Raw genomic sequence first — 60,948 nt, 5'->3', positions numbered from 1 at the left:
TTCAAAAAATCTACAAAATTGAAACCAAATTTTTAAAGTATGTTTAACAATAGGGTTAAGAGCTTCTTTACCTATTCTGGAGAACAACTTTGTTGTTTTTAAGCCATTCCTATGTAGCTTTGGCTTTTTGCTTGGGTCATTGTCTTGCTGGAAAACAAATCTTCTCCCAGGCCACAGTTCTCTTTCAGACTGCATCAGATTTTCCTCCAGGATTTCCCTGAACTTTACTGCATTCATTTTACCTTCTACCTTTACAAGCCTTCCAGGACCTGCTGCCGTGAGGCATCCCCACAGCACGATGCAGCCGCCACCACGCTTCACAGCATGTTTATGATGATGTGCGGTATTTCATTTACACCATAGTGTTTAGTCTGATGGCCAAAAAGCTCAATTTTGATTTCATCAGACCATAGAACCTTCTTCCAGCTGACTCCAGAGTCTCTCACATGCTTTTGGCAAACTCTAGCTGAGATTTCATGCGAGTTTTTTTCACAGTGCTTTTTCTTTTTGACTCTCCCATAAAGCTGCAACCAGTGAAGCACCTGGGCAACAGTTGTTGTATGTACAGTTTCTCCCATCTCAGCCACTGAAGCTTATAACTTCTCCACAGTTATCATTGGTCTCTTAGTGGCCTCTCTCAATAGTCCCCTTCTTGCGCGGTTTCTCGGTTTCTGAGGATGGCCTGCTCTAGGCAGATCTATAGCTGTGCCATTCTTTCCATTTCTTAATGATTGACTCAACTGTACTCCAAGGGATATTCAGTGACTTGGAAATTTCCTTGTATCCATCTCCTGACTTGTGCTTTTCAATAACCTATTTCTGGAGTTGCTTAGAGTGTTCTTTTGTCTTCATGGTGTTGCTTTTGCCAGGATACTGACTCACCAGAAGTCGGATACAAGTATATTTTAACTACAGTTGAAACACCTTGACTGCACACAACTGTGCAAAAAACAGATCTCTATTTAACTAATTATGTGTCTTCATTAATGATTTGGTGTGTCATATTAAAGGGGGGGTGAATACTTATGGAATCAATTATTTTGTGTTTTATTTTTGTAATTAATTTAGATCACTTTGTAGAAATCCGTTTTCACTTTGACGTGAAACAGTCTTTTACTGCTGATCAGCGTAAAAAGAAGAGCAAAATTAAATCCACTGTGATTCAACATTGTAAAACAATGAAACATGTTAACTTCTGGGGGGGGGGTGAATACTTTTTATAGGGACTGAAATTTGTCTTAAAAAGGTATGAACTGACTGGCTGAGGAAAAAGGAAAATTTTGAGAAAGAAATCTCAACATTTGACTTAAATCGTTATTTTAATTCATTCTCAAGAGATCACTGGCATGGCTGACATTAATCATTTTGAGAAGATAGTGACCACAACTGAGTGCATCACAGTGCAACTTACTGAATAATTAGAATCAACCATGTGTTTGTAAAGCTGGCATTGAAAATGATCCAAACTGGTTCAGGGCATCATGTTTCCTTTTCTAAAGAACTTAAGGGAACCTGTAAGGGTGTTAAAGAAAATATAACAGTTTGCATCACTTATGCAGATTATTGCTGTTACATAGAGCTCATGAATTAACATCTTCTACATCAGTGGTTCTCAACCTTTTTCTGCTTGTGGCCCGCATGACTTTCATTTACTTCAGTGGCCCTCGCTTTCTATAGTATCCATTAGTTGCTAAAGTGTTTTTTGGTCAGAGAGTACAGAGAAGATTTACCAGAATGTTACCTGGGTTTCAGCACCGAAGTTACAGAGAAAGGTTGAACAAGTTAGGTCTTTATTCTTTGGAGCGTAGAAGGTCGAGGGGGGTCTTGATAGAGGTATTTTAAATTATGAGGGGGATAGATCGAGTTGATGTGGATAGGCTTTTTCCATTGAGAGTGGGGGAGATTCAAACAAGAGGACATGAGTTGAGAGTTAAGGGGCAAAAGCTTAGGGGGTAACACAAGGGGGAACTTCTTTACTCAGAGAATGGTAGCTGGGTGGAACGAGCTTCCAGTAGAAGTGGTAGAGGCAGGTTTGATTTTGTCATTTAAAAAAAAATTGGATAGGTATATGGACAGGTAAGGAATGGAGGGTTATGGACTGAGTGCAGGTAGGTGGGACTAGGTAAGAGTAAACGTTCGGCACGGACTAGAAGGGCTGAGATGGCCTGTTTCCATGCTGTAATTGTTATATGGTTATACGGTTAACTGTACTAATTATTCTAATATTTAGTCAATAGTTACGTTTTCACAGGTTTAGGTATTATATGTTAAATATAATGTTTCATATATGGGTGTAGATGAAAAATAAAACTATTTCAAAGCTCTGAATAGGATACTTTATTCAGCCACCATTCATGTTTGATTTATTATTCCTCTCAACCCCGTTCCCCTGCCTTTTCCCCAAAACCTTTGACATGTCTAATCAAGAACCTGTCAACTTCCGCTTTAAATATACACAATGACGTGACCTCTACAGCCATTTATGGCAGTGAATTCCACAGATTCACTACCCTCTGGGTAAGTAAATTCCTTGTCATCTCTGTTCTAAAGGGAGGCCCTTCTATTCTGAGGCTGGTTCTAGACGTACCGACTATAGGAAACATCCTCTCCATATCTACTCTCTCTAGGCCTTCCAATATTCGATAAGTTTCAATGAGATCCCACTTCATTCTTCTGAACTCCAATGAGAGCAGGCCCAGAGCCATCAAACATTTCTCATATGTTAACCCTTTCATTCCCGGAAATCATTCTAGTCAACCTCCTCTGGACCCTCTTCAATGTCAGCACATCTTTCCCTAGATAAGGGGCTCAAAACCACTCACAGTACTCCAAGTGCCTCATACTCCATATTTAAGTTTGCCAATGACACCACTGCCGTTGGCCAAATCAAGGGTGGTAATGAATCAACATGTAGGAGGAAAACTGAAAACTCTGGCTGATTGGTGCCACTCATTGAGATGATTATTGGCTTCAGGAGGAGGAAATCAGAGGTCTATAAGTTAGTCCTCATTGGGGGAGCGGACGTGGAGAGGGTCAGCAACTTTAAATTCCTTGGTGTTATCAATTCAGAAGATCTGTCCTGGGTGTAGCACGTAAGTGCTATTACATAGAAAGCACAGCAGTGACTCTACTTTCTTAGAAATTTGTAAAGAGTCAGCATGTCATCTAAAACTATTACAAACTTCTATAGATGTGTGCTGGAGAGTATATTGACTGGTTGCATCATGGCCAGGAATGGAAATATCAATGGTATGGAAAAGCCTATAGAAAGTAGTGGATATAGCCCAGCCTATATGCTGATTTGTCACCAACCTTGGTCTGCCCCTCCATAGCATCAGGCACATCTACATGGTAAGCAGTATCCATCATCAAAGACCCACACCATCCAGGCCATGTTCTCTCCTCGCTGCTGCCATCAGGAAGAAGTTACAGGAGCCTCAGGACCTGCATCACCAGTTTCAAGAACAATATCACCCCTCAACCATCAGGCTCTTGAGTCAGAGGAGATAACTTCATTTGCCCTATCACTGAACTATTCCCACAGAACTGGACTCACTTTCAAGACTCTTCATCTCAAGTTCTCGATATTTATTGCTTATTTATTTATTATTCTTTCTTTCTTTTTTTGCTTTCTTTTTGTACTGACACAGTCTGTTTGATTTTTTATTTTAAACTTATCAGAACCCATCCAGAAACTCCTGTGGTTCCCTGTTTCTTGTTTTTACTTGTGGCCCTCTGGAGAACTATGTGGATGGACCACATTGAGAACCACTGCTCTAATAACTAGCAAGCAATAACTAATATAAATTGAACATACCTAATGAAACAAGTACAATCCTTCTGTGTTCCCTCAGTACTGCAATTCGTTCTCAGAGGTTCTGTTGCTTGAACAAGACTCCTCCAGTATATCAGCCAATTATTCCAGGATGGGCAAACTCTCCAAGTGTGCTAGGCACGGCACTGCAGGTGGTATTGATTTATGCCTTTCGTGTCTTCCAGCAGGCATCATCTTCTATTGAACCACGCATAGGAAAGTTGGTTGATATTCACCCAAATTATGTGTAATTTAATTTCTCCCAGATTTGGTGGATGCCGAAAAGTGCATCAGCACAACCTGCAGATTGAACAAGGAATTTCTCTCATCTGTAGTGTCTATTTTCCTATTGGGTACTGTCACTGAGTAACAATTTTTGAGATTTTTTGGACATTTTCTCTGTGATAACGTTGGAGTTCAGATGAAGTATCACAGAAACATAGGAACTGTCTGATGAAAGTCTATCTAAAACATCTTCCATGTGGCATTCACATGGCAAAATTATCTTTTCCCTCAGCACCAATTTTCTGCACTAAGCGATCTTTCTTGCTTTCCTTAATATCCAAAAATCTATCAACATCTTGAGTTGGCCTCCACTGCCATTTTACGAAGAGAATACAATTATACACTCCTTTCTTGGTGAGGAGCCTTCCGGCCCATTACATTGACACAGTTATCCCTAGTTCTAGGTGACCCAACCATAAGGAACATCATCTCTGCATTCACTCTTTTAAGACCCATAAGAATTTTCCACATTTTATTAAGGTCACTTCTCATTTCTTGTAAACTCTAGAGAGTACATTCAATAACCTCTTGCATGGCGCCTTATCAGAGACTTCCAAAAGTCCAAGTACACATGGACACTAGTTCTCCCTTATTTGTTTTGCTAGTTACTAGTTACAAATCATTTTTAAACCTTAAAGTATATTGAAAAAGGGATCTCTGGAGGTATGGCTAAAATGAGGGTGAATGGAAAAAGAGTAAGAAAAGTGATGACAGAGCAAAACACAATCTTCAACAAAGTAAAATTCTATAAAATGAGAAGGAAATTTTGTGGGAGTTCATGATGTGAAGAGGTCGCAGGCTGTTGACACAGTAAGCTTTATTTCAATACTTCAATTTAGGGGTCCAGAGCTTATCATCTTTTTTAGCAGTCAGACCTTAAATGTCCCTACACTTGGCCCAAGAAACAGACATAACCTGTATTAACGTACCATTGACACCTTTCATTTGATTCCACACTAATCGTTAATAAGGATATGAAAAACATGAGGTCCTAGCATTGTTCCTCTATCAATAAACACACAAATGATATCAACACAGGTTCAGTGCCCCTTATCCAAAATGCTTGCGGCCGTAAGTATTTCAGATTCCAGATTTTTTAGTGTTTTGGAATATACAATGAGAAAGCTTGGGACTGCTATCATTTTTGACTCTGAATTTGGGTGCAACTGGTAAGCAGTGTTTGTCTTTCACTTGTTCATCACACATACATACTGATGCAGCTGATCAACATGTTAGATCTTCATCGGCAACAACCTTGGCAAACTAATTAATGAATTTCTCTGCAGCTTCATGAACAGCAAACACGGCATCACCACAAATCTTTAAAAATTTAATGCCATGCCTTTTCTTAAAATTTCTGCAACCACCTTGCTAAATATTCACAAGTACCTTCAATTTTTAGTTTGTCATGATAGATTTTTGCTTGTTTTATGATCAGCATACCATTAAGTGGCATATTTTCACCCCAACACTGATGAATCCACTCTTACAATACACGATCGAGATCTTCATTTTTCATTTTATGCAGTGTGTTTTTCTTTTCTTCATTAATCTTTGTTCATCATATACGTGAGGTCACTTCTCAGCACTGTCTGTGGTGCTCAATGACCTGCATATCACCTGGGAACTTTCCAGCACCTTGTGGAATTTTCCATTTCTCATGTCACATCAGTGCTCAAAAAAAGTTCAGATTTCAGAATTTTTCGGATGTTGGTATTTCAGATAAGGGGTACTCAACCTGCAATAGTGCAACATCCAAAATTTGTTTCAGATGAGATTTTCAACTACATTTGCGAGAATCGCAACCAGCGATGTTCTCTCTTAAGGAACATGGCATTTTAATAATACTGAAGGTTAAGTTTCAATGTTATTTAAGGGTCAGGCACATCTATAGACAGTGAGCTACAAAACTCAGCAAACTCACCTCAAGGTTTCTGTAAAGGCATGAAGTGCTCTATAAATATCTATACTTTTTATTCCTTTACAAAGATCACAAAATAGAACCCCTTGCACTACTTTGGAACTAATACCTACGAGAGTTCTTGAAAACAACAATAGAAACATTGTAACTGTTTGACCTAAAAAAGCAATGATGAACTTCTAAACCTAAATTTGTATGCTTTCTCTCCTGCCTCCCAAGCAAATGGTAAAATGTTCTTCAACATCTCTACCAGCCTCGTGTCGGTCTCCATTCAGCGATAATCTTCCCTTCTGAATGCACGTAGTAAACGGGATGCATTGCTGCAGTTGCACAGGCCTGTCAGGAGGGTAAAAAAGAAACAGGAAGATAGGAGAGATTGTGAGAGAAAGTGAGGGGGGAGGGAGAGAGAGAGTGATGAATCAAATAGACGGAAAGTAGAAGAAAGAAAATCATCATAAATGGGGAAAACAAATAAAGAAACAGAGAGAATTCAGAAGTAGATAGAACAGAAAGGAGAGCAATGAATTTAAGAGGGAAATACAGTATAGCGGGAAAAATTAAGAGATTATGGAGGGAGGAAAACAGATGTTGGAACGATGGGATGAAGATGAAGAGATTATATAAGGGAGTGGGAGAAGAGATGAAAGGGGAAGGGGAAATAAAAGGACAAATGTGAGATTACTTCATGATTTGTACAAAACACAAGCATTTATTCAGAAATACTCATCCATTTCTACATTTTCAGAATCTGCAGCTTGATACTGAGAAAAAACTGAAAGTGAGGCAGAAAATGTCAAATTTAGTGCATGAAGGGAATTTAAAGGGACAGGAAGAGTTCAAGGACATGGGTAGTGCAAACAAGTGGTGTGGGTGAGATAAGCAAATGGTGTAGTGCCATGAAATGGTACGTAATGGTGAGGTACCAAAATCACCAGATTTACTCAGCTGCTAATGAGGCCTCAGACATGAGAAAACTATAAGACCATAAGGCATAGGAGCAGAATCAGGCCAAATGGCCCATCTAGTCATATCAACTTCATTCTCCTTTCTTCTTCTTGTAACCTGATTAAACAAGAACCTATCAACCTCCACCAATGACAGCCTACACAGCCATAGTGGTAATGAATTCCACAGCTTCCACCACCTTTTTGTTAAAGATTTTTTTCCTTATCTCTGTTCTAAATGGACATCCCTCTGGTCTTAGACTCGGCCACTAGAGGAAACATCCTCTCCACATCAACTCTACCTAGACCTTTTGATATTCCATAGGTTTCAACGAGATCCCCCCCCCCCTTCATTCTTTTAAACTCCCAACAAGTACAGGCCAGAGCTATCAACTGCTCCTTATATTTTATTCCTTTCGTTGTTGGGATAATTTTTGTGAACCTCCTCAGGCCAGCACATCTTTTCTTAGTTAACCTTCAGGGAATCCGGCATGAGGACTCCCAAGTCCCTTTGCACTTCTGACTTTTTAATTTTTTCCCCATTTAGAAAATAATCCACACCTTTATTCCTTCTACCAAAGTGCATGACCATACATTTCTATACATTAAATTTCTTCTGGCACTTCTTTGCCCTTCTCCCAATCTGTCAAAGTCCTTCTACAGACACCCTGCCTCCTCAACACTACCTGCCCCTGCACCTATCTTCATACCGCAAACTTGGCCACAAAGCCAGCAATTCCTTCATCCAAATCATGTACATATAATGGGAAAAGAAACAATCCCAACACAGACCCCTAGCACACCAGTAGTCACCACCAGTCAACCAGAGAAAGCCCCCTTTAGTCTCACTCTTTGCCTCTTGTTAGTCTGCCAATCTTCTATCCATGCTAGTACCTTACCTGTAATACCATGTGTTCTTACCTTGTTAAGCAGCTTCATGTGTGGCACCTTGTCAGAAGCCTTCTGAAAATTCAAGTACACAGCATCCACTGACTCTCCTTTCTCTAACCTGCCTGTTATTTCCTCAAAGAATTCTAATAGATCTGATAGGTAAGATTCCCCCTGAAGGAAACCATGCTCACTCTGGCCTATTTTGTCATGTGCCTCCAGGTATTCCAAAGCCACATCCTTACTAATAGACCAACATCTTTCCAACCACTGAAATCAGGCTAACTGGCCTATGATTTCCTTTATTCTGCCTCCCTCCCTTCTTAAAAAGCATTTGCAATTTTCCAGTCCATTCTGGAAAAATTCCAGAACCTAGTGATTCTTGAAAGATCATTATTAACGCCTCCACAATCTCTGCCGCTACCTTTTTCACAACCCTGGTGTGTAGTCCATTTAGTCCAGGTGACTTATCTACCTTCAGGATTTTCAGCTTCCCAAACACATTCTCCTTAGTAATAACAACTGCACTCACTTCTGCGTCCTGAACCTCGCATTTCTGGCATTCTATTAGTGTCTTCCTCAGTGAAAACTGCACAAAATACCTATTAAGTTTGAAAGCCATGATGACTGATCTCATGCACGATGTGGCTCTCTGCCTGGCACTAACTAATGAGCTTTTTGTGTTAATTTGTGATTTCCAGCAAGTCTTTCAATTCAGTATTCACCTCTTAATTGTTACACTTTGGTTAGTCGAATGAGACTAATTTACATTATTCACTTTAACAATGTTATTTCTTGATTGCAACTCTAATGATTAATTGAAGACACTGTCTTTCTCTGGTGTACACGTGCATCTGAATGCAATATCTTGTGTTAGGACGTAGCTATTGTGCCAAGGCCAGCATTAGCTCTAAACCTTTTTCTTGAGGAAGTGGTGGGGAGAAGTCTCCTGGAACCAGTGCAGTCTTTGTGAAGGTACTCCCACAAAACTGTTCAAAAGAGGGGTTTAGACCCAGTGAGAATGGAAGACAGCTGATATAACTTCAGTTTATGATGGCGTGCGGCTTGCTGCCCTGATTGAGTCATAGAGTCATAGCACATGACAACACTGAAACAGGTTCTTCAGCCCATCTAGGTCATACTAAACTATGAATATGTCCCATCAACCAACACCATAGCTCTCCATGCCCCTCCCATCCAAAATTTCTCTTAAACTTTGAAATCAAACCAGAATCTGCCCCTTCTGTTGACAGCTCATTTCACACTCTCACCACCCTCTGAGTGAAGATGTTCACCCTCACGTTCCCCTTAAACATTTCAACTTTCACCTTTAACACATGACCTCTAGTTCTAGGCTCATCCAATCACAGTGGAAATAGCATGCTTGCATTGACCCTATCTATACCCCTCATAATTTTCTATCCCTCCATCAAATTTCTCCTCATTATCCTACACTCTTGGAAACAAAGTTCTAACCTATTCAACTTTTCCCTATAATTCAGATTCTCTAGTCCTGGCAACATCCTTGTAAATTTTTCTGTACTCTTTCAATCTTATTGACATCCCTCCTGCAGGTAAGTGACCAGAACTACACACAATACTCCAAACTCTCTCCCTAACATGTCTTTCTATCAATCTGTGCATAATTTTTCCCTGCAGCAGTAAGTGAATGTGATGCAAAGACTATGGGGCATTAACTTCCATCACGTGACACAACTGCACCTATAACCATAAGCTGAGGCATCATAGGCAACCTTAACTGAATGATGTGGATCATACCATTTTTTACCACAACGTCTGACGTCACCATTTCCTTTGTCTTCTGGAAAGCTACCTCAGTCTGCTTTGTTTATTGCCATTTTTACTGATCTGTAGTAATGAGCTCAAAGGGTGGAGCACAGTAGCCAGGTTTGGCAGGAACCTGTTATATTAGTTGAAAAATCTAAGAAGGACTGCAACTGTGACACGTCCTTTGGCCGTGGGCCATCCACCACTGCTTGAATTTTCTCAGCACACTTGTGTAATTCTTGTGCATCAATGATGTGACCACAGTAAGTGATGCTTGATTTAATGAATTAACATCTGTTATGTCATGCCCTGAGCCCATAATCCTCTAATCTTCTGTTTTGAGATTTTGGAAATGTTTTTTGTCATTCACACTGTTAACAATGATATCATCCATGTAACACAGGGCCTGGGCAGCCTTGCAGCTTCTGGTCCATAGCATTCTGCCAGAGTGCAAGTGCACACATTACTCCAACAATTAGCTTATTATAGCAATGAAGACATTTGTGAGTGTTTATGGTGAGAAACACTTTGGATTCTTCTTTCATCTCCATCTACAGGTGAGCATCAGCTATGTTCACTTTGCTGAAGTGTTTCCCACCAGAAAGGTTTGCAAAGATATCCTCTATCCCGCGTAGAGGGTTTTGACTTACTTTCAGTACTGGTTTGATGGTGGCTTTAAAATCACCACAGATCCTGCCAGACGCATCCTTCTTTGCTACTGGGACCACTGATGTTCCCTTAGGCTCCTCTCAACCTTGGAAAGAATTCCTTCTGCCTCCATGCGATGTAGCTCACTGGCTACTTTATCGTGGATGGTATAAGAAACTGGACTGGCTTTGTAAAACGTGGGTGTGGCATTTTCATGTAGCGCTATTTTCCCTTATTATGTTTGAGCTTTCCAATGCCATCCTTGAACACTGCTGTGGCAGCATCCAGAACCTTCCTTAATTCACTTTCAGGTGATTCTATTGCAGGGGATGTGGCATGAAAATGGTGGATGGATCTCCAATCACACAGTAGTTGTATCAGCCAATCACAGCCCCACAATGTGGGCCCTCCTGTTTTTACCACATACACACCCAGTGCGGCTTCTGGTTTTTGTATTTCACTGTTAAGAGTGTCATTCCCACAGGACTTATCTCTTCTCCAGTATATGTTCTTAGTAGGATATTTTTAGGCTTCAGTTCAGTATCTTTGAAATGCTGTTCAAATTCTTTTTGTGGAATGACTGAAACAGCTGAGCCAGTGTCTAATTCCATTTTAATTAATTTGCCATTCACTTCTGGTGTAGGCCATATTGCTTGTCTTTTGTTAGTTTGTACATTGAAAACCTCAAGGCTACTCAGTCCTGTGTCACTCTCATCATTATCAGATTTTTCATCAACAGCATGCAGATTAGAGCTCATTTTGAAACGGTAACTTGACTCTTTTTTAAGTCTTTTTCTCTTCCCTGTGCAGTCCATTTATTTTTGTTTGCCCAACATGCTTTTTGTATGTGAACTACTTCATTGCATTTTCTATGTTTCGTCTTTAAACCCGCATTGACCTGGTGTATGTGAGCCCTGCCACAATGGTAACACAATTGGAATGTTATGCTGAAGTTGCATATGACATTGGTGAGGCCTAATTTGGAGTATTATGTGCAGTTTTGGTCACCTACCTATAGGAAAGATGTAAATAACTTTAAATAACTTTAACTTTACAGAGAAAATTTACAAGGATGTTGCCAGGACTGGAGGGTGTGAGTTATAAGGGAAGATTGAATAGGTTAGGACTTTATTCCTTGGAACATAGAAGACAGACAGGAGAGTTGATAGAGGTATACAAAATTATGAGGTGTATAAATCAGGTAAATGCAAGCAGGCTTTTACAACTGAGGTTGGGTGGGACTACAACAGAGGTCATGGGTTAAGAGTGATAGGTGAAAAGTTTAAGGGGAACATGAGGAGAAACTTCTTCACTCAGATGGTTGTTAGGGTGTGGAATGAGCTGCCAGCACAAGTGGTACATGTGAACTCGATTTCTACATTTACGGGAAGTTTGGATAGGCACATGGATGTGAAGAGCTATGAAGGGCAGGTCGATGGCAGTAGGCAGTTTAAATGGTTTGGCATGGACTAAATGGGTCAAAGGGCCTGCTACTGTGCTGTACTTTTCTATGATTCTATGACTCTAATTTGCTTGGCCAGACAAGTTTCTGTTTAGGTTATCATTTTGTTCATCTTTTAATTTCACTCCTGACTGCAACTCAATTGCTGTCTCTGGCTGCAGTTTCCATTGATACAGCAATTTCAACTGCTCTTTTAAATGTGAGTTGTCCTTCAGTCAGGAGCCATTTATGATGTTTTCTTGTAAGATTCCACAAACTAATCAATCTCTCAGTGCATTACTAAGCCCACCAATGTGCTGACAATGTCCAGAGAATTACTTCTATTAAGCCACATAGGGTGAAATGTTCCTCATTTATGATTACTTTTAGATTCCACTTATGAAACCTAAGTGTTCTGCAGTCAACAATGGTTTTGGTTCTAAATGTTCCTGCATTACATTCACAATATCAGCAAAGCCCATTTTTTCTGGTTTGGTTGGAGTACTTAAATTTCTAAGCAAACTGTATGCCTTTCCACCATGGCACTCAGCTCAACTGCAGTTTTTATCAGCTATTTCATTTGCTTCAAAATACTGCTCAATTCATGCAGTATACATCATCCAATTATCTGTTGTGCAATCAAACATGTCTATTTTTCCTATGCAGCCAGCCATTTCTGCTTTAGATTGATTGATTTATTATCTCCCTGTATACGCTGTTTGTGAACCCATGGCTGTACTTGTCACTTGCTAATTTCATTCGTTTTCTGGTCTTCTGCCTTTTTTCAAAACTTGAACATTGCTCTCCCCTTCTGAAGAAAAACATGCTGTGCTTCAACAGGTGGGTAGCCATCTTGGGTTTATTTTAAAACTTCCTCACTGCCACTGTTATGTTTTTTAACCCCAGAAACAAATCAAAAGAAAAACTTATCAGACCAGTACTGGAGCGACTGGGCTTGCATACACTGGAATTTAGAAGGATGAGAGGGGATCTGATTGAAACATATAAGATTATTAAGGGATTGGACACGCTGGAGGCAGGAGGCATGTTCCCGCCCATGTGTGAGTCCAGAACTAGAGGCCACAGTTTAAGAATAAGGGGTAGGCCATTTAGAACAGAGATGCAGAAAAACTTTTTCACCCAGAGAGTGGTGGATATGTGGAATGCTCTGCCCCAGAAGGCAGTGGAGGCCAAGCCTCTGGATGCATTCAAGAGAGAGTTAGATAGAGCTCTTATAGATAGTAAGGTCAAGGGATATGGGGAGAGGGCAGGAACGGGGTACTGATTGTGTATGATCAGCCATGATCACAGTGAATGGCAGTGCTAGCTAGAAGGGCCAAATGGCCTACTCCTGCACCTACTGTCTATTGTTTATTGTCTATTGTCAGTACCCTGGCTCCTGTGTTATTGTTTCAATTAACTTCTGAAGTTACAAAACAAAGGAGTAGATTATTTCTGCTTCTATTTCATATACACTAGGGATGACTTCAAAAGATGTGTGAGAAGCATAGGCCAAGTAAGTTTAAAGAAGCATTTGGTTTAAGCAAAGAATCTGGGAATTCTATAAGTCCTCTCAGGATGAGTAAGACAGCAAGTAATCTAACAGCAGAATCAGGATCGGGTTCAGGAATCATTCAGAAATCAGATGCTGGATGGGGGAGAAAACTGTTCCTAAGGCATTGAGTATGGATGTTCAGACTCCTGTACCTCTTCCCTGATGGTAGTAACAAGAAGAGGGCATGTCCCAGATGGTGATGCTCCTTAATGATCGATACAGTCTTCTTGAGAGGTGGTAGATAATAATAGTACATTTCTGCTTTAAGAACATTCTTCTTGTTATTGGGTTAAACTAATATATTGAGGCATAGCAGGCAGCTCACTCCTCTGGAATGCATATCCTGTGCCATGCGGGAACTCCAAATCATTTCCATGTCTTGAACATCAACAGATGCGGGAATTGTTGTCAGCTGGAGGAGCTCTTAACTCTGGCCTTTGGCGTATGATATCACTACACCCGTACATGGGAATGAATGTATTGTGATTAGAACAATTCAGGAGGAGGTTACCCTGCAGCTCAAAAGAGTGGGAAAGGATCATAGCCAACTTTTGTTTAAAATATTTCCTGACTTTCACTCCCAAAATGCCCATCTCACTAAGTTTATATTGTGCCCCTTTTTCTGGATGCCCCTTCTAAGGAAATAGTTTTAGCTGTACACTCCATTAATCCCTCATTCATTAGATAACTCACAAGGGAACACAAATCATGGTTTAACATACCGTCCTCATGCTTTAATGCGTTCTGGTCTGGTTATAATTTTGATAAATCTGCATTTCATCACCTTCCAAAATAAACACTTACTCTGAAATCCAAATGCAGTACTCTTGATGTGATCTAAACAAGAGTTGATACTGCATCATTCATGAATGAAACTAAAGGTGCTGGGTCACACATTGTCCATGGATGTCTGGTGCTGAGACAACTCCACTGCTTCCTGCAGCTTTCAATCACATGTTAAAAATGAAATGAAATCTGAAGTCAAAGGTCACCAAAATAGAAAAAAAATCTGTAATTTGCTTCTCCTATTGTATTAGAAAGAATCTTTAATAAAGAGGGAATTTCAAGAGAGAAAGCATGTCAACACTAAAGAATTCAATAAAGAGCAGTGAGAGATACATTAATCAAACTCTTTCCTCTCTTATTTTGAGGTGTGATGTGTCTTCCTGATAGAGGATATCTATTAGTGACCAAAGACTTGATCATTCTTCACACGGTCTACTTATAGATATGATAAATCAATTACCACAACTTAATCGGAAAAATTCAAGGTAATTGATAATGAAAACTGAATGCCACCTGAGACCGGTCTTCCTAGGAGAAGCCCTGGAACAAGCCACTTACTTTTTAACCAGAGGTGATTAAATTGCTGAAGAGGATGTGGGAAGTGGTACAGAAGGGTATTGAGGACAAAATATTCATCTATAGGGATTTACAGTTGTATTGGTTGAAACTGTACAATACGGGTCAGTAATAAATTGTACACTATTATTCCCAATGTAGCATCTACAGCACAAGTACAGGAATGATTGAAGAGAATAAAAATGTTTAGTGTAGCATGGTGGTTAGCATGGACTCAGTGGGCTGAAGGACCTGTTTCTATATAATATTACTCTATGACTATAACTCGACAAGGAACTGCCAAGATATTATATTACCCAGAAGTAATTATTCCATTTTACGTAAAGTGTACTGCATGTCTGTATAAACTGACATGTTGAAGTTTGGACCTACTGTATTTCTATGTTATATCTCTGTGACTATGGCTTCATGGGGTAATGCTGCGATATTACATCATCTAGAAGTAATTGTTCCACTTTACATGACGTGTACTGCATGTATGTATACACTGACGCATTGGCTCTACTGTATCAGGCATGACTGCTTAAAATCTTAATTCAGTTACAGACTTGCACACACTGTAAAACACAAACTTTTAGCAACAAAGATACCTTCAAATGCATACAAACTTAACATGAAAGCTTGACAAGATGCCTACATTTTCTTTTTGAGCCAAGGTTAGCTATGTCTAATCACACTACCTCCTCAACCACAATCAGCCAATTAAGAGAGCATGGAAGGGCTATCTGTTTCTAACAGCTTATTACTGAATTTATTGAGTCAGTGTCCTATTAGATACTCCCAGATCTGCATTCAAAGAGCATGGGACCCAGTGACGAGACACAAGGGACAGTGGAAACTGGAATCTGGGGTAACAACAGTCCTGATGCAGGGTTCTGACCTGGAATGGCAACATTTCCTCCCCTTCCCCACCCACATCCCTGCCCCCCAGAAATGCTGCTCAACACATGGAATTCTTCTAGCACAGCGGTTCCCAACCTGGGATTCATGGACCCTTCAGTTAATGGTAGGAGTCCATGGCATAAAAGAGATTGGAAACCCCTCCTCTAGCATATTGCTTGTTGCTGCAGTGAGTACTGAGAGCAATATAATTAGGACAGGACCTGGACAACAGGTCAATTGGATCAGTTGACATTTTCTCTGGTTTCTAAGGATGACCATATCACCTGATTAGTAGTCAACACTTATTTATCTCCACTTATTCTCCCACCCATTTATGACCAGTGTATAGCTGGAACTTAGGCAGAGATATTGGTGTCAGTGCTAAAGTAGACTCTTGAGAAAAATAAAGTAGCAAATTATAATTACCAGTTGGAAAATGGAGGAGGGGAAGCTGATCCGGAAGCAGGTTAGGGGATCAGAGTTTATGGTATCGCAGGTCCAGTATTTGTTCAGATGGGCATTCCTCTCTACATGTACTCTAAGGGATGGTGTTTATCAGTTACCCTCAACCTTCCTAGCCTTATGTGACAGGAGTCTGCAACAGTGATATGATTTTTACAATCAAGTAGTTTCTCACTACATTCTTTTCTCAATAGCACTGGCAATACTAAACTGGAGGATTGGGAAGAAATGGACTGTGCCATCTTAACTGTTCCCTGCTCTTTTCCCAACAATCAAGAATATTCCCTTTAAACATTCAAACCATACTGATCCAATTGTTGCTCTACACCTCACTTGGTTTTTTTTCTAGTAAGGTTGATAGAAAATCAACTTGTTTGGAACTTTAAAGGTGTAACTGATCAGACCCCTCCAGTTTCCCACCGAACAGGCTGGATTGAAACTATGCCCTCACCAACATTACTTTGTAGAAGTGTCGTTCGCTCTTGCTTTAAGGTAAGAATGAAGTACTAGGTTTGTTTTTCGTGTAGCAGTAGCAACTCCACTGGTTTAAGCTATGAAGAACCTAAATTCTCTCCAAAGCCTTGTGCTTCTACCTGCAGAAAGACACAAAGATTCTGGAGGAATGCAACGGGTCAGGCAGCATCTGTGGAGGGAAGTGGATGGTCAACGTCTTGGGTCAAAACCCTTCAACTGGATTGTTCATATGAAGTCCAGATGAACGGTCTTAACCCAAAAGTCTGACTGGATTCCACCAGTGCTTTGTGTGTTGCTTCATAGAAACATAGAAAACCTACAGCACAATACAGGCCCTTCGGCCCACAAAGATTTGCCAAAGATATCCTTACCTTAGAAATTACCTAGGGTTACCCATAGCCATAGCTCCATATTATAGTGTCTGCAACCTTCTCTGTCTCTGTGCTTCTAGCTGTTTCATTGAGTTAGTCAGAAATTATGTAGGGGAAGTATTTTCACTCTGGGTTGTTTGGGCTGAAATTTTAACACATTGCTTTTATATTTTTACATTTCACTATAGTTTGTGTCTATATAGTTGAAGCAGGTTATAAGTGTGCATTATTGTAAGAACCAGGATATATGGAGTGTGCGTGGAGGGGTAGCACCTCTGGTGAAGGGGCTTCACGTGTCCATTCCAGGGCAACTCACTAATCTTCAATCCCTACAAGACACTCAGCTCTCACCAGCGGCTCCAAGCAGCTGTTTGCATGTGACAGTGGCCACACCCCAGTTCACTGCTTCAATAGGTGAGGGTGAGGGTAGCCGATGGCTTCATACCCCAGTGAGATAGGAACATGCCTGTCCTACCATGCGAAATTAGCTCCAGTGGATTGGGCGGATGCGATCTATGGTGAGATCCAATGGCTGGGAAGGCAATAGTGCATGGAGCGCACCCACTGCAACCAAGGAAGACCCCACTTTGAGATGCTTGCTCATACCACTGGACCCAGACTTCTGAGGTCGAGAGAGTGGAGCTGTCCCTGTGCAATGGCTTTTCCACTTTAAAAACCCTCCCGCACAAGTTTCCCATCATTGTCAGACACGACAGACAAACACCACTGTAAGAACCTCTTTACGATATTCTTAGCTTCATATACACAAGTCTGCACACCAGCAAACCAAGAAATTTAACATCGCACAGCAGGATACATACATGATAAGGGATGAGTGAGATGAGACTTCCAAGTGGGAACTTATCAAAATCCAGCTTTCCTGAGATTGATTCGATCTTCCCATGTTCTTGTGTCATTCCCACCAACCTGGAATGAAAAACACAAATTAAAACTAAACTAGTAAAGGGTGTCAGCCCTAGTAAACAAAACTGAAGATCCAGAAATGTGGGGGTTAAGTCAATAGTTTACAGTCCACAGTATTTAGTTAAATGGGGCATTTATGAAACCACATATGGAATATGTTGTAGAGTGGCAATCTCCCTATTTATAGAAGAATGGTACTATATTGGAAACAGTTCAGATAAGGTTTATTAGACTAGTGCCTGGAATGGGCTTTGACCTATGAAGACAGGTTAGACTGGCATCCATCTGAATTTTAAAAATTGAGCAAGGACTTTTGACAGGGTGGATGAGGGCAGGATACTTCCTCATGTAGAATAATTTAGAACTAAAGGTCAATGTTTAAAAGTAAAGGTATGCCCATTTTAGACAATGATGAGATTCTGGACCTGAGTCCCTGAATTTCTTTTCCTCAAAGGGCAGATGAGGAAAGCCTTCGAATATTCCAAAGCGGAATTCTGTAGAATTCCTGAGAGGTAAAGGGGCGAAAGGTTACCAGAATAGACAAAAATTAAGAGTTATGGTTACGATCAGATCAGCTATGATCATTTTGATTAGGAGAACAGGCTCAAGAGGTGGAATGACATAATCCTGTTCTTCATGTTTCAAGGTAATCCAAAGAGGGAGCAGTTGCTAGTTGAGGGTGCAAGAGTGCAAGATACAATGTTTAAGGTTAGTAAGTTCTGGGTATGCTCTGCTGGTGCCGGAAGCATGGTGACACTTATGTCCCAATCCAATGTGTTGGCTGTTGAGGCAAAACCATTCACTCTGTTTCAATATTTCAAAGTACATGTGTCAAATAAAGCTGATCTTTAATCTTTAAACCCTATCCCACCTCCAGCCTGTCTCTAGTACATATTAAAGCTAAAGGGACAAAGAAAATATTTTTCTCTATCTTTGGCTCGAACCTCAATTATTTTGCACCTGAAGTGATATACTGTATTACCTGAACTGAGCAAAGACTTTGAATGAAACATTAATCCAATACTTTGTTTGCCCTCACAGATGGCACAGAAGATCCCACAACAACAGAATGAAGAAAAGTTTGGGAATTTTTCCTTATTATGAGGAATAATTATTCCTCATTTGTATCATTATCTCATTAAAGTACATATGACTGTATCCACAATTTATCTGCTGTTACTGTCCTCCAATCTTTCTCATCAACAACCTTCCTGCAGGTGTTGAACTAATAATTTCAGTAAAAATTATTAATAATTATATAGGAATTTTAGGTCTTTGCATTGTACTGCTGCTGCTAAACATCAAATTTCACGTCATATGCAGCAGCGATAGTAAACTTGGTTCTGATCTAATGGGAAACTCTTCAAACCTTGGTGGCTACACTTCAGAACGAAAGTCACTCTAACCTCAGTAAGAAACTACTTGATTATAAAAATCATATCACAGTCTGATTTTGAGAGGCATCTCTCAGACATTGAGGATAAAATTTACTATTCCCTTCAGTGTGCCAGGACAGCTTTTAGTCAACTATGTTTGAAGATTCAGACCCCACAACAGGGACTAAAAGGCCTGGATGACCTACAGTAAGCACCTCAAGGCACTGGAACACCAGCAATGCTATCATGTAAACTCTTCCAAAAAAAAATGGAAGGACAAGCAAACTAATGTCAGGGACTCCTCCCAGGACAGCATCCCCAGCATTGAGGCCTCAGGTAGCCACAGTTTGGCAAGTTTACTAAATGCCTGACAACAAACCCAAGATCAGGCACTCTATGTCAAGGGGGTTACTAGACAGATGAGGGAAAGATTCAAGGATGTGATCAAAGCCTCCCTGAGAAAAATGCAACATACCCAATAAACCTTATGAATTCCAAGTCCACAAACGCTCAAAGTGTGCAAGGAGCATTCAGGAGTATTGAGAACATTGACTTAACACATCAGGAATACAAAGAGAGCACCACCACATAATCTAATGATCCTCCCATTCTTTCGGGAATCTCCTGTCCCCTTTAAGGTTCCCAAATTGGCCTCATCAATCACTTCAAAACTCACAGAAGCAAGTCATTCTTAACCTGAAGGATTGCCTAAGAAGATCAAGCCACTTCTCCATTTTCATAGTGACTGCAAAAGATGCTTCCAAGAATTTTAAGTATATGGACTGTATTGAGGCCAGTAGAAGCATTTAACTTATGTATATATATACCATATGTATGCAAAACTTCCTCTTGTTGCCAGGGAAGAGTTTACTCTCCATCAAGTCTGGGAACTTATGGTCAGAGAAATTCTGATCTGTTCGGATCCAACCAACCTATCCAGAGCTATAATGTACTTAATCCAACCTTGTGAATGTGAGTAGGTAGAAAAGCCTGAATATCCTGAGCTTTGCATAGGACGTGCACTAACAATCGTGGCCTTGCGGTTGAAATCAATTCTCTCTGCGGATAAAAAACACAAATACCACGGGCTACTTCAATCTGCTTCCTTGTGCTGATTGATGAACATCCTAGTAGATGGTGAACTTGAAGCCAATAGCTACTCACGTAGAAGTAACCCAGCCAGAATTAAAACTATTAGGGAGAACACGATGAGGACTTAGAAAGCCAATCCTGCTCGTATTTTCTTACTTCAGTTCAGGATGCCCCTCAATGATTGCATAGCCAGTAGGCAGTTTTCCTAGACTATGCAGGCTCAATCCTGTCCAGCCACAGTCGACTAGTAGCTGGTTGCGATGAGGATAATGACCTATGACTCTTGTCAACACACGCACTGCGATATCATCCATCTGGCAGGAGCCAATCATTAGCTGCTGGACATCTAGGAAAAAAATAAATTTGAAAAATGTTTGATTTTTACTAACATAATAGAAAATAGAACATAGAATGTAGAAATCTACAGCACATTACAGGCCCTTCGGCCCACAATGTTGGCCCACCATGTAACCTACTCTAGAAACTGTCTAGAATCACCTACTGCATAGCCCTCTATTTTCCTAAGCTCCATGTACCAAAGAGTCTCTTAAAAGACCCTATTGTATACACCTCTACCACTGTCACTGGCAGTGTATTCCACACACCCACCACTCTCTGTATGAAAAACTTATCCCTGACATCTCCTCTGTATGTCACGTAAAGATTGAGAGGTTCACCAAGCTTTCAGGTTATCCTGTGCAATGCCATACTGAACTTAACACTGTAATTCCCATCATATGATCTCTGTCTTGTAAAGCATTTTTTATTCATTCAGATAGACATTATTGCCAATGCCAATATTATTGCCAATTCCTAATGTCCTAAAGAGTCAACAGCATTGATGCATATGAATCACCTTTACTGTTGGCAAGGCTAGTAAACAGTAGCACATTTGCTTCTCCAGGACATTTGTGCACCAAATGTTTTATATAAAAATCCAATATTGTCATGGTTAATATCACTATTTTTTTAATTCCAGATTTAAATAATTACTTTAATTCTTCAGCAGTCGTGGTGGGTCTATATCAACGGTACAAAACTCCTGTTACTAACCCAGTAATTTTACTTCATTATGCTGCTCTTCCCAGTCTGTTAACTGGGATCTCTACAGTGAGTTTTAAAAGGGACTTACTGTACAACAATATAAGTAATATTCCTCATGCTACAACGGATTGTTGCTATCAAATGAATTAACACTGGAATGATGTTCACAGGAACTTGGCTAAGCTGGTGTAAAGGAGTGCCCACAGGAGCCAAATTTTTTGTTTTTGGGATTCCTGGAGATCTCCAAGGCCAGAGTCAGGCTCTCCTGCAGGGAATTTTTAGGGAGTTGTAGTCTGTGAATGTCAATTTGGCAAAGCCAATTTTTAAATTTAAAAATAGAGCTTTATTCATAAAAATACTTACAATACAATAAACATTGCAAGGTTTTCTTCATAGTGCCACTGACGTTAGTAGTGTTAGCACTTCTTGCGTACGGAGCACCACTGCGACACGTAGCCTCGTTGGACTTCAAGTAATTGGGAAGGCTTTACACAGGGCTTAGCTCCTCAGTGTCTAGTGGCAGAAGGTCCTTGGACTTTAGTACTTGTCCAAAGACACTGCATTGGCTGCACCAAGCTGTAGTGCATCATCTAACACATACTCCTGCAGCTTGTAAGCAGTGTTCCCTTGTAGACATCTTGTCTAGAAGGCCAATAGGTTTTGGTCAGCGTGCAAAGTGCACCTTTCAGTGCCTTGATGTTTGCCTTAGTTGGGTGCCCCTGGGAACAGACTGTAGATCAGAGAGTCCTCTGTCTATGCAGCTACTCAGAATAAACCTCGGCAAGATCCCTGCAATCTTTTCCAGCCCTTCGATGCCCAAGTCTGCCTCCTCTGCTTATGCGGGAAGAAGGATAAGTACATGAAATTTCCTCTCCTTCTGTGTGGAGTTTTGAAGATACCCTTAATGGCAATAAGAAACAAACTGCGACGTCAAAGTTCAAAGTTCAAAATACATTTGTTATCAAAGTACATACATGCCACCACATGCAATGCTGAGATTCATTTCCTTAAGTAGCTCAGATCAGCAGCATGTGCTTGGAATGTTACTGAGACTAGAAAGCTGAGGGACTGTAACCTTGATCTTCATGGACAATGCACTCCAGATATGCAGGTGAGGCTGTATTTGAAGATGACAGATCTCAGTGAGGGCAAAGTGTTACGAGCTGTAGAGGAGGCTTGACCCAAAAGCAGAGCAATGGAGATGATTCAGCAATGGACAATAACTTTAATGAAAGATTACGAAAATAACAAGCTATAAGGGGCCACGAAACGACAGACAGCAGATACTAAATACCACAGGCAATAATGTAACTGAAGATAAGAAGCAACTGATTGAGGCTGGCTGGTTCAATGGGTGGATGAGAACTGTGGATGAGAACTGGTTTAAATAGGCTGCAGATGATGAGTTGGGAGACAAGTGGCAGGAGACTCCTGCTAGTTGGGCGGAGACTGGGAGGCTGACAGGACCCACTACCAACAGCCGGCACACAATGGCCCTGGATTATCTCAATTGGTCAGATAGAGCTTCTCGATGACGAATGACTCCACGGTGAAACTGGACAGCACCCAAGACCTCTCTCTTGGCCATACCCTTCCCAGTCAACCAGGTATTGCACACCATGCCTATGACAATGTGAATCCATCAACTGGTGAACCGTGTACACTGGATCACCTTCCACCACCCTAGGTTCTGGAGATGCAGGCTCAGGTGGGTTGAGTGGTCCATGAACAACAAGCTTGAGGCAGGACACATGTAAGGTAGATGTGATCTTGAGGGTTGGTGGCACGTGAAGGCAACTGACTGGATTGAGGAGATGGGTGATCATTAAGGAACCAATGAACTGGAGCAAGAGTTTGTGAAGGGGTGGGTCTTGGCTGGACAGTCCCCAAGCCGCAGTAATCTGGTTGCCATGGAGGGTGGCAGTAGGTGCGGTTGCCAGCTAGGATGGCTCTCCATGCCATCTTCCAAGCATTCCCGCAGTGGTGAACCAGGGCCCTGGTAGACAGGACCACTGTTAGCTCTTCTGTGGGGAACAATGGGGGTTGGAAGCCATGAAGCAGCTGAAAAGGTGACAGACCTGTGGCAGAGGAGGTGATACTTCTACCATGTGGAAGGGTTAGAGATGGCAAAGCATCATAGAAGCTTCTCCACTTGCTGATTAGCTCTTTTGTAATGACCATTGGTCTGCCAATGATAGCCGGAGGACAAACTCATTGAGTTGTGTAAGAGAGAGCATAAGGCTCACAAGAAGTAGGAGATGTCCAACACAATGTCCCAAGGGAAACCATGGAGGCGAACTATATGTTGGAGAACCTGGTTCACCATCTCAGCAGCTGAAGGAATATTGGAGAGGGTAATGAAGTGAACCGCCCTGGAGAAATGGTCCACTATTGTCATGATCACCAGAACCCTAAGAGAATGTTTCAAACCCATGGCGATCTGGAAACACAGGAATCAGCAGACCAGTAGGGGCCTCAGGAGCTCAGAGGACCACTGGTCGGAGGAATTAGACTGGGCATATTGAAGGCAGGCAGCATCGAACTGACGTACATTTGCGATCACAGTGGGCCACCAGAATTGGCATAGCAGAAAATCCAGAGTCTGTTGTGCCCCTGGATGACCAGAGAGGGGTGAAGAATGGGCCCACCAGAATCCCTCATGGCCACCGGCACGTACAGTCAGTTGCCAAACATGTCAACCGCAGCTGTCTCGTGCTGTAGGGCTTGGCAGATCTGGTTCTCAATCGGAACAAGGATCTGCAAGGATGGAATGGTGAGCGGAGAGTCATTCTCTGTTTCAGCTGGATCAACGTTAGGTTTCTTGGAGCTGGATCGATAGGACATGGTGAGATTAAAGCTTAAAGCAGATGGGTACCTCAGACTACTGAAGTGAGAGGTTAAAAATCTCCAGTCAGTTTATCAGCAGAGGTTTTTAGTACTCGGCCATGTACCCCATCTGCCAGATGCTTTCTGTGAGTTCAGCCTCCTGAAGGATGCTCATACATTGGCCTCAGAGACTGAAATCACAGGGTCATTGGGGGCTGTGGGAGTTCATGATGTGAAGAGCTACTCTCCATCTACACTGTAAGGCTGTGTGTGTGTGTCTGAATTTTACAAGCTTATGGAAAGGCAAGGATGCATGTCTTTGCTATGATGGACAAAGTTATGTACCCTTGCACACTATCCACCCAGCCCATATCCCTGATTCTCTGCATTGGCTCTGCATTATTTTGATACTCCACCTCTGCAACAAAATGATGTGAATCTCACCATAGAAGATATAGTTTCCAGGGTGGAGTTCATTGAGACGTCCCATGTCTGATACAGGATGACTGCAGGAAGGTGTTGATCCAATGCTACTGCGAGGACGCCTCACACCTGCCTTCTCCAACCTGCAAAGTTAACAATAGTTTAAACACATGTTCACAGGTTCCAGCAACTTATGGTAGGCAAATATTATCTTATTGGCCAATAAGACCAATAAAACATGAAAATGGATCAATTCTTTGGATGAAGATCCTTTTCAAACTCCTTCTCTGTTTCAACAGATGTGCTCTGTACTCCCAGAATGCTTTCTGTTTAGTTAAAATTTCCAATGGTAATATTTTTGACCATCACTTTGAAGTTTGGTAGATAGGAACGTCACTGGTTGATGTTCTGGTCATTCCATGGTAGGAAGGTTGTTGTTAGGCTGGAACAAATGCAGAAAAGATTTACAAGGAGGTTATTGAGACTGGAGGGATTGAGTAAAAGGAGAAGCTGGATAGGCTGGGACATTTTCACTGGAGTGTAGGAAGCTGAGGGATGACTTGAAAGAAGAGTATGAAATCATGACCAAAATGAGATGAGAGAGTTGAGCAAACCACATCTCCAAGATGGATTGGAGAGGAAGAGGGAGACCTCTAAGACACACCCTTTCATCCAGCCAACCCCTGAACAGACCAGACAGCAGGTCACTGCCAATGCAATAAATCGAGGAAATTATAAGGTAGATGGTCATGGGTTTGTTCTCATGGTAAAGACACCTAAAACTAGAGGACATAGATTTAAAGTGAGTAAAGAAAGATTTAAAATTGATTTGAGGGGCATATTTTACACACACAGAGTGGTGGATATATGGAGCAAATTGCCAGAGGAACCTGTACATGTTGGTACAATTACAATGTTTAAACACTCGGACAGTTTCATGGGCAGGAAATGTTGAGAGGGATATGGCCCAAGCACAAGCAAGTGGAACTAGCTCGGACAAATCTCCTGGTCGGTATGGATGAGTTGGGCCAAAGAGCCTGTCCCCATACTGTATAAGTCTATGACTCTCATATTTAAGAATATCCACCATTCCTGCAAACAATTCTAGGACAGGCGCAGACTCTGTTAAATTGTGATAAGTTTAAATTCTTAGTTTGCGCTGTTAGCTGACGTCTAGTGGAAGCCAGCTACAATTGATTTCAACATCCTCTGGGTTGGGATGGGAAAAATGATCCCTGGAACCTGTTCAAGGTCACTTGCCATCTTCTGACTAGAAAATGCATGTATTTTTTGCAGGTTTTTGAGTGGGTCTGTCAACATACATAATTGAGTGTGCAAGAATGTCTGTCTGAGCATGAGGTAAGTATGTGGAGGAAAGTGTCCATCTGTACATACTGAAGTGTAAACGTGTGCAAGCTGTGGGTGAATATGTGTATTTAAATGTGAATGTGAATACTTTATTGACTGCATTTGATTGCATAGGTAAATGTCCACAAACACATGTGTTGGTCTGTATGTGCGTGAAGCCCTGTGTGTGTGAGCGTACATGTGAATTCCTGAGCAGAGGTGAATATTCAGTATGTGGGAGAAGAGTTAATAGTTCTGTGTATTCATGAAAAAAAAAGGGAAGGATAACATCATTCTTGTTTATGGTACCCTATCTATACGAAGTAGCCAAAATGGAATGTCAGTGTTAAGCAAATTGCTTCTCCAAGCCATTCTGGAGAGGAAGAGGACAAAGAAAACCACTAACCATTAACTATCTTGCTTAATGCAAGATGACGTTGGTGAACCACGGCGACGTTCTGCAGGCTATGTACAACACTTCTAAAAATACTTCAGTCTGCAGCATGTAATTTCCCTTTAAGTAATGTACTTTTAAATCAACTTAATGATCTACAGATTTCATGATCTTATGAAGGACTCAGCAGACTTAACTCTCAAGCAAGCAGGCCATGTTCCCTTCTTGCTGCTGCCATCAGGAAGAAGGTACAGGAACATCAGTACTCGCACACCAGGTTACTACCCCTCAACCATCAGGCTCTTAAACCAAAAGGTATAACTTCACTCAACTTCACTTGCCCCATCATTAAAATGTTCCCACAATCGAAGGACTCACTCTCAAGGACTCTTCATCTCACATTCTCAATATTTATTGTTTGTTTATTTATTATTTCTTTCTTTTAGTATTTGCACAGTTTGCTGTTTTTTACACACTGGTTGAATGCTCACATTGATATGGCCTTTCATTGATTCTATATTGGCTATTATTCTACTAGGGATGTATTGAGTATGCCCACAAGAAAATGAATGGTGCCGTTTTTGTACTTGGACAATAAATTTACTTGTTTTACTCTGTTTCTAAGCAGTGATGTTGCAGCCCTCTTTTATCTTCGTAGCTAACCCTCCCCCATTGCACCGAACAGACCAGACAACATCTATAAAACAGATCACAGCCAACACAGCAAATTTTAAAAAAGCATGTCTCATTCCTGTAACTAACAAAATGGAACTGTGCTACATGATTCCTAAAATAAGAGATAGACCTGAATCTGATGGCCAACATATTGTGGACAGGGGAAATTTCGTTGGAAGTGTTTGCACAGTGACTCATTTAATGAGTAAACTAACAATGACACCAGGGTGAGAGAAAAGTTCTTGACCTTAAATGTATTTGTAGTTTCTCACACAGGATTGTGACACAGACAGCACATTCTCATTGGTGAAATGATGGATGCTTGAAGAACTTTTGTCTTTCCCTGCAGTTCCTAGTGAACACTTACAGGTCTCAGTGCCAAACTGCAATTAAATTGAACCTGGGTAACACATTGATTGCAGCATAATGCAAGCAATAGCTATTTGGTAGCTCAGTTTACATCCACCTGATTTCCCTTTCAAAAGTGCTAAAGTACAAAAATAGGCAGTGTAAAAGTCTCCTATTTCACTGTTGCACAAGATAACTTTACCTATCAATTGTGTTTTTTTTTAAATTTAGTGACAATGCAACCCTATGCATCTTTACAAATCCTTTGAACAGAACCTATGATGCTTCACAACAAAGAAGAAGGTTTATGGAATCTTTTAAGGGAGGAAATGTATGTTTTGTTTAAATTACGATATTGGGATCATTGTGGTTATTGCTCATCACTAGTTATCCTTGAGACGATGGTGATGAGTCACATTCTTGAACTGTTGTAGTCCACAGTGTCGTTAATGGGATAGTTTCAATTCAGCAACAAAGGAGGAAGAGTGATAGATTTCCAAGTCAGTGTAGTGTACATCTTGGGGTGGGGGGGCCCTGCAAGAGGTGATAGGTGAAAAGTTTAAGGGGAACACAAGGGAAAACTTCTTCATTTAGAGGGTTGCGAGAGTGTGCAACAAGCTGCCAGCACAAGGGCTGGATGTGAGCTTGATTTCAACGCTTAAGAAAAGTTTGGATAGGTACATGGATGGTAGGAGTGTGGAGGGCTATGGTCCAGGTGCAGGTCAATGGAATAGGCAGTTTAAATGGTTCGGCACAAAGATGGGCCGAAGGGCCTGTCTCTCTGCTGTACTTTTCAGTGTTCCCCTGCGACTGCAGCCTTTGTACTTTCTTGGAGATAGAATTTATGTGTTGTGAAGACCTGTGAAGTATTTTGCAGGCGATGTACACTACAGCCACTGTGCACCAGTGGGGGAGGGAATGAATGAATGGAGGTGTCAATCAAGTGGTCTAATTTGTTCTTGATGGTGTCGGGTTTCTTGATGCTTTTCAAGCTTTACTCTTCCAGGCAATTCAGGGACATCCATCATTCTTTTGACTTGCACTTTATGGATAGCAGCAAAGCCTTACGGTGTGAGAAGGTGGGATATTCTTGGAGTTTTCTCCTCTCATCGGCTGCACAATTCTCCACAACATTCGGGAATAGATATGGTAGGGCATCAGAGCTTTGATCTTATCCATTAGTCTCTTACCTCTGTCTATTGCATTCTGTTTTTACTGCTTAATATCCATGTGGTCCTGTGTTGCAGTTTCATCACATTGACCTTTCCAGATATATCTCTACTGGCTTCTGCTGTTCTTATTGAAGCAGGGTTCATTGCACAAGTACAGCAACAAATTGTACTGAAGCAGAATTCAAAGATTACCTAAATCTTTTAAGCTAAGCTCTGGCCCTGAAGGATGCATGGGGTGCTGGAAAATATTACTAAAAAGATGGTTAGTGATTATGTTAAATATAAATATGTTTTCTTTTCATTTTAGCTTGAGGAGATTCATAGTAATACACACAAAATGCTGATGGAACTCAGCAGGTCAGGCAGCATTAATAGAGAGGAATAAACAGTCAACGTTTGAGGCCAAGCCCCTTCATCAAGACTGGAAAAGAAGGGGGAGAAATAATTGGACTGAGAAAGGAGGAGGTCGATATTCTAGTGTTAAGAGCACAGATGGAAGCAAGAAGCCTTAATAATGAAGAATAGGGCCATTGTATTTCTTTACTTTGCAGTCAAAGAGAAATTTAAGCTCATGCTGTCCAATTCAACCTAATAATAAAGGGACAGGAATGGCAGTGAATTGTTGAGGTTACAGAGTTTTTGACAAGAACTTTGGTCATTTCCATTCTTAACCATTTGAAATATTGAATGGGTGTTGGATAAGCAGTCTGAAAGCATAAAGGTAATAATGAGATTCAACCAGATACTGGAGAAGATGTTGATAACATACATGTCACACATCTGTCAATGAGTTCTTACTTGACAGAAGGAGACCACTTGGCCAATCAGGTTCATGCTGTATCCAGCAGAGAAATCCCATCAGTCCCAATACCCTCTTCTTATTTCTCTGTCATCCTTTCTCACACCTACCTACACCAAGGGGTAATATACAGCAGCCAATTAATCTATCTGTGATATGCGATAGGAAACAAGAGCGCTCATTGGAAACACAAAGTCACGGGTGGAACACAGACAGTCCACAAGGTCAGGATCAATCCCCAGAGCTGGGAGGTAGCAGCACTGACTGCTGTGCCGGTGTGGTTGAGAAGGATTAAGAATAAGGGCGAGAAGCAAATCCACAGAAAATTCCCAAGAAGGAATTGCAAAATGGGATGAGATACAATCCCTGGAACAACTGTAGGGATGTTGCATTTCTTTCAGGAAGCTTCAAGCACATCCTTGAATTTTTTTCTCTGACCACCTGATTATCTCCTCCAATTCAGAGCTTGGAACAGAGTATCTATTTCAGCAGTCTCTTGTTGGGTATGCCAGCAGAATGTGTTGAGGGCCTGAGTGTTGGCAGTGTTATTCTGTGAGATCATGCTGACTCTCTTATCCATCTAGAGAATCTGATGGATTTTGCAGAGGCAACATTGGAACTGCTGCCTGGTAGACCACAGGTTTTGGAGCACATCAGGGTATTAATCATCAGATATAAAAAAACACAACAGTACAACTGCAGATGCTGTGGATCAAAGAATACGTACACAACGCTGGAAGAACTCAGTAGGTCAGGCAGCATCCGTGAGAAAAGAGTAGCTTTCCTGTTGAAGGGTCTCGGCCCGAAACGTTGGCTACTCTTTTCTCACGGATGCTGCCCGACCTGCTGAGTTCTTCCAGCGTTGTGTATGTAATCATCAGTTATATTTTGCTTCCATCAGCTTATGTCGTTGCTGGTTCATTGAAGACAGTGAATTTCATCATCAACTCTACCTAAAAGGTTCAAAGTTCAAATTAATTTTATTAGCAAAGTGCATATATGTCACCATATGCTGCCTTGAGGTTGATTTTCTTGCTGGAATTCAGAGTATAACAATGAAATACAATAGAAAACACAAAGGCTGACAAATAACCATTGTGGTGGCTCCCAAACTTTGGGGAGTGGTTCATGAATCTTTATTGATGGAGGACAGTATGGTGCAGTAGAGGAAGGTCGGTTTGTAATGTTGATCATGCGGATAATGAGCATAAGGCTTTTCCTCTCGTGTGCTCTGACAAATGAATCAACAATGTCTTGGAGTTCAGGCTTTTGTATGATTGAAGTAATGAAGTATCCTAAATGTTGTTTATTTCACTTGTTAGCAAGTTTTAGAAGGTTTTGAGGCAATATTTGGAAGCCTGTATGTTTTATCCGCAGCCCTGGAAAAAAATTATGATTAATGTTCTGGAAACAAATTGTCAAGAACCTCATTTTAAAGTGAGAAATACAGGAAGTTAAGTGAATGGAAAACATGTATCTAGAAAATGGTGAATGTATATCAATGCTGGACATATTCATTAAATGTATTTTTAGGATTAACAGTAGGTAATAGTTTTTTTATGTAGAATAACAGAGATAAGATTGGGTTGTCCGATTGTACTGGAGGCAAGAATCCATCTAAGGGACATAATACAACGGGAATAGGAATGAGAAGAATTTTTCTGTAAAACTGAATTATGTCCTCTCACAACCAAAATTATTTTATGATCTTATGATTTAAAATGATCTAAAATAGTCTTGCTGGCCTGTGCTCCTTATTAAGGTGTTCTTTACAAAGGCATATTTTCTGATTTCCCCTAATCATCTGCTGGCAATACAGAATTTATAAAATTTCAAACAATGACAGCTAATAGCAGTGTTGAGTCATGACTGTGCCTCCTGCTTGAAGCCTGTAGTAACTGAACTTTCAACATCAAAAGCAGAATAATTAAAGGTTGTAGTATCTGCATGCAATTATAAAAAGATTACACATGAGAGCCCTGAAGGCAGGGGTGGGAGAAGGGGCAAAAGGAAAGTGTCACAAAGACCCGTTAAACACTTGACAATTCATGTTATGGAAGCAGCCGTTATCTACCAGGGCTGCTACGAGCCATTTTTACTAGTCTTCAACATCCCTTAATAACTTTTCTGCTCCCCCACCTCCATACTGTTTGATAGGGTTGAGTTAAAAGGATGTGTTATTACTAGAAGCTTTTCTTAAAATGTCTCAAATGTCTCCATGGCACAAAGCTGGAGCTCTATCCTTCAGGCTGGGTCAGTGAAGGGAGACATTAACTAAATTACATCGAAAGAGTTCCCACAGAAGAAAAGCCTTTAGCTCTTTATATCCCCTTACCTTCAATTTCAACTCTTATCCTAATAGCAAAGTTCAAAAATCTGTGTTTGTGGACATTGAACAAGAAGAAAAAAAGAATTCAAGTTGTTATTATTTATGGTGTCAAATAGCCCTCCAGGCATCCATTGTCTAGATTTCCACACTAAAGAATGACCACTTAAATGAGGAGTTAAAAACCTGCCAGTGTCATGTGATGGCCCTAATTCACACAGTTCTAAAAGGAGTATAAAAAGCTGTCAATGCAAGACCATCTGAAGAACCAAGAGGAGATCTATGACCAAGATCCTTGAAAATCTGTCCTAATTTTGCATATTTCTGATTTTATAGTTTGTCCTGCTCAAACTTCCTTGGAGATTTGGAAATGACTTCTGTCGCAATGGTAGATAAGAGTCTTTTATCAGTACGTCAAGACTAAGATTACGGCTCAAGGCCTTTAACTGGCTCTGAACCTAATCCTTTGTGTGTGACATTGATAAAGATACTATCAAATTTCAGAATGCCCCAAAACACATTTCATCCAATGATGTACTACTGAAATGCAGTCACTGTTGGAAAGTAGCAAATACAGTGTTCCTTTTGTGCAATGTGATGATGAGGAAATTAATCTATTATTGTTGTGGTTTATTGATAGATCAATATTCACTAGCGCCCCAGGTTAATTCTCCCATCTTCTTCAAAATGGTGTCAAAGGATTATGTTAGATCCGGGAGGGGGCTACCATTTCATACAATTCAGCATCCCCTCATTATATCACAAGTGCATTAGCCTAAATATCATACTTGTCTCTGCAGTAACATTAAACCCATAATCATTTGACTAGGAGAGAGTGCAGCCAATTAGCTACTGATAACCTCTTGGATAAACAGGTGCATTCTCCTTTGCTTTTCTTCCTCCAAGATCGCCAAAACACAAGGCAAATTATTAGATAAAGCAAATTATTAGATATTAGATAAAGCATACTTCTCCACAAATTTCAGAGTGGCACTCGTGGTTTCCTGTGCCACAGCCTGGATCTCCTCAACTCCAGTCGCTTCATAAGAATTTCCACAATGTGCGTACACACCAGCCAGCTCCATCCCCTCGCTGTCTGCTATGAACTTTGCCAGTACCAGTGCCTTTGAGTCCTCAGGTTGCACTCCGGCTGGGCAGGAAGAAAAACATTAAGAACATAAGGAATAGAAGCAGGAGTAGGCTATTGTCATGTGACTTTGTAAATATACAGTATTATTGATGTTAACATAAGTACAGATATCAATAAAATAATGGGATTACACTGTAAAGGCCTGAGCCATTTCAGAAGGCATATTGTTTTACCTCTTCTGTGGTTGCTTTCTACCCTGGAGAGGGTGCAGGAGAGATTTATGAGATTATGGGCAGGGTAGGAGCACTTCAAAGTTCAAAGTATATTTATTATCAAAGTATGTGTACATCATACAACCTCGAGATTTGTCCCCTTACAGGCAGCAACAAAACAAAAACCATTTAATAAAATGGTCATAAAATAACCCATTTAAAAATAGACCAACAAACAACCAAAAAGAAGCAAAAATACAAAACATGCAAGCAGTAAGAGCAAGCTACAGCATTCAGAATGAAGGTGAGCCGGTAGACACCAGGCCCGGAGCAGCCTCAGCCTTAGTTCATCAGACAGTGGAGCAAAACATCCTGGAGCTTGCAGACATGAGGCCCGGAACCCACAGCCTCAGCCTCGGTGCCACAAAGAGCTGAGCAAATATTGCGGAGCAGAAAGCAGAACCAACCCGACCCTCACCTCCAGGCCCAACACCCTGCCTTTTCAATCCATCTGACCCTCCCCCCCATTTAAATCGTACATACATCGGATCGTTCCTCACTGTAAGACCCAGGCCCTGTCGCATCAATACGCTCTGGGCCTGGACCCTGCCACCACGTTGCAGCCCGTACCCGACCCTTCCAGATCAGTCTGGCACTAGATCAATCAAACCTCGCTCTCAGCTAAAGTGGACAAGATCCAAAACTCCTCCGCTCTAACTCTTCTCTGCTTCTTCATGCCGAGCATGTCTGAACCTCACTCCAACCACTTCTCCTCGAAACCGCATACCTTGACCCTTGAGTCAGCCTCACATTCGCTCTCCTCTTCAGTGTATCGTCTACTATAATTTTATACAGAAGAAGTGTTATTAATAAAGTATTTCATTGTATTTCCTGCTTTGCAGACATCTCACCTCTCCCGGAAGTCTCCTGCATATTGATAGCGGCTCCCTGACACCCACAAATGATAGACAATATCCCAGAAATCGATTTTTTTGAGAGCAAGTGAGTGGGGTGGGGGGAGGAGGGAGGGAGAGAGAGGGGGAGGGAGAGAGAGAGAGAGAGAGAGAGAGAGAGAGAGAGAGGAGAGAGAGAGAGAGGGGGGAGAGAGAGAGAGAGAGAGAGGGGGAGAGAGAGAGAGGGGGAGAGAGAGGGGGAGAGAGGGGGAGAGAAAGAGAGGGGAGAGAGAGGGGGAGAGAGGGGGAGAGAGAGAGGGAGGGGGAGAGGGGGAGAGAGAGGGAGGGGAGAGGGGGAGAGAGAGAGGGGGGGAGGGGGAGAGAGAGAGAGAGGGAGAGAGAGAGGGGGAGAGAGAGAGAGGGGGGGGAGAAAGAGAGAGAGAGAGGGGGAGAGAGAGAGAGGGAGAGAGGGAGGGAGAGAGAGAGGGAGGGAGAGAGGGAGGGAGAGAGGGAGAGAGGGAGAGAGAGAGAGAGAGAGAGAGAGATTGGGCTCTCTTTGTGCTAAGTAGACCTATCATTTTTCTCTGTGGGCAGGCTTTACAGTCAACCCTCTCTCTCTTTCATTGTCCATCAGTTCAGTTTAGTGTCCTGCAGCACCATGGCAGAGTGTTCAAAAAAAAACCGTACTTCACCCCAGACTACACTAAAGAGTACCCTTGCCTAATAGGGGTCAAAAATAATGACAGTGTTGCTTGCTGCACTGTTTGCAATAGTGACTTTTCTATTGCCCATGGTGGGTTAAATGACTGTAGAAGACATGTTGAGGTGAGTTTAACAGGTGTCATTTGTTCATTAGCATAGCTAACGTTATTTAAACTAACTGGCTAGCTGCTAAGGAGCTACTCTATTGATGTCCTATGTGATGAGGCCAAACTCCCTGTAGACTTGCCTAAAGTTGTAATAGAATTAAAAAAACAACTCCATGATAATATAATATAAGCATATATTGTCATGTCACATTTTCTGCATAAGACAATATAAGAAGGATACACTTTATGCTTTTATTTCTTTTGGGAACCACAACATATTAGGGAGGCTAGGTGCAGGGAAAGCTGCTTAAGTACTTCACAGTTCTTTTCAGCAGCAAACCAAAGTCTGACAGAGAAGGTCACTAGAGCTGAGGTGTACTTTACATCTTTCATCGTTGAGCATAACCTGCTAGTTGTCACACAAGACAAAGCAGTTCTTCAAAGATGCCAGAGTGTTCTATGTCAGGAGCTTTCATCTTGGAGAAGTTCCCAATGAGAGACCAAATCTTGAAAAATCTGTCAGTGTTCAATACAGAGAGCCAAGATGAGGTGAATCCAGGGCAGATTTTGACTTTGGCAGAGAGATTTCCAAATGTGATCAAGGCAGATGCAAGAGAACAGCTCCACTTGGAAGTCCTGGATTATGTCTCAACTAACCTTGAGGAACTGGTGCCTGTGGTGAACTACACATACCTGTCTGGACAGGGCCCCCCCACCACCACCGCTGACTGCTCCTGTGGCTCCTCCCACTGACCCCATGTATAAAGGTGATCGGAGGCACTGCTCCTCCCTCAGTCTCCAGGATGCTGTGCGATGGTCTCTTGCTGCTGACGGTGCTTTCTTCCAGCTAATAAAAGCCTATCTCGACTCATGTCTCTGAGAGTTATTGTGGTGCATCAGTGCCAAAGTACAAAAGTTTGTCAGTTGATGAGTTCTGGGGGAAGCTGTCCAAGGTAAAATCTGTCAGCACAGGGCAGTGGAGATTCAAAGAGCTCTGCCAGTTGATGAAGCTGCCTTTGGTGCTGCCAAATTCTAATTGTGTTGTAGAAAGGGCATTCAGCATGGTGCGTTGCATTAAGACAGAATTCAGAAGTCAAATGTCTCACAAAATACTTGTGTATCTGATGTCTTGCAAAATTAACAAATTCATTGACACAGACTGTTGTGAGGTTGATACCTCCAGCAAAATGCTCAGATCTGCCAAGCAAGCCACATCACAGTACAAAGTTTGGAAAGTTTGAAAAAGAAATAGAAAAGCTATTTGCATTAGCATTTAGCTATTAGCATTGAACTGTCAACAAAACACTCAACAAGAAATATATATATATATATATGTCTGTGTGTCTGTGTGTGTGTGTGTGTGTGTGTGTATAAATAGTTTCAATATGTGATCAAATAAATTGTTGTGTTCTTTCATAATCAAATGACCTGTATACATACAGCCTTGGCCTTTGGAGGTCGACCGGGGGCGGGGGGAGGCGGGTTGGTGGATATGGGGTTGTGGGGGGTGGGGGGGGGTGGTGCTACCTCCCTGAAATGAGTTTTTTCAGGGTGGGATGCTTGGCTTTGGGAACTGCCAGTGAGTTGTCACTGTTCTTAAGTAGCACCATCTTAAACTGATTTAGTTATGAAGTAGAATGGACTACATCCTAGGGTGCGGAGAAAGGTAGCTGAAGAGCACTGTTCCCTAGAAGCTGCATGGGTACACAGCCGCACAGTAGCAGAAATGTTCCTACACACATAGCCTTTGTTGCTGTGCAGCTGGAACTTCCTTTTCTATAACGTTTTATTACAGTGCCATACGGCTTTCAAGCTCAGGGTAATGGTTGGTCTGCATAGCTGTAAAAAGTTTAGAGGGAACATCACTAAATTAATTGGAAAGCATGAGTAATGCTCTTTCATGAATCTCTAGAGTCAGGAACGGTTCCAGAGGTTCAACAACTCATATTCCGTCTGAGTAGCCTCTGACCGGAAGGCATGAATATCGATTTCACCTTCTGGTAAAATAATTTTCCCCTTGCCCTCCCCTCTTCTTCTATACCCCACTCTGGCCCCTTAACTCTTCTCACCTGCCTATCACATTTCCCTGGTGCCCCTCCTCCTTCCCTTTCTCCACTTTCCTCTTCTATCAGATTCCTTCATCTCCAGCCTTTCTAATCTTTAACCATTCTAATCTCTAACCTTTCCCACCCACCTGGCTTCACCTATCACCTTCTTCCCCTCCCCCGCCTTTTTATTCTTGTGTTTTCACCCTTCCTTTCCCATCCTAAGGAAGTGTCTCAACCCAAAATATCGACTGTTTGTTCACTTCCATCGATGCTGCCTGACCTGCCGAGTTCCTCCAGCATTTTGTGTCTGTTGCTATGGTTCGAGTGGCGTTGAAAATCACAAAAGTTACTCTACTTTTTAAGAAGGGAAGGAGGCAAAAGACAGGAAATTATAGGCTAGTTAGCCAGACTTCGGTGCATGTTTATTAAGATTTCAGTAAGAATTATTAAGGATGATGTTTCGGGGTACTTGGAAGCACATGATAAAATAGGCAGAAGTCAGGGGTGTTTTCTTTACAAGCAGGATAGACAGAGGAGAGTCAGTGGATGTTGTTTAATTGGATTTTCAGAAGGCCTTTGACAAGTTGCCACACATGAGACAAATGAGATAGGAGTCCATGGTATTACAGGAAAGGTACCAGCATGGATAGAAGGTTGGCTGACTGGCAGAAAGCAAAGAGTGAGAACAAAGGGCTCTATTCTAAATGGTTGCCAGTAACCAGTGGTGTTCCCAAGGGTCAGTGTTGGCCTGTAAGGAGACGAATCTCCGTGCTGGATCAAGTTTTCTCATCATGCATTAGTGATCTGGATGATGGATTGACAGCTTTATGGCCAAGTTTGCAGACGATACAAAGTAGCTGGAGGGACAAATAGCGCTGAAGAAGCAGGGAGTCCGCAGAACGACTTGGACTGGTCAGAAAAATGGCAAAGTGGCAGATGGAATACAGTGTAGGGAAGTGTATGGCCATGCACTCTGGTAGAAGGAATAAAGGCACAGACTTGTTTCCATTGAGCAAAGGTATGTTTGGAGAAAAAAAGGTGAAGAATTTCATGAAAAGAACACTGTTAAGCACGGAGGTGGATCGATCATGCTTTGGCCTTGTGTTGCAGCCAGTGACACAGGGAACATTTCACTGGTAGAGGGAAGAATGAATTCAATTAAATACCAGCAAATTCTGGAAGCAAACATCACACCGTCTGTAAAAAAGCTGAAGATGAAAAGAGGATGGTTTCTACAACAGGATAATGATCCTAATCACACCTCAAAATCCACAATGGACTACTTCAAGAGGAACAAGCTGAAGGTTTTGCCATGGCCTTCACAGTCCCCCACCCTAAACATCATCGAAAATCTGTGGATAGACCTCAAAAGAGCAGTGCATGCAAGACGGCCCAAGAATCTCACAGAACTAGAAGCCTTTTGCAAGGAAGAATGGGTGAAAATCCTCCAAACAAGAATTGAAAGACTCTTAACTGGTTACAAGAAGTGTTTACAAGCTGTGATACTTGCCAAAGGGGGTGTTACTAAGTACTGACCTTGCAGGGTGCCCAAACCTTTGCTTTGGGCCCTTTTTCTTTTCTATTACAGTATTTTGAAACTGTAAAAGATGGAAATGAAATAGTAATCTTGCTTAAAATATTAAAGAAATGTGTCTTTATGCCTTTTGGAAACAGGTCATCTTTTGCTTGTTTAGCTATTCACAGTAACAGAAATTTCGACAAGGGGTGCCCAAACTTTTGCATGCCACTGTACATCACAAACAAGAGAAAATGTGCAGATGCTGGAAATCAAAATAATACACTCAAAATGCTGGAGGAACTCAGTAGGCCAAGCAGCATCTATAGAAAAGAGTAAACAATAGTAAACATAATGCATACATGAAAAGTTGCAGAATTATAGGTCAAAAACCGGAAAATGGGATTAGGCTGGGTAGTTCCTCATGTGATAAGAGAAACACAATGGGAGAAATGGCCTCCTGTATTGCAAACTTTCTGTGAACCCGTGAGGTGGGAATCTGAATATGTATTCAGTGGTGTGGAAGTCCCGCGTCCTTATTTAATGCCGAATCATATTCAAACCACAGACTGTAGTGCCACCTCGTGGCCATATGTTGGTAATGATCTGGTGACATTATTTCACGGTCAGGATCATGGCTGCTTGTGCCTTAAGCCACAGGACAGAGGTGGGTGAAGAGGGTTTCCCCACAGCAGGCAGCAAGGAAGCCCCATTTTAGATTTGTCTATCATCTTGAAGATCATCACAATTGCAGCATCTTTATGGTCTCCTGATGTATCCCCCACTTTACAGCTATGAGAAATAAAGTCATGATTTTCTGGCTGAAATTTCCTCAACATGGCAGCAAGAGAAATACAACAGCAGCTGTCACAGATGGCCATTTTCAATCTTGCTAAAGAGTCATAGAGTCACGGAGCCTTACAACATGTAAACGTGCCTTTCTGCTCAACTGATCCAAGCTGACTGGATTGCCCTACAAGCTGGTCCCATCTGTCTGCATTTGGCCCATAGACCTCGAAACATCTCCTATCCATGTAATTATCTAAATGGCTTTTAAATATTGCTTTTTCAGGCAGCTCCCTCTAAATAACCATCACCCTTTACCTGAAGAAGCTGCCCTAATGTCCCTTTGAATCTTTTGCTTCTCAATTTTAAGCTGTGTCCTCTTGCTTTTAGCACCCATTTCCCACGAGAAAGTTAAATACATCTACCCTGTCTACGCCCCTCGTGATCTTATATATCATGTCACCCCTCTTACCCTACTTTCCAGGGAATACACTCCTGCTCTACACAACCTCTCCTTGTAATCCAGGTCCCCTAGTCCAGGTAACATCCTGGTTAATCTTTTCTGCATTCTTTCTACTGTGGTAATGTCTTTCCTATAACAAGACAACCTAAGCTGCACATAAAATTCCAAGTGCAGCCTCACCAGTGTCTTATATAACTGTAATGCAGGGGTTCCCAATCTAGGGTTCATGGACCCTTCGGTTAATGGTAGGGGTCCATGCTTGTGAACACCTGCTGTAATTCAACTTCCTAACCAGCTGCACTCTCTTCACATCTGCCCCTCCGATTCCCACTGAATTCTGGGGTGGAAGGGCTATAATACAATTATCTCATGTTCCTAACTTCTACATATATGATTCCCCCATGAATATCTTTCCTAAGGGCTGTTTGTTATGTCTCCTTTCATTAAGAAGTCAACTCTCCTTTTCTTACCTGCACCTTTATCGTGTACCCTGGAACATTGAGCTGGCTGTCTTGCCCTTCCTCAGCCACGATTCCATTATAGCTCTGATATTCCTGCCCTTGGAGCTGTCCATGCCGAGTTCAAAATCCTTGACTGTCAAGCCTCCTGCATTGTAATAAATGCAGTTCAAACAAAGGGTCCTTTACTCTCCCTTTATTGTGATTCTGTTTGTGCTGATGACTAAATTTGGCCCTCATCAGCCACTCTATTGCACAGGGCCCCCCACCCTCCACAACTCTGATTTCAAAGCTCCTGACTAGCCCTAGCAAATTTTCCAAACAGGATATCTGTCCACCTCCAGTTCGGGTGCAGCCCAGCCCTTTCGTACAAGTTGCCACAGTAGTGTAGCGGCTAGCATGATGCCATTACAGCTCAAGGCAGCTTCAATTTCCTCTCACAGTCCAAAGACATGGAAGGTGGACTAATAGGTCGTAAATTGTCCTGAGATTGGGTTAGGGTTAATCAGGGTTGCTGGGATGGCATGGTGTATTGCTAAATAAATAAAATATAAATAGGTCACCTCTTCTCCAGAAGAGATCCCAGTGATCCAAGAACTCAGATACCTGCCCTCTCCACCAGCTCCTCACTCACGCGTTCATCTGAGCTATCTTTCCTTTGCCTCACTCACCAGGACGAGGCACAGGGAATAATCCAGAAATTGCTGCCCTGCAAGTCCTGCTGTTTAGGTTCTCTCCTAACTTGCCATATTCACTGCACAGGATCTCTGTCACTCCCTCGCAGACATGGTAACGATCCAGACAGAAGCAGGGAGTTCAGCTAAGCACACAGGCACTATCGGCACAACGTATGAGTGCTGAAGTGAATGAATAATATAGTGAAAGATAAAGGTCATTGAAATATTCTACCTCGCTCGCCCTGGATGGTTCGGGAACTTTTTAAGTGTTGCTGAAGCTATAGACAACCTTATTACCATGTCCCATCGATTTCCTGCCTTGAACCCTGGCTGCCATGCCAAAGATTTGCCACCTTCTGACCTTCCTCATCTTCGTCACGCCAATGAAAAGTGCAGCTAAAGCAGCTCTCAATCTCCCTTTACATTGAAAAATCTGCAAGTTACAAAGAAAGTTCAATAGAAAGACAATTACATTTTAAAAAAATGCAGCCACTGCAAATCTGAAGTAAAATTTGATGGTAGCAATTTGTATAAAATTCATAAATCTTCTTGGTCTGGAGCAGAAATCTTATCATTGCCAAGAGACATTGAGAACCCTGCAGCTCATGGTCAGGTTGAAAACGACCCTGGATATACCTAGTTCAGATAGCCACATCATTATTCTGCGGAGATGTTTGTACCAAATACACCAAGTGGTTGCTTTGTTAAGTACCTCCTATACCTAATAAAGTGAACACTGAGTGTATGTCCATGGTCTCCTGCTGCTGTAGCCCATCCACTTCAAGGTTCGATGTGTTGTACATTCAGAGATGCTCTTCTGCACACCACTGTTGTGGTTATTTGAGTTACTTTTTCAGCTTGAGCCAGTCTGGCCTCTCTCATTAACAAGGCATTTTCACCTACAGAACTGCTGCTCACTGGATGCTTTTGTTTTTTACGCCATTCTCTGTAAACTCAAGAGACTGTTGTGTGTGAAAATCCCAGGAGATCAGCAGATTCTGAAATACTCAAACCACCCCATCTGACAATCATTCACTTAGATCACATTTCTTCCCCATTCTGATGTTTGGTCTGAACAACAACTGAACTTCTTGACCATGTCTGCATGCTTTCACACGTTGAGTTGCTGCCACATGATTGGCTGATTAGATATTTACATTAACGAGCAGGTTTACAGGTGTACCTAATAGTGGCCACTAAGTGAGTATCATGCCCTCAGACTAAGAAAGTGAGTTTAATAGAATAATTGAAAAAAAACTGTTGTCTAACTAATACTTCTCCTTTGACCTACATTACCGGAAACAAATAAACTTCCTCATCTTTCTTACTGTGCTCTGTGGAATTTTGCTAGACAAGTTGACTGCTGTGCTTACCTAATTAAAAGTAATGTGTTGAATCTGAATATGAACTTAGAATTAATTTCTGCATGACAGAAAGCCGAAGCATCATACAGACTTGGCTCAGAAACGGCAAGAAATGCTACAAGTGTACAACAGCGACAATTTCCAGCTAGAAATTGTTATTCAGCTCCAGCTGATCATCAATGGCATCAGCATCCTAGATCACTGCAATCAGCAAGGTAACTGGACCACCCCAGAAAAACTCGTGGTGACGATAGCAGGCCAGGAGCTAGAGTATCTTTGAGTGAATGATTATTCTCCCAACTCCCCAAAGGTTTTGTACCATCTACAAAGCACAAGTCACAAAAGTCATGGAATACTTGCAAACTGGTTAAAAAAGTGCTGCTCCAATGCTTCAAGGACCTCAACATCGTTTAGGATAAAGCAACACACCCAAATACCACCCTATCCAGCACCAAAAACTCATTCCCCTCAGCACCAGCTGTCTGGCTGCAGTGTGTTCACATGCATGATATATTGAAGCAAAGTCTTAAGATTTCCTTGTCCGGGTCTCCCTGATCTGCAGCTTTCACCTACAAAGGGATAAGGAATAAGGAAAGCAGATGCAACGGAATGCCATTGATCGTAAGACAGGAACAACATCCAATCTCAGAAATGTATTACCCATTCTGTCATCAGCACTGGATCATAATCGTGGAACTCTTTAGCCAAGGAGATTCATTTGATAGACTGCAGAGGGCAGAAACAGCAGCACACAAGCCTGAGGACAGCAAGGGTTTTAGAACTTTACAAAGGACGACCACAGAATTGGTAACAAATGGAAAGATACAGTGACAGCAAACTGGCAGGAACAGGAAAAAGGACTGTAAGAGCTTCTACACAGGATTTCAGACAAAAGCCAAGTAAAGAGAAAAGTCAGTCCCTGCCAGACAGCGGCAGAAGAATTTGTAATGAGGGAGAAACAAGTGGCAGAGAAGTTAAACCCATACTTCTGTGGCTGCTTTCACAAAACAAAACCTGCCAGAGAACCAGAGATCTAACAAGCATGGGGGACTTAATATTGATTTTAAGTAGACATACTAGGGACTGGTAAGACTGAAAGGTGACAAATTCCAAGGACTTGATGTTATACAATCCAGATTGTATTTTTATTTACTTAGAGACGTAGGGTGGAATAGACCCCTCTAGCCCAGCAGCCCACAACAACATCGATTTAACCTTAACATAATCAGGGGTCGATTTAAACTGACCAATTAACCTAACCACTGCATCTTTAGACTGGGAGAAAACCAAGCAGCCTGGAGTAAAGCCACACATTCCACCAGGAGAAAGTACAGAGACCCCTGAGAGGGGAGGGGGAGATTGAACTCCAAACTACAATGCCCTGAGCTGCAATAGTGTTGCGATCAACCCTCCACTACCTTGACACCCACTTTCAGGAAAAGTGGCTATTGAATAGTGAACAGACTGGTTACTTGAAATTCCACAGATTCTGAATTGGAAGAGAGCAAAATGTGACTCCACTATTTAAAAAGGCAGAAAATGAGAAAAGTGAGATCCACAAACCTGTTAGCTTAACGTCAGAGTAAGGAAATCTATAAAGAATATTGTAACAGAATACCTACAAAAGGACTGAACACAGTTGGCATGGAACTATAAAAGTAAAACTAAGTTTGCCAGTTCGATTTGGAGTTCTTTGAGAGCAGTGGAATAGAGCAAGGGGAATAGAAAATACCGCATATCCCGTTGATAGGGAGTATTTGTTTTTACATTAGGGTTTTGGTAAGATTTCACACAGATGGGTGGGCAAGATTGGATCACATGGCATACACTAGCCTGGATTCAGAATTTGTTGATGGATAGAAAGCAAAGATTGGGAATAAACAGATTTTTTTCCAGGTTGCAGATTATGACTAGTGGGATACCAAAGTGACCAGCTGTTCACTTTCTTTGTCAAAATTTGGCTGAGGGGACCAAATGTCATTTTACCAAAAGGAAGTGGAATGATAAAAAGGGAGAGGCTGTAAGGAGTGAATACATACAAATTAAGTGAGAGCTTGAAAAAAAAGTAAACCTTGTTCAGTTGGTAGATTCTGTCCTAAAGGACTTTGGTGTGTATAATTCACTGAAGGGTAACATGCAGGTGCATCAAATAGTTAGGAAGATAAATCACAAGTTGGTCTTAGTTATGAAAGGATTTGAGTACCGGCCTGAAGGGTGTCTACATGCAATTATATAGGGCTCCAGTGAGACCCCACTGTGGGTATCATCTATGGTTTTGATCTCCTTACTTTAAAAAGGATGTATTTGGCATAGTGAAATGCAATAAAGTTTTGCCATATGAGGAATGATTGAGCAGACTGAAACAGTATTCCCTTGTGTTTTGAAGAATGAGATATCTCATAGAAACTTTCAAAATGCTTCCACGATTCATTAAGCGAATGCAGGGAAGGTTCTTCCCTGAAAAAGGAATCAAAGACAGGGTCACAACTTCAAAGGGTAGTGCAGGGAAAATGGTGTCCATCTGCAATGATCCTGAAGAAAAGTGCAGCAGGTTCAAAGGTCCAAATGGCCTATGCCTGCTCCCATTTCTGATGTACGCATGTACTGGACCAAACTTAGCCTACTTCTGCTCATTGTTCATAAAGATTAAAGATTACTTTTACTTGTCACATGTATATTGAAACATCAAAACTCACAGTGAAATGCATCATTTTGGATCAACAACCAACACAGTCCAAGGATGTGCTGGGGGCAGCCATGGTGCCGGCATGCTTTTAACGCCAACATAGCATGCCTACAACTTAACATGTACAGTTGGAAATATGGGAGAAGATTAGAGCACTTGAAAGAAACCTACATGGTCATGGGGAGAACAAACAATCTACTTACTAACTGATGGGGGAGGAAACTAAAGCATCTGACAGAGACTCACACAGTCAGGGAGAGAATGTATAAATTCCCTATAGACAGTGGCATGAATTGAACCCCAGCCACTGGCACTGTAAAGAGTTACTACCATGCCACCTTAGGTTTATATACACCATAGTGTTCCTATCAAAATGAATTCATCTAGTAGCTAACTGTCCCATCAAAGCACAATGTTTTAACAAAATAAAGAACTTACATGTACAGAGTATATACAGAAAATCTCAGTTTTTCATAACCATTTGAAATATAAACATTGTGGGAATGTAAGGAAATGTCAGCCAGTATTATGTCCCACAAATAGTAACATGATATCGGTGGGATACTTGTTGTAGAAATGCTGGTTGAGGGAAAATCGATTCCTCTTCCAACTTCCTTCCTCTTCTGTCAGTCATGCCACAGGATCTTACAGTCTCAAAATAGGTCAGAAATTGGCAATCTAAAGCAAAAAGGGAAAATTGCAGAAACACTCAGCATCTATGGAGAGAGAATCGTTAATATTTCAAATTGATGTACTTAGATCAGAACTCAGAAAGTACAGAAATAATATGTTTTAGAGTAAATAAATGGGGAAGAGTGAATAGAAAGCAATAGTTCAGGTTTGAGATAGCTGGAAGGCAAAAGATAACATGTGAAGACAAAGGATATTACATGGTAATAGAACTTTATATCCATCCAAGTGGAGTGACAGGATCTGACTTTAATGCCTCTATTGACTTATGAAATTTTTCCTGGAGCCGCACTGAACTACAAATATAAGTCAATACATCAGTCATCGAATTTATTGTCATATGCACAAGTCCAATGAAAAACTTACCTGCAGCAGCATCACAGGTACACAGATAGACAACACTCACAAGAAAAACACAAATTAACAATGTAAATTAGGAAGGACGCAATTAGAATAAAAACAAGTCAATGTAGTGAACCTCAAATACAGGGTTTCAATACATTTCTTCTGACATCACGATTAAGATAACCCCACTGATCTAAGACTGAGTATCACAATACTCTAACTTTCCCAGAATGGCCCATTACCCTTAGTACCCTGGACTCTCCCAAGTATTCTCCACTGTACCCAGGACAACATTTAATCCTTCACCCATCATAAGATTTTACAGTCATCGCCACATGGTGGATCCCTGCTATGTCTCCTGCATTGAATGGTTTGATAATGAATAGCCCTTTCATCTTTCCTCTCCTTTCCTAGTCCATACATCACACCAAGCCACTTCACCTCTTCCATTGTTGCAGTCCAACTTTAACCAGACCAGCCACGACTTCTTGTCTCGCAGACGTCTCCTCTTGAGCTCTAGCACAGCCACCTCACTGTCAACCAGCACGTGGAACATCTCCAGTCTTTCTGCTAGCTCTGCACAGGCTTCCACCTTGTCAATAGGCAATGGATAGGCATACAGGATATCATCATAGCCATTGTCAGCATAGAAACGGGCTTCAGTCAACGTAGAAACAACAATGCAGCGTTGAGAGCCTCTAGTCATTATATCTGCACACTCCCTGAAATTAGAAAAGCAGAAGCCACAAGCTTTATGTGGATGCTTGAAACTAATCAGAGCACCCTCCCGCTCTCGTACATATCAAACAGTTTGTCACATGGCTACCTACAAGCGTGTAAGCCTCAATATTCTGATAACTTTTTGTGTGAAACATTATCTGATGTCCTCTACAAACCCATATAGAAATAATTTTAAAATATTGTTCCATCCATGACATTAATGAACTCAAAACATCCACCTCGGTCTATCAAGAATTGCTTCATAATACCTGGAACAAATTTTAACAACAGCTCGAACTATTTACTGTAGCTTATTTTTCACTTGGTGCAGGCACTTTCATCTGAGAGGGATGAAAATCCACATGGCATGGTCACGCTGAAGCCTGAGCCATCTCCAACACTGTTCTACAGCAGGATCTGAAGTGGGACAGATTCCCATGAGATTTGAACCCAGTGCTTTCCAAATACATGGAGTCAATGGTTGGAATGTAATACTGAGTCATGTTTTTTCTCTCGATTAGCACTGCATAATCAATTGGACACTTCCTTTAGCACTGCATGCAACAGCTTTAGGTTGTGCTCTCGTCTAAGTACTTTCATTAACTTACAAACCAGTTGGCTTTGTCAGCAATTTATCACCATAGTAACGCTGGCCTCAGATACATGCCCTTCCCCCGTTCCTTCTGCAATTTTCAACTTACTTGTTTTCTGCCTTTCATAGTTCTGACAAGATGTGTTTGACCTTAAATATCAACTTTGTTTCCCCACCCATGACAGCATGATCTGCTAAGCCTCCCCCACTACCACTACCAGGTTTTTCCCCTTGGGCACTGCCTAATCTATAAAGCCACCCCTCCCCCACTACCATTTCCAGGTCAAAGGTAATTGCAGATTAGAGGAATAACACCTCATGTTATGCCTGGACAGTCTCCAAATTGGCAGCATGAACAACAAATTCTCAAACTAACCACCCCCCCCCCCCCGTCCCTTTTCCCTTTTTTTTCCTCCCTTTCCACCTGATCTAACTGGCCACATCACCCTAATTCCTTGCCCTTCCACAACCGCCCATCAGCCACACACAGTCCTCCCAACAGTTACCCTCCCCACCGCTCTGTCTTTGTTCCATACTCTATTGTCCTTTCCAATCAGATTCCGTCTTCTTCAGCCCTTTGTCACTTCCACCTATCACCTCCAAGCTTCTGACATCATTCCCACTCTTTCTCCTCATGCATCTGCTAATCAACTCTGGATTGTTAACTGAGCCAAGTGCAAATTGGCACAGAGTTAGCAGGATCAGAGAGCTAAAATGTGGCTCAAAGATTGGTGTGGGGAAAGTGGGTTTGAACTTGTGGGACATTGCAGTACTGGGGAAGGGGGGAGCTGTTCTGACAGGATTGGCTCTACCCAAAGCATGCTGGGACCAAGATCCTGGCAAATAACATAACTAGGGCTGTGAATGGGGGCATTGTCAACAATTTGCAAAAGGGAAAGAGAGTGCCCAAGGTAAAAAAAAAGACAAAACATTTAAAAAGAGATAAGTATTTAACCTCAGGTTACATGAAGACAAAATTGAAAAGGATGATGAATTACAGGACTGAAGGTGTAAAATCTAAATGCACAGGGTATATGTAATACGATAGATGGACTTGTAGCGCATTTAGAAATTGGCATATATGACACTGCAGACATCACCTCGTTGTGACTGAAAGAAGATCACAGCTGGGAGCTTAATATCTAAGGATGCACATCATTATAGAAAGGACAGACTGATGGTTAGATGGTGTTGGGTGGCTTTGTTAGTAAAATCAAAACCTTAGAAAGAAGTGATATAGTATAAGAAGATGTAAAATCCTTCTGAGTAGAGATAAGAAACGGCAAAGGTAAAAGACTCTTACGGGAGTCAGAATCAGAATCAGAATCCTTTATTATTGACAAGTAAGAGGACACATACAGGGAATTTAAAGCCAGTTTCCCTGAGCTCTCTCTGTACAGAATTACAAGCAAACAAAAACAATAGTGCAAATAATCATAAACTATATACAATGAGGTCCACCTCATTGAATGTACAGGTGGACTTGATTTATAATAGACTAAGATTCAAGTGTTCATAAGACTGATGGCATACAGAGAGAAACTGTTCTTGTACCTATTTGTCCTGGCATACAGTGATCTAAAGCGCCTACCAGAAGGAAGGAGTTGGAACAGGTGATGTCCAGGGTGTGATGGGTCTACAATAATACTGCCTCCAAAAGCAATACAAACCTCCAAAGAGTAGCTAAAATATAAGGTATAAATTACAATGGGAGATAGAAAAGGTAAAAAGGGCAATGCTACAACGGTCACAGTGGATTTCAGTATGCAGGTAGATTGGGAACATCAAGTTGGTGTTGGATCCCAAGAGAGAGAATTTGTAGAATCCCTAGGGGATTGCTTTTTCGAGCAGCTTGTGTTCAAGCCCACTAGGGAAATGGCAATTCTGGATTGGGTGTTGTGTAATGAACCAGATTTGAACAGGGAGCTTAAGGTAAAGGAACCCTTAGGAGACAATGATCATAATATGATAGAATTCACCTTGTACCCTATATCAGTATTACATGGAACTACAGGGACACGAGAGAGGAGCTGGCCAAAGTTAATTGGAAGGAGACACTAGCAGAGATGATGGTAGAGCTGCAAAAGCTGGAATTTCTGAGAGCAATTCGGAAGATGCAGGATGGATACATCCCAAAGATGAAGAAATGTTTTAAAGGGAAGAGGCTGAGGCTAACAAAAGAAGTCAAAGACAGCAAAAAAGCAAAAGAGAGGGAACACAATGAGGCAAAAATTAGTGGAAAGCTAGAGGATGGGGAAACTTTTGAAAATCTATAGAAGGCAGCTAAAAAAAAGTAATTGAGAGAGAAAAAGATGAAATATGAAGGTAAGTTAGCCAATAATATAAACAGAGATAACAGATTTTTTTTCTTAGATGTGCATATGAAGTGTAATAGAGAGACAAGTGTGGATTCTGGACTGCTGGAAAATGATGCTGGAGAGGCAATAATTGGGGAAAAATAAATGTTGGAGGAACTAAAAATAAAGACAACAGTATTCCAGAAATTTGAGCATGTTAGAGAGCAGAAATGAGTATAGTTGGTACTGTAAGAGAAGGTGCTTGGGAAGCTGAAAAGGAGTCCTGCTGAAGGATCTTAGCACACAATGTCAACTGTACTCTTTTCCATCGATGCTTCCTGGCCTGATGAGTTCCTTCAGTAGTCTGTGGGTGTTGCCTGGATTTCCAGCATCTGCAGATTTTATCTTGTTTGTGATTTCATTTTGAGATGACTGGAAAATAAAAGTAAGGCTGAAGTTTTATAAGGCATTGTTCAGACTTCATTTGGAGTATTATGAACAGTTTTGGGCCCATTATCTAAGAAAAACATGCTGGCTTTGGAGAGGGCCCAGAGGAGATTCATTAGAATGATTCCAGCAATGGTAATGTATGGGAGAATATGATGGCTGTGGGCCTGTACTTACTGGAATTTAGAAGAACGAGGAGGGGAAATCTCATTGAAACCTACCAAACATTGAAAAGTCTCAGTAGAGAGATGTGGAAAGGATGTTTTCCATATTGAGAAAGTCTAGGACCAGAGGGCACAGCCTCAGAATACAGGGACTTCACTTTACAACGGAGATGAGAAAGAAGTTCTTTAGCCATAGGGTAGTAAATCTGTGGAATTCAGTGCCATAGATGGCTGTGGAGTCATTGGGTATATTTAAAGTGGAGGCTGATAGGTTCTTGATTTGTAAGGGTGTCAAAGGTAGAAGGTAGAATAATTTTGTCTGAGAGGTAAAGTAAATGATAGAATGTCAGGCAGATCGAATGGCCTAATTCTATTCCCATGTCTTATGGTTTTATGGTAATTCCCTGCACCTGCATCTACCTATCAACTGCCAGTTCTTGCTTCACCTCTTTCCACCACCTTTTCATACTGGTTGTTTTCCCTCTTTCTTTCTAGTCCAGGGATGGGTAGAAATTTCAACTACCCTTTTCCATCCATAGTTGCTGCAAGACCTACTGAATTCCTCCCGTCGTCTGTGTATTGCTTCAGATTTTAGCAAACGCAGTCTCCTGAGTCTCCAATACTGTATACAAAAGTTATCGGGTTTCTTGCGACTTTGGAGTGAGCCCTGGCTGAAAAGCCCACACCCCCAGAGTCATGGTTTACATATTCAACATTTCCCAATTGGAGGTAAATAGATATTTGATAAGCAAGGGCATGCAGTGTTACCACATTAAACAGGGAATGCAGATCTGAAATCACAGTCTTGATTATCTATTTACTTTATCAGTATGTTTATTTTGGAAACTGCTGACAATGTCAACCTCTTACAGATTCCTCTTTGGTTAACCATTCTTATTCTCCGCCTGATAATTTCTTAACTGTGTTAGTTTCTGTGCTTCCTCTGCCCCCCCCACCCCACCCCACCCCACCCCACACGCTAACAAGTATCCTTCAATCTGCTGATTCTCAGTGTTACAAGGTTTGGAGTAAACTATCCCAAAAATCCTTTTCCTCAATTGTCTTGGCAAAAGTGATTGGACACCTTAATATTAATGATATAATGCCACTATATCTGAAACTGCATTGTCCCAATCAAGGTTCTAATTGCATCAACATTTTCACAGGTGCCTAATCACCTGTAATTCATTCCTGAAGATCCACAGGTTAAGGCTGATTTATACTTGTGCATACGGGCTACGCCATAGCCCTGATTTTCACTTCTACATCGCTCATCAGTGTAGTAAGCATGCGTTGGTGTGCGCCAAAATGCAAGTTGGTGGTAGGGTTTCTATGCCACTGTGCTGAGTTTCTTCATGAGAGACATGGATGAGGAAATGCATTTCAAACATTTTTGCATGTCAGCAGGTAGATTTAACGATTTGGTTCATCTATTTCGCATCGGTGTACGCACAGCCTACAGACATGGCGGAGAAGAAGCAACCGGAAATGCGATGCTACCAAGCAGACCAGTCACACTTGTTGTGTTCTGCGTTGCTGCAACGCGTGAGTTAAGGCTGATTTATACTTGTGTGTCACACCAATGCCGTACCCTATGCCTTAGGGTGACGTGCACCTCCCCAGAAAAGTAACTCATTGAAACCCCCCCGCCAACTAGCAATTTGGCACACACCAACGCACACTGGCTACGGCATAGGCAGCAGCGTAGCCCGTACGCACAAGTATAAATCAGCCTTTACTTTCAATACCTGTCAACCCTGACTCCCTTTGTGTTCTTCCTCCATTCTCCCTTCAAATTCTTTATGCTTTAAACTCTACTTCTTCTGCCTTGATTTTGTGACTCTGTGTCCCTTCCTGATTGGGCTTGGACTCATTTCTCACCTCCCTCTTGCCTCATGACTCGGAGTTCCATCCATTGTCTCTTACCTCAGAATCCCCCTCATTTACCTCCTACCCTACTCCGCTCCCAATGCCCTGTGGCTCAGACCCTGCACAGTCTCTCCCGACAAAGAATTGAGGTTGATGTAATGTCACAGAAGTTAGAAACATCTTTTTGATTAATAATTTCCACTGACCTTCTTCCCATATATTTAAAATGCTCTAAGATCTTTTCTGTACCGATGATTCAGCTTTTGCAGAATACCATGGAATAAAAATAATAATAATTTAACCACGTGCAGTTCTACAACAGATTTCGCCAGTCCTCCAGGCCTAGGACACTGAACTATTTCTCCACCGGCTTCCTGAATTTCCAGATTTTTCAGTTTGCTATTTCATCAGCCTGGTACTTACAGAGTTTTGTGAGTTTTCATATGTGGCCTGAGTTGAACTCCCAAAGTCTGACATCGCTCAGTCATTTTCCTGGCATTACTTTTAACCTTCCGGATATCAACAGTGAACGCTGGGGTGAAAAGTTGCTGGATTGATGCTACAGAAACCATGGCTTCTTTTGATCCCTAGAGTAAAGGCACAAACTCTGATCAATGACCTTGTCAGGTAATGCATTTTCGTAAAGTCAATGACACTGATTTGTTACGAAAACCTGCCACTCTAGTTGCCTGACACATCCATCTGCACAGCAACTACTCCATGGGAGGTAGAAAGGTTTCTTGTTACCTGATTGGAGGATTCATGACCATCATGAAACCGTCTTCCTCCTACCACTCTATTGCCCCATTATTTTTTCCCTCCTAAGTTCCTCACAGTAGTGTCCTCAGGGTTAATATTTAACTTTAGGAAGCTGCAGGACATTTGATTCCCACCACAAAGCTAATACACCAACACTGAACAGCAATGGTAAGTTTAGAAGTTTTATGGTCTTAATTTCAAGCCCATGCACTGGGAGCACACAAAGGGCACATGTTATAAACAGCAAGAGGAGAACACCATCTCACAAACTACCACCCACCCTGCCAACCATGTATGGTTTTGTGGCAAAATCTGGTTTTCACCACCTTAGAAGTCACGCCACAAAACCAGAGTGGAAGCAAATCATCCCAGATCTCGAGGGTCTCCCTCAGAAGGAAAACGGTTTAATGTTAACAAAGTTAAAGGCATCTGGACATATTGATGAGGCTATCAATAAATGTTACTGAATCTAATAAACAGCGACACAGTGTACAAATCAAAGGAGAAGTCAATTTGCCAAGCTACATCAGACTCCCCTGAACTTCCTCTGAGAGGTATACACAAATATTGCTGCCCCTCCCAACAAATTAAAGCTTTACACTCATCCCAAAGGCTTCTCCTGCATGTGGGTTCATTAAGATTAATATTATGCAAGGCAAGTCAGCGTTTATAAATTGGATGAAGGCAGAATCTGGTACCTGTTGTGCATTACAATTAGTGGCAAAAATAAAGTCTTACACATCCAAACTAAAAGCATAGCTATATTTAAATGTAAGGAATAGTCTTTACAATCATTCTATTTCATACTGTTTTACCTTTTCACTGTTTGTCCCTTTCAGGATATATTCACTTCAAAGCTCATGTTAGGCACAAAGATTCAATGTTGCAGTGAGTCAAGGGACTGTCCCTAAATTGATTTTAAAAAAACATGTACAACTGATTTAAGAAGACAAGGATAAAAAGCGCTAAGTATCGTCAATAGCAAATGTACGGCCACATGATATGTCCTGGTGTCGCATGTGATTTAAGTTTTGATTCATCACCATCAACATCAGGAGTCGAGTCGAATGATGTGGTCTATCCATTATTATGATTGCTCTTCGAAAGTTTTACTACTGAAGTCGTTTGACATTGCCTTCTTCTGGGCAGCATCTTTCAAGACGGGTAATACCAGCCATTATCAAAACCCTTCAGAGTTTTGATTAGGACATCAGAAAACTTGAAATACTACAGTACTTGTCAGGAATTACCATGGGAATGCATCTGCACTTCAGTTCTATGAAACAACTCACCATTCATGAGCAACACACAACACACAGGAGGAACTCAGTGGGAGAGGCATCATCTATGGAGAGAAATGTTTCAAGCAGGATCTGTTACCATTCCAGCAGGAAGTTTTCAAGTACATGCCTCAAATACAAGCTGTAGTGTATGTCCCACCACCTGTGGTTTGGGTGTGGAGATCAGAGTAATTCTGGCTTTATTCTTCTACGGCAACACACACAAAACACTGGAGGAACCTAGCAGGTTAGGCAGCACATACGGAAATGAATAAACTGTCGAAGTTTGGGCTGAGACCTTTCTTCAGGACTCAAAAGTAAATAATTTGACACAAACTTATTTTCAGAATCAGAATCAGGTTTAATATCACCAGCATATGTCACACGATTTGTTAACTTAGCAGCAGCAGTACAATGCAATACATGATTAATCTGGAAAATAAATAAGTAAATCAATTACAGCAAATATATATATGTATATTAAATAGTTAATTTAAACATTGTGCAAAAACTGAAGTAATAAAAAAGTGAGGTAGCATTCATGGGTTCAAAAGTCAATTTAGAAATCGGATGGCAGAAGGGAAGGAGCTGTTCTCAACTCCCTTTTCTTGCTCATGAACAGATGTGCTATGATGTATATTCTAGGATCATAACACCCCTGCATTATAAATGTCACCAAATGTCACAGAATTATTCTTCTACATGTTTATGTGGGGGAAAAAACTTGCAGGCCTGACAACACAAAGCCAGTAATGAACTGAGAGAAATGGCTGTGAACATATCGAGGAAAATCTCCAGTGTTGAACTTTAACAGGGATCCAGAGACATCTCAGTGAACACTTGGCCACTCAAACCTGGGTCTGCCTGAGCACTTCTGAACTTATGTGTATTAGGCTGCAGGCTGTAACCAGTGCATCTGTACTGGTCACTGGAGAACAAGGCACTATTCATAATCTGAAAGGCTCAGGATCAACTGGAAGTAGAATGATGAGTTGCAGGATCATGGAAAGTTTGCAATATTAGAGAGGCCATTTGGCCCATTTTATCTGTGCTGGTCAAACCAAAGCTGCACACCCTAAATCCATGACCAGGCACCAGATCCAAAATCCCTCATCTCTTCAGATACATACCTAGATACACTTTAAGTACAATGAAACCTTCTGCAGCTTCTCCGGAATCTTAGTATCATCTGGTCAAAAACATTTTCCTCATTTCCCCTTTAAATCTTCTAACAGTTACTTTAAGCCTTTATCCCTGGGTTTTGTCCCTTTGGTGAACCCATATTGCAGGGGTGTTGCAATCCCAGAATATACACCATAGCACGACTTTCCATAATGCAAAGCTGGGTCATCCGCTCATACATCAAGAAAAGCAAGTTGAAAATCAAATTGTGTCAATTTATTTACTTTTTTCATTTTCACGAGGGCAAATCTTATTCCGTATTTTGATTTTTGGGAAAACCATGTAAAGGTGAACAAGATCAGTGTTCAACAGCGTCACCTGTAATTTCTTTCTATTTCTCCTAGCCAAGCCCTTCATGATTTTGTATATTTCAACTAAATCTCCCTTCAGTCTCCTCTACCAGCAGAAGCAATTTACTGTACCCTAGCTTCCCTCTCAACTCCACCTCCTTCTACCCTACTGTCTCTGAGGACTCTACTTCATTCTCCCAATTTCTTTTGTTACATAAACATCATTTCTGATGCCAACACATTCCACACCAATGCTTCTGATGCACCATCAATAACTCTTGGAGACGTGAGGCAAGATATGGGCTTTTATTGGCTGGAAGAAAGAACAAGTAGCAATTGACCACCACACTGCATCCTGGAGACTGAGGCCGGGGCGGTGTCTCCAATTGCCTTTATACAGGGGTCTGTGGGAGGAGCCACAGGAGCAGTAACCGGAGGGGGAGGGGGGGCGTGTCCAGACAGGTATATGTAGTTCACCACAGCTTCCAACATGAATTTTTTTTCTCCATCATGGCTTTCCTTCAACCCTGTCATTGACTTCATCTGTTCCATTCTCCAGCCCTATTGCTCTCACCTAAGAAAGGCAGAACAAGCCTTTCCCTGTTGTCGCCTTTCATCCACCAGTCCCCACATTCCTTCTGCATAATTTCCGTCACATGTAATACAATGCCACCGGGCAAGTCTTTCCTTTCACTCGGCTTTCAGGGGCCATTTTCCTCCTTGACTCCATAGAACACGGTGCAGCACAGCATAGGGTGAGGCTTCGGCCCATGTTGCCAATCCAGCTATTCCCACCTGACTGCTCATATTTTATATTCCTCCATTCTCTCCATCCTCTTGTCCTCTTAAACAGCACCGTTGCACTTGCTTACACTGCTTCCCTGGTAATGTGTTCCAGGTACCTATCACTCTCGGTGTAAAAAATCTGCCCAGTAGATCTCTTTTAAACATTTCCCTTCTCACCTTAAAGCTAAGCTCTCAAACATTTTATATTTCTACCCTGCAAATGCGTCTATCTATGGCTCTCAGAATTTTATATACTTCTGTTAGGTTGTCCCTCAGCCTCTGACACTCCAGAGAAAACAATTCAGTTTTGTCCACTCTAACAACAATCATGTGACACCGCCTCATGCTCCTGCAAGAACTGCAATGCTTGCCTTTTACCCTGTTTCCTTTCCAAGAAGCCCAGAGGAAGCAGCAATTCATTTGCACTTCTTAGTTTAGATTCTGTATTCAATGCTCATAATATGCTCTCTGCAGAAACCAAATATTCTTCCTGGATGTATAACAGCTTGGTATGGGAATGGGTCTGAACATGACCGCAGGAAACTGCAGGGAGTAATGAACTCAGCTCAGCACATCACAACCTTTGTACGATAAGATGGACTCTTGGCCTCACAATCTACCAGGTTATGATCTTGCACTTTATTGTTTACCTGCATTGCAATTTTTTAGTATTTTTTACACTTTGTTCTGCATTGTTATTGGTTTATATTATTTTAGTTCAATGCACGGTGTAATGATTTTAACAGCATAAACAAGCTTTTCACAGCATCTTTGTACATGTGACAATAATAAACAACATCAATACTGAAACAGAGTGTGTGATCATTCTGCAGAACATCCTCTTTCAGTCCTGTTGCAATTCCCCTATCGCAGATCTTCTAGATGTTCTCTTCAGTCTATGCCTTCTCTGCATTTTAAAATACGTTTGAATTTTAACTTAACTTTTCCCAATTCTGATCGGGAACTATTAGCACTGCCTTTCTCGTCACAGATGCATGTGGCTTACTGATTATTTTCAGGATTTTCTATTTTTATTTCAGATTACACGCATTTGCATTTTTAACTTGACCAGTCCTTCCAGTGCAGTCACGTCCTTCCTATAATAATCATCACCCATCTTTGCGTGATCTGCAAAATCAAAGAATTAGGACAAGAACATTAGGGAGAAAAATAGATTGCCTAAGGACTTTAGGTGCAGTGATTAAAAAAAAAGGAGACACCATTCTTTGCAAAAGCAAACCACTGATTCTTGGGATGACAGGACTTACATACCAAGAGATTCGGACTATTGAGTTCAGATCATAAGACATGGAGAGAATTAGGTCACGAACCTGCTCTGCCATTCCATCTTGGCTGATTTATTAACTCTCTCAACCCCATTCTCCTGCCTTCTCCCTGTAACCTTTGACACCCTGAATAATTAAGAAACTATCAACTTCCACTTTAAATATACTCAATAACTTGGCCTCCACAGCTATTCCTGGAAATGAATTCCACAGATTCACCACCCTCTGGCGAAAGAAATTCCAACTCATCTAAATGAATATCCTTCTATTCTGAGCCTGTGCCCTCTGGTCCTAAGCTCACCCTCTATAGGAAATGTCCTCTCGGTGTCCACTCTGTCTAGGTCTTTCAATATCCAATAGATTTCAATGAGACGCCCCTTATTCTTTCAAAGCTCCAGCGAGTACAGGCCCAGAGCATTCAAATGCTCCTCACATTTTACCCCTTTCAATCCCAGAATCTTTCTTGTGAACCTCTTCTGTACCCACCCTAATGCCAGCAATCTTTTCTTCAATAAGGGGCCCAAAACTGATCATAATACTCCAAATGAGGTCTGACCAATGCGTTATAAAGCCTCAGTGTTACATCCTTGCTCTTATATTTTAATTCTCTCAAAATAAATGCTAACATTGCATTTGCCTTCTTTGTCACCAACTCAACCTGCAAATTAACACAAGCTCTTATCTTGTTACGCCACCTCATATGCAGCACCTTGTCAAATGCCTTCTGAAAATCCAAGTGAACAACCTCCACTGACTGTCCTTTATCTATCTTACCAGTTACTTTCTCAAAGAATTTTAACTGATTTGTCAGGCAATTTTTTTCCCTTAAGGAACCGTGCTGTCTTTGGCCGATTTTACCATGCGCCTCCAAGTAGCCCAAAACCTCACCCTTAATAATGGATTCCTTCCAACCACTGGAGTCAGGCTAACTGGCCTATAATTTCCTTTCTTCTGCCTCCCTCCTTTCTTAAAAAGTGAAGTAACTTGTGCAATTTTCCAGTGCTCCGGAACCATTCCAGAATCTAGTGATTCTTGAAAGTTCATTACTACTACCTCCACAATCTCTTTCAGAACCCTAGTGTGTAGTCCATCTGGTCAAGGTGACCTACCTACCTTCAGACTGTTCAGTTTCCAAGTATCTTCTACTTTGTAATAGCAAATTACACTCACCCTTCCCACATTCTCAAATTTCTGGCATACTGCTAGAGTCTTCCATCTTGAAGGCTGATTAGACTGTCAGAAAATACTTATTAAGTTTGTTTGCCATTTCTTTGTCCCCCATTATTACCTCTTCAGCATCATTTTCCACTGTCACCTCTCTGTTACTCTTTATATATCTGAAAAAACTTTGGGTATCCTATTTTATATTTTTAGTTCAGCTTACCTTCATATTTCAGCTTTTCTGTCATTTTTGTTGTCTTCTGTTGGTTTATAAAAGCATCCTAATCCTTTAACTTCCCACTAATTTTTGCTGTATTATATGCCATCTCTTTTCCTTTAATGCTATCTTTGACTTGTCTTTTCTGTCATATTTGCCTCATCCGAGAGTTTAGGAGGGGGCCACATTGAGACAGAGAAAATCCCACTGTTCTGAATAGACATCTGTGGGACAACATGTTTCTGTTGATGGAAAAGTACAGAATTAGATACTATAGAGGAATCTAATTTAAACAAACATAGAAAACCTACAGCACAATATAGGCCTTTCAGCCCACAAAGCTGTGCTGAACAGGTCTTTACCCTAGAAATACCTAGGCTTACCCATAGCCCTCTATTTTTCTAAGTGTTACGAAGGATGAACAACTCTGATGGGCAGAAGGGTACAGAGTTGCCCATATCCCCCTTCCCTGGGAGAATTACAAACCATTACTGTTGCCAGGTTGTTAATGAGAGAAGAAAAGATGGAACAAAACATACTGGGACTGGAACATTTGCTTCAGACAAGGGCGAGATAACACCGGGGGAAAGAGACCATATTATGACTCCTGTAAGACTCACGGCTCCGGAGAGGGCTGTTAACTTGGTACTATTCTGTTCATTAAAATTCCTCAGTGGACAGCCGGAGTGGGCTGGTTTGATGGGCTAAGCCATTCAAAACTGATTGACATCTGAGACCCCATGAGTAGGGATAAAAGTGAGGTCTGGGGAGACACCCCTCAGACACACCAGGAGACACACTAGTGAGCACTGCTTAAGTGTTGGAACCCACGAGAAAAGTGTGGGGCATCAGAGACCGAACGAAGGATCGGTCAATTTTAACTCACAGTGTTTATAGCGAGGCTGGTGGGGGCTTGTGTGTGTGTCCACCCTTGCCCGGGTGACGAGTCCACTAACGAAGAATGGTCTAGCTAAAGGAAAGAGGGGTCATATCTGAATGGCCACAACAACATATTGACGGATCAAGAAAATAAAGGAAGGTTTGAATGACTGTAGCTGTCACGGTTTGCTCGCCCTCTCTCTCTCTCTCTCCAACAGTTACAACAAAAGAACCAACAACTACCTCAGCCTACATGAACTGAACTGAACTTTATACCTTCCCATGATAATTCCTTATCCCCTAGACAACGATAGAGCTTGTTTATTATTGATTATTATTATACCCACACTTTTAGGTTTAGTGTTGCTAACGTGTATTATCTGTATATTTGCATTGTTGATATTGATTTGTATATTTTACTAATAAACACTGTTTTGAAAATAGTACCAGACTCCAAACGGACAATTCTACCTTTGCTGGTAAGACACCCAGTTACGGGGTTCGTAACACTAAGCTCCACGTACCTATGTAGGAGTCTCTTAAAAGACCCTATTCGCTTCCGCCTCCACCGGCAGCCCATTCACCACACTCTGCATAAAAAACTTACCTAACATCTCTTCTGTACCTACTTGCAAGCACCTTAAAACTATTCCCTCTCATGCTAGCCATTTCAGCCCTAGAAAAAAGCCCCTGACTATCCACACGATTAAAATTGAGGTTTAGAGGAATACCTTCAATAAGAGTAGTGAATCCTCAGAAGGAAGATAAAAACAAAAGATTATATTTAAGGAGTCAGCTGAAACTCAAGGGTGAAAGAGATCAAGGGGTATCACAGGAACAGGGAAGTGGATTTGGATGATAAATGCCAGGTTTGAACGGTCGCAGAGCCTATTCCTGCTCCTGTTTTCAAAGATGGAGGCTTGACCTTGGCAGACTAAGAAGTGTGGGGCAGTGATGTGCAGAAGAAATAATACTAGTGAATTTGGGTTGTCAGCAGGCAGCATGTCTTCATCAATAACTTCACCAGCTTGCTCTTTTCGTTTTCTCCACAGCGGAGGATTTGACGACGTTCCCTTGATGCTCAAAGAGCAGTGAAGCGAAACCGGAAGTTAAACCCCAGCCGGCCGGCAGAGGTCACGTGGGACTGTTGACCTGTGCCGGACGTGACGTTTGATTCAGGAAAGATGGCAGACCCGGACGAGGATCTGATGCTCTTCAGTGTCAGCGATTTGCCGGTGCGCGGATACGGTCTGATGGAGGAGATCCGGCGCCAGGGAAAACTGTGCGACGTGACCCTGCGGGTAAGGGCCTGTCAGCAAGAGTTAGGGGCATCTCAGTAGTCTGCTGGTTGCTCCCCTTGATGGGGAAGCTGTCGGGACGTCTGGTTGGTGGCGAATGTAT

At 41.6% G+C, this 60,948-nt stretch overlaps 2 protein-coding genes across 4 annotated transcripts in view; one reads left to right on the top strand and one right to left on the bottom strand.

Annotated features, from left to right (window-relative positions):
* Nucleotides 1-2,939: 2,939 nt before the first annotated feature.
* On the bottom strand, nucleotides 2,940-53,364 carry zgc:162816 (uncharacterized protein LOC571260 homolog). 3 transcript variants are annotated; one of them, XM_059973889.1, is made up of 9 exons: nucleotides 53,282-53,364; nucleotides 52,131-52,294; nucleotides 46,060-46,340; nucleotides 32,551-32,731; nucleotides 24,542-24,663; nucleotides 20,384-20,573; nucleotides 17,657-17,762; nucleotides 6,271-6,356; nucleotides 2,940-4,114 (listed from the first exon to the last, which is right to left on the bottom strand). In XM_059973889.1, the coding sequence occupies exons 2-9, from the start codon at nucleotides 52,277-52,279 to the stop codon at nucleotides 4,105-4,107; spliced, it is 1,125 nt and encodes a 374-aa protein (XP_059829872.1). In that variant the 5' UTR covers nucleotides 52,280-52,294; nucleotides 53,282-53,364; the 3' UTR covers nucleotides 2,940-4,104. The 3 variants fall into 3 exon arrangements, 2 of the variants coding, with proteins under 2 accessions (XP_059829872.1, XP_059829878.1); XR_009512966.1 differs by lacking the exon at nucleotides 2,940-4,114 and adding an exon at nucleotides 14,089-14,227 and having other exon boundaries at nucleotides 6,050-6,356; XM_059973895.1 differs by lacking the exon at nucleotides 2,940-4,114 and having other exon boundaries at nucleotides 6,050-6,356.
* A 7,345-nt stretch (nucleotides 53,365-60,709) lies between these two features.
* The window catches only part of klhl18 (kelch-like family member 18), a 23,341-nt gene continuing 23,102 nt past the window's right edge, over nucleotides 60,710-60,948 (top strand). The window contains exon 1 of the mRNA XM_059973880.1: nucleotides 60,710-60,848. Within this exon, the coding sequence (XP_059829863.1) occupies nucleotides 60,732-60,848 (117 nt within the window). The 5' untranslated portion in view covers nucleotides 60,710-60,731. The remainder of the gene's footprint in view (nucleotides 60,849-60,948) is intronic.

Source organism: Hypanus sabinus, chromosome 1 (genome assembly GCF_030144855.1).
Source record: "Hypanus sabinus isolate sHypSab1 chromosome 1, sHypSab1.hap1, whole genome shotgun sequence".
Lineage (NCBI taxonomy): Eukaryota > Metazoa > Chordata > Chondrichthyes > Myliobatiformes > Dasyatidae > Hypanus > Hypanus sabinus.
Note: the sequence above shows the minus strand (reverse complement) of the source record. Positions and strands in the feature narration are given on the sequence as shown.

Bases quoted from the DNA above. Each gene is read 5' to 3' on its own strand.
- zgc:162816 (XM_059973889.1), bottom strand. From the start codon at position 52,279: ATGGTTTCTGTAGCATCAATCCAGCAACTTTTCACCCCAGCGTTCACT. The intron at 17,763-20,383 runs GTAAGAAAATAC...TTTTCATTCCAG, and splicing joins GAGGGGCATCCTGAACTGAA to GTTGGTGGGAATGACACAAG. The intron at 6,357-17,656 runs GTATGTATCCTG...CCCTCCTGACAG, and splicing joins TCTCACTCATCCCTTATCAT to GCCTGTGCAACTGCAGCAAT.